At 31.8% G+C, this 72,089-nt stretch overlaps 1 pseudogene; it reads right to left on the bottom strand.

Annotated features, from left to right (window-relative positions):
- Positions 1 to 19,660: 19,660 nt before the first annotated feature.
- Positions 19,661 to 19,779, bottom strand: LOC112476849 (annotated as a pseudogene).
- Positions 19,780 to 72,089: the final 52,310 nt, after the last annotated feature.

Here is a 72,089-nt window from a genome sequence, read left to right as displayed (position 1 = left end):
ATTTTATATAAAATCATCTTTCTATATAAAACCACATATATTGATGTATATATATATACACACGTGTGTATATATATATACACACATATATGTCTTAATGCATATACATGGTGTGCATATTTTAACAAATATAGAGAGTTTTGTTTTGTATTATTTCTTTCTATTTTGAATCCTGCTTGCTGTATAGGAGTGTTTTATTTTGCTAACCTGCCATGCAATAAGGCAACTGCTTGAAGGAAGGCAGAGGGAGCCCTTTCTCGTCCAATTGTACCTCAGGCCAGATGTATTGGTGAACCAGTCTAGGTCAGGGGCATTATCTGAAGATTTACTTAGCACTATATTTAACTTTACATTTTAATTAGTAATAAAAATGACATTTTGATTTCCATCTTTCTGAATCCTGAGGCAGTGTCTTGATAGTTCTCTAACTTGTATGCAAATAAGGGCATGATTTATCCATCCTCTGGGATTCCAAAAATATATACATATATGTAACCCAAATCCAGATATACAGATTTATCTAAATCAGAAATATGAGAGTTATCCTAATATTCTTTCCTTATTTTCAAATTGATGAAATTCATTATTCAGTCACCAAGTTATATTGATTTGACCTCCAAAATAGATTTTTTTTTCCAATTTCATCACATTTTCTTCATCCCCACTGCCATTGTTTAGGCTCTGTTTTCATCATCTGTTATCAAACTACTGAAATTGCTTTCTTTCTTTCCGTCTTGCTCTTATCCAACCAGCCTACAAAACATTAATAAAACCCTAATATAATTATGCCACTTTTCCACTTCGGATCCTTCTCTCGCCCTTGTTCTCTGAGGACCCTCACAGGGCCTTCCACACGCATCTCGCATCACTCTTCATATCACCTTATGTAGACATCCGACATTCCTTGAAACAGTTATGCCTAGAATCACCTCCCTCCTTTGTTCTCCTACTTCATACTTATTTTCAAAACTCAGGTCAGTATGTACACATGCAGTAACACTTTCTCCATGCACCTCTATATATGGCTGAAGTGTAGCACTCATTACAATCTCATTATTAATTCACATGCTATTCTCACCCAGTAGACTAGTAAATAGTTGAGAAAAAGAACTGTGACTTATTTTCTATGCAAGGTCCTATTCTAGTTTATAAAATGTCTAATATTAGGTGCTTCATATTATAAATATTTTACAACTGAATGAGACCAAATTTTGAATCCAAATTTGAGATTCAAATCTAAGAGTATTCATAATTTTCAAATCCAGAGAAAGCACTTAATAAACATCTATTTGTTGAAAACTTCAGAGAAGATTAATGCAAATCAGAAGAGATTACATTTCCAGAATTCCACTGACTCCTTAAAATGAGACACATCCTTAACTATGTCAAACGAGCACTATGGTGGTATAGTAGAAGAGAGAAAGCCAGAGATAAGTGAAGACCCTCTCTTTATGTTGAACATAATAGTCACAAACTCTTTTGGAGAATGCATACAGATGTCTCTAACACAATATAATTACTTGGGGGCAGATAGGAGGCTGACTCTATGTTTTAAACACATACATACATGCACACAGAAAGGAATAATCAGAGACTCTTAAATAGGTTGGGAAATAATAGTCCCAGTGGTAATGTTCAATCAAAATGCACATAATCCCTTTAAATACCTTGTTAATATATTTGCAGGTATAATAAAGCCATTTTTGCTTGAGCAAATTCTACAAGAATTATACTTACTTAGAAGAAAAGCGGCTTTAAATTTCTGACATTTACCATTCTTCTATTTTTCTGCCAAGTATTCAGTAGATGGCAATTTCTAGTGTGACATGCATTACAATAAATCACAGGGTTTTCATTAAACACTTCTCCAACCCCCATGGACAGATGCATATTGGCACACATATATACACACACATACGAAATCCCAATTTTCCCCTCAAATTTTCTCTCATCTCTTCAATTAGCATGCACTATTTTAACTTTTCTCACAGCTTTTTCCTTTCCCCTTTGGGACACCAAAACCACTTAGAATACTTTTGGAGCAGAGTATCTGTTTTAAAGTATATACCAAATGTTAACTGGTGCCTTTTAAAGAGCTCCATGCGTTGTGTTCTCATTAGAAGACACTTTCAGTTTTCCCAAGAGCATAATAATCTCAAGGAGGTCTCTCACTTTGTCCTCTGGCATGAAAAAAAAAATTATCTTAATGATACCAATTAAGAGGTGTGAAAGTCATTTCTACATCTCTGTTCTATTTTAGGTTAGCAAGTCCAGGGCGCAAAACAAAGTCATAATAACCTTGTTGAAGTTTACAGACTTCTATAACATTTCATCAGGAACTTGGATATTTCAAAATAACTGTAAATGTCTTATAGTATTCTCAATAAGAGATTACATTATTTATATTTACTTTTATTCATCTTTACTTTCTATAAAACGAAAGTAGAAAAATGCATGAAATGTGTCCCTCTAATCTTGACTTTCTCTTATCTAGTTACTATCACTTGTGAGTTTAATTATAAAGTTTCAACTTTTCTTAAATCCTTTTAAAAATGCAATTTTTCTATAGCATTACTTTGACACTCTTTTCAAGAACAGCAAGGACAACCGTTTTTTCTTACCCATTTTTGACCTTCCATCCAAAAATGTTGACTCTCTCCTCCTTAATGTTTACATGTGCCCATTCAGCAACAATCTGTCACCATTATCTGGATCAGCTTGTGTCTAAGTGCCATTCAAAACCAATCCTGCTCAGAGGCAGTAAAGTATGCTGGTTGAGAACTCCAAAGTAAAGGATGAAGGAAGAAGGATAGGGTCATTTTGCAGGAGGCGTTTTAATCCTGCAGAAGCCAAAAGAAATGTGTCCTCTGCAGTAAAAAGCCATGGTGCACATAAAATTAATGTTTCTTAATGATAAATGACCAAAAATATTGGTAGTGGAAATGTTTATAACTAATTTAATTAGGTTTACATAAGCTAATTTTATAGTGCATAATTCGATTTAGTTTTGAAAGGTAGTATATCCTTGTATAACATTTAAATTGTTTGAAGGGATTTTTTTTTAATATGTATTTATTTTTAAGGAAACTAAAGCTAAAACGAAAATACTTTTGGAATCATACAAAATTCCATACTAGGTATACTAGACTTTTGCCTATTTATTCTATTAATTACTAGAGAAGGATGTTAAAATCTCAAGGGATTTGCCTACTATGTCTTTAATTGTGTTAGTTTTTGCTTCATGAATGTTTAAGTTCTATTGTTAAGTGCATACAAATTTAGGACTTGTCTTCCTAATGAATCTCTTCTTTATCAATAAGAAATATCGCTCTTCTTTTATTGTCTATGTTTTTGTGAAGTCCGTTCTGTCTAATAATAATTAGCCATAGGGCTTTCTTATGTTTACTCTCTGTGCAATGTGTCCTTTCAGTTTCACCTAATTGTGTCTTTAATTTTAATGTGTATCTTTTGAGCATTGTCCCTGTTTCAGAATAGAAGTCCTTCCATTGTCTCTGGCTTCAGACCCTGAGAATTAAGGAGTGACTAAAGAGCTCTCTCTCCCCTCAGGCTGGGCTGAATCTTTAAGCTCCTTTGCATTATCTGATCTCTTATCCCTGCTCCTTGATTCTCAATCTGGTAATAACTGCTCCATTGCAATGCAAGCTTCATACTATCTTGCCACTCTCATTCTCAGCCAAGTGCTCATCAGGAATTTGCAGGAAGCCCTCATGTAGATTTTTGTTTCCACATCCCCAACCCTTTGTAACTACTTACCAAAACCCTGTCCTGCATATTTCAGATTGCTGCTCTGAACTCTGATTTCTGTCTCTTGGAGTTCAGTGGTACCACATTGCTCTGCTAAGTCTCCAGCTTGCTGAGCTGGTGAAATTTTTACCAGGCAAGGAGCCAGGGCCGTCTTGAGGTTCACCTCCTGAGTTTCCCTTCCCTCCCTCAATAATCAGCCTTCTGTTGCTTATTTTCTTTAGACTGAAGAAAGTTGTCTCATATGTTCTGTCCAGTTTTGAAGTCGTTTACTTTGGTATACCAAGTCCAGTACCAATGATTCTATCATAGTCAGAAAAAGAAGTCCCTGCTTTTTGTTCTTTTATTTTATCTTTCTAAATTTATATTGCTTGTGAGAAATTAGCTTTGACTCGATAGCTTCATAAGTTCTGTGACATCTTAGTATCCTCCAGGGGGAGCCAAAACATTAGCCTGCAGGTATACTGTACCTGACTCTCTGAAGTTCTGCAGACCAGGAAGAGATTTCAGAGGAAAATCTTACTAAGAAATGCCTTGACTTTTAAAATCACAATGGATATCTCCATCTAAATCAGGACACACACTATTTACAGAGCTATTTCCTTGAAAAAAGGGCCATCACATCTAAGTCACATCTGTGAAGATGATCTATAGCTTTAATTTGAAATTGTAAATCTTTGAAAATAAATAATGGTGAATCCATTATGTAATAGGTTCTTGTAATCTGACCGCAGCAATGATTTTAATTGTTTCATTTGAATGTTTTTTTTTTTTGGGGGGGGGGTTATAAATATGGTGAGTGTGTATGGTTTGTGTAGCACTATTTCTTTAAGTTAAAAATAATTGATCACAATTTGGGGGGGGTCTAATTCATTGACTAAATTTCATTCTGATTTTTTAAAACTCAAGCCACTTGCCATATTTCCTTTTGGCACTACCTTACCCACTGATGTATATATTTGTTTGTTTGTTCATTTGTTTGTTTCACTGTTACTTGTGACTCCCTTTTACAGCTAAATTCTGGCTCTAAGTTCTATTCATTCAAGTTTAATTTGATTTTGAACAGAAGTCAAGTCACAAATGGCTAAAATCTGAGAAGACAGCAAGAAATTTGTGATGAAATTGGAAGTTTGACTCGTTTGGTCTTCTGCTGTCATTTCCTAACCATTCTCCACGATGTTAATTTCATCTCTTCTTAATCCATTCTTCATATCTCCCCCGTGTGTTCTTTCAAAATATAATTGTATTTAAGTCTCTCCCTTGTGTAAAATCTTTCAGTCGCTGACTATGACATAAAATTCAAAGTTGATGAAATAGAAAAAAATTGAGGATTGCATGATGAAACACTTCCGTATCCATTTATGCAGTAGCCTTATTTCTAACCCTCTCTTCTCTGCACACTCTATGCTCCAGGCATTCTACAAGGTTTTAAATTCCCTAATGGACTATTTTCTCATAACTCCGTGTTTTTATTCATACTGCTTCTTGAACAAAAATTTCACCTCCAACCACATCTATCCATAAAGTGCCTGCTACGATCTGAAAGTTTGTGATCTTTCAAAATCCATATGCTGATATCCTAATTCCCAAAGCAATGATGTTAAAAGGTGGTTTTCTGACAATACCCTCTACTGAGAAAACGATTTATATTGCGAGAAAACTATTTATATTCCATTGCATGCCATTCTGGCACAAATGACTGACAGCGACTTTGAATAAAGACAAAGCTCAAGTCCCCACCATACAGCTAATCATATGGAGAATAGCACAAATAAACATTAAAATGTGTGTTACCTATGCAATCAATAACTATTGAGAAAAAAAGCGTCAAAATCTAGTTGACCTTTTTGAATACGGAAAACAATATATCCCACATCTGAAAATTTTATCTTAGATTCTGTACTAAAACATCAGAGAAGCAGTGAAATTTGAATGGAATTTTCCATAGCTGGAAGGCTTGAAAGCAATCATAAACAACAACTCAAGCTCTGCCCTAGAGCCCTATATCTCCTTCAAATCTAATGAAATTACAAAGGTCTGAACTGACCTCATAGTAGATAGAAAGTGTTATCAAAAAATACTCCATAATTCCTTCTGCTGCCAGATCTCTAGAACTAGACTGTTCCTGGTCTCTAATAAAAAAAGTTTAAAAATGGAAAGTTAATGTCATAAATCTGATATTCTCATCCTATAATTGAATATTCAATTAAAGACCCATATGGCCTTTAAAGACTTAGCCATTATTTCTAACAGGTGGCTGATCAACCATTGAACACAGAGACAACCTTGCCTACTGAACCTAACAAAACACCAGATCAACAGAGGCCTCACCCTCAAGTCTTCATGCTTAAAAATACAGTATGATTTGCTGATAAAAGACCCTGCCTCCAAGGCAGGCATACCCAATGGAACACAGCAGTTATCATAATCAAGATGTAGGTTGTATCAATATCTATGGCCTCAAATACTCTTTTAATAGTTTGAACTTCTAATAGTGTTGCTAGCAATAAAATATGTCACCCCAAGATTTATTAAAGTTTTATACAAATTCGTGGCCAAAAAATAATGGCCCAATTCTAAGGTTAGGCAACGAGGCTACTAAAGCATATATTAGGAATGACACACCCAAATGCAGTATTTTCTCATAAATTTAAACTATCAAATATGTACAACTACCACCTGCACTATAGCATTTTGTCACATATGGACGTTATTATTACTGCATAGTTTTTATTATTTTGCGACTCTACCAGTTTCTCTAACAAAGGTTTCTTCAGCCAGGCTTCTCAGCTAGAATCTTGACCATGGAGTACATGGAATATCTATGTCTAACGTAGGCTGTAAAATGATGAGAGTTTGGAAGACAGAATTCACTCCACTGCTTCTCTGCTAGTCCACTTTCCCAATAAACCTTAGATCATATCTGCATTATGTGGACTTAGTTACCTCTGTACATAAACCCCCTTTCACAAAAGTATACAACCAATATATATAAGTTTAGAGGACATTACTTTCGATTTAATATATACAAAATATGCATGGAATAAATTACTCACATGTATTTATACAATGTTTTCAAATCTTTAGGTCAAATAGAAACCATATTTAAGTTTGGATTATGATGACATGGCAAATGATTGATTTAAACATATCACCTTCCATTAAGTTAGCTTGCCAGAGTAATATGTGTATGTTCATGTTTTAATTTGACTAATATGAGAAAATTACAGAGCAAATTATTCAGGCACATGAACTGACAGTGTGTAATTAGTTAACGAGTGTTATTTACCAATGATGAGCATTAGTATTCATGCTCTGGGAAATGTCCAAAAGTTGGATCAGTTGTTAGTTCTGTATGATGCTATGCAGTATGGTAATGACAAAGTCAAATATTTGAATGTGGTTTTGTGGCTACTTAGTGACAAAAATTGACTCTGACAACAAATCTCTATAGTGTACATGCAATCTCCACTGATGAAATACCTCATGACCCTGGCAACCCTTAGTTATTCCAGGTTTTTTGAAGCCATATATTTCAATTGCTAAAAACAATAAACTAGAACTATCTCTACCTGAGGAGATTATGTTATGCTGGAGATGAGATAAAGGTACTTCCTCAGAGGTATCTTAGGAAAAAAATTGCACCTAGAACTATCTTTGATGGAGAATAACCATGTAATAATTTTGTACATGTTGAGATGATGCTCTTTTTAATAATATCCAAGGGAGTTCCTAGTAAATAAATTTTGGGCAGTTCCCAGTTAAAGGATTTAGTTTTAAATTCATTCTTTAGTATTAAAATTCATTGCTTTTATTGTATAGCTAAATTGCTTCAAAAATGCCTTAAGTATGAATAGTTTTATTAGTAAATAATCATTATTAGTAGTATTTTTAACATTAAGTCATTATACCCAATATGATAGATGAATTCAATATAATTCTTTAGATAAATATAAATAAACATTTATGGAATCCAAAATTCTGTCCATTTTAAGGAACAGACATAATAAATACATTCAGGAGAGAAAGATTCTGTTATTTTGTTTTTTGGAAATAGCTTTGATCTAATTGTAAATCTAAAATGTCTATGACTTTGTTTTATACATTCAGGCTGAAATAAACATTTGCCTCTAAGCAACTCTTGTCCATAAAGCTTTTGTAAGCCAAAGCAACATTATTATTGTCACTATTGCTTCTTAAGTTCTTTCATTCTTTCTTTTGAAAATTCAGTAAACATTTAAAGAGTTTCCATCTGGATTCATTAAAAGCAATTTTAGCATATTTATTAAATATTCTACACAACATTGTGAAATTATAAAACGGTAAGGGTTAGTTGCATCAAAAGCAAATACGTTTGTTAGAAATAACTTTTCTCTGTTTGATAGAATCATATTTTTCTTTGCCTTTTAGCTTCTCTTATAGTTTTAAAATCTTCATTATGTCCAATTGGAACAAGAATAATTATGCCAGGAAGTATAAGGTACTCTCACTGTGCTTACTAGAAAGAAAGGCGCCCACGCTGCATGACAGTTATCACTGAATTTACTGTCTGTCAGCAGATGCTCACCGAAATAAAAATGTTTCCTGAATTTCTGTCCTGCCGATCTTCTTTACTCCCCAGGGACTTTTCTCTTTGGGGAATTGTAAGGATAAGAATCTTTCTCTTTTATAACTAATGTTTTAGAGCTCACAGAGCAATATGTCTTTTGCCCCTCTTTGGAGAGTCATTTATCTCCTCTAAAGCACTTTTGATTATTTTGCTTTAAAGAACGACGTTTGGGTGCATGTGACCCATTCAGTTATCAGGGTCCGATGCAATTGTTTCTGTCTTCCAGGGTGCCTGCCTTCCCCACATGATGAGTGGTTTATAAATGCTGCACCCTGATTTCTGGCTTTGCTACCTATCCACTTAGAGAACATCATTATTCATTCAAGTGCACACAATACCCATTACAAAAGCCAGCAAAAATTATTTTTACTGACAATATTCCAATGAGATGAGCTGGAAAGAAAGCTTGTTGAGGAAACAGGATGGCGCAGGCAAATTTTGGAACCTCTCCAGTCTCCTGCTCTTGCAGTTTGTTCAGAAACGATGTTTCGTCTTTTTTATCTGTTTGAAATTTCTTATCTCTCTCTCTCTCTCTCTCTCTCTCTCACCATTTTGCCCATTCCATTTTCATTAATGTATCTGTGGATTAAGGTGGATTAAGAAGTGAATTAAAGTGCTAAAATGCTTGTAGATGTTTAAAATGCACGTTACCCACAGTAAGATTAGTAACACTTTTGCTATTCCTACTACTCGTGTCACCGCTACTACTGTGCACTACCACTACTATTAATAATGACAATGACAATAAGTATTTGATATATACAACAAGCCTGTGAGATAAACAGAAAGTACAGGTATTCTTATCTTCATTTTACAGAGGAGAAAATCAAGGTTAAAATACTACCCAAGGTCACATAATGGGAAAGAAGCAGAGATCAGATTCGACTCATTCCTTTTTGACTCAGGAAAATTTAAACTGATTTTCTCCTTAAAAACACTTGATAGTGATATGTATTCAAGAGTGGTGGGAATGTATTTTTTGCCTTGCATACTGAAGTTTATTATGGGTCTTTTTTTTTTTTGTACTCCCAACTCTATTATTAGACTGAGATCCAAAGGAAAGAATCACAGGCCTATAACTCATTAAACAGAGTACAAAATTCATGGGGGAGGGGGTTCTAAATGGGCTCTTTAAAAGAGTACATCAAAGGCATCAACTGTGCCAAATTCCTTTTGAAAGTATTCACAGCACATGTAAGGACACAGAGACTTTCACACAACAGATTGTTGATTGAAATTGGTTGGCTAATTGAATGTTGGCAATCTTCAAAATACATACAGGTTGTTTTTAAAAAGAAAATACATTGAAAGAAAAGAAAACACTGTGCAAGCAGTTTTTTTTTTGTTGTTTTTTGGTTTTTGTTTTTTTGTATTTAATATATTTTCCCATAAGATGTGTTTTAAATTATAATTAATTTACCAGGCTAGAAAAAAAGATGACTTTAAACAATAAGCCCATATGATGATACACACACTACTCTCCTAACTTATCTATGTGTCTAGATTAATTTACACTTATTGTAAGAGCTGTGTATGTTTGTGTTTATCGGATAATTTTATGTTTTCTTAAAATAGGTCCGTATTCCAAAAAGACTTATTACATCTTTCATTGTTTGGTCTCTAAATCAATTATATATAGGGGATGGCAGGTGATCGTTACTATATTTGGATTTATTGTGCTATCCATTAGGGTTTAGAATACTTATGGTTCTGCATTAATTTGGGACAACAAGCACTGTTTCAGCACAAACATCCTCAGAAAACTCTGTTTCTTGGAGAATGAACAATATATTGTTCTCTTTTGTTTATATATCAGAGCATTTGGCTTTTTTTATTTTTTTAAGAGAATCTCTGTACTTTTATTTAGTAATACTAACTTGATTATAATTAACTACCTCTTCAACCAAATGCACACCTAATATATAATATATGGAGCGCAATGATTAAAAGCATTTTGCCAAAGGCTTTATTTCAGTTCTCAATGCAGAAAACATACCTCACTACAACCACACTAAGAAGTGTATCCAGTGCTTGAGAAGGCATGAACCCCTGTAGTATGCTTGCAGTGTGACAAAGTTTTGACCAAATGAGGCTGCTCTCCATGTCTTGTGTTATTTAGAATGAGAGACCTTTCTCAGTAAAGCCACCAAATTCTACTGATGTCCCTGTCACATTAACATACGTCTGTCAAATCAGTAATAATATACTTTTAAATAGTCTTTCTTCTAAAAGTAATTTAAGTTGTCAAAGAATCACAGAGAGCTTAGGTAAAATTTGAGAAGAGCCACAAATAAGAATATGAAGGGCCATAAATCATTTGGCTTTCAGTTGACTAAAACTATTAAGGGGAAAAAAGTATATTGGAATATTCTGCCATGTCTTTCTTTGTTCTAAAAACAATTCTTCTATAATGACTGCCCCCCCAATCCTTAGAAAAATTATTCTAACATTGTGATGGACAAGGATTAAAAGATTGTCAACAAATTGTTAAAAATATGTAACAATAAACTATCGTAATTTCTATATCTTCCTCTGTCAACAATGCTTGGGGCAGAGGAATAATAGACAGCTAGATACACCAACAGCACATATTATCTGAGAAGACAATTAAAAATCACAAATGTGACCTCTTCGTTCTTTGTTGTTCTTGCAGTGTCTCAGAAGTCATTGCCAAAACGATAGAATTTATGAAACATAAAGCAGATCTTTAAGATTACTTAATTGAAGTATATATCTATATGTATATCTAAGTCACCAGCAGTTACCATTTTTTTTTGCAAAGGCTCATATTTTCAAACTCTTTAATACTCTAGCAATTCACCCTCCCTCTAAAATCTTTATATGTTTCTAGAACCAGAATCAATCTTATTCTTTACCTTAGCTTCACCCTATTTTATCTGCATTTTGTCCCAAATACCAATGTATTTGTTTTGTTTTGTTTCTACATTTATTTTTTTAATCTATCTAAAATCTTTCTAGCTCAGTTCTGCTATAAATTCTGATCTGATGTGATAAATAAAGTAATGGCCTCAAAAAAATGTCTTTTTTTTTTCACTTCACAGCATTTAGATAAATAAATCTATGTGTATGTGATAAATAATATATTAGTCTTAAACTTTGTTTGCAGATACAATCTAAGGCTTCAATTTGCTCAGTCAGCCTAAGTAAATTACTGATTTACAATGTCATTGGGAAATAAAGAAGGAGGGACCCTTCTGTGGAGGAAAGAAAGAAAAGAGAGAGAAATTAGGCAAATTAACTGAGATCCTCAGAAAAGCTACATAATACCTTCTTGAATTAAAATATTTTAAAAATTTTTCCACTACTTTAGGTTTTTTGCTTTTGACTTTAAAAGGAGAGGAATGACAAGAAAAAATTAAAGCATGCTACACACTGAAGACAATTTAAAATACTTTTACTCTTTCACAAAGTAAGAATAATTAAAGATATTAGTAAATTAAAAGCATCTTATAAAATGTATTTCATTTTAAACTATATAATCAATGACTTAATTTGTCTTTGAAATACCCTCTTTTACTATAAAAAAATATTTTAAAATTTGATTAAACTTACTCAAGTTCAATTCTGTGACAAACTTTTGTTTCGTTTTGTCTTTTGTTTTGATTCCTTTAATGACTTCAAGTGATCAGGGTTAGATTTTTGCAATATCTTTGTAGAGAACCTCATGGTCTTTACTACTCTATTCTTCAGTTGCTTAGTATTAAATCTTTATTGGGAGGTAAAACAGCTTGTTTATTGCCTGGAAATTATTAAAGAGTTTACCTCTTTCCAGCCTTCAGAGAAAGCTATTTTCTTTCTATCTACAATCTCAACTTAATCCCTTTTTTTATTCTACCTTGGAAAATTATAATAATTTTTAAATTTATTTTTTTCTTTTTTCGTCTTCCTTTCACTAAAAATTTATACTGCCTACTCCTCTAAAAGTGTGAAAGTTTAGTGCATCTTTTTCATAAAGAATTATAATTGTTTTGTGGAATATCATTCCCTTATTATTTGGAATACTTAGACTAAGTTTACATGTCTATTGGTTAAATTGGTTTATTTGGAAATACTTAGGTTAAATTTTAGAATAGTCATGTTGAGGTTTATGTTTTTTATAGCCCGCTCTATCTGGAAGCATATAGAAAGAGAATTCTTGGGAATGTCATTTAGTCTAGCCACGCTGATACAGTACAAGGCCATCATAGCACAATACCAGACTTCTTTATTCTGAAGCACTGTAGCTTTTTCATTGTGCCATTCTCACATCTCCTCGACCTCTATCCCACAGCTAATAGAGTAAGCTTGTTTCCTTGTCTCCAAATCACTTTCTTTCTCCCTGGGAAATTAGGTTGAAGACAAAAATGAAACACATTTTTAAGCCATTTATACAGCAATCAAGATGTCCTTCAGTAAGTGAATGAATAAACTGTGCTATTTGCAAACAATGGAATATTGAATAGTGGTAAAAAGAAATGAGCTATTATGTCATAAAAAGACATGGAAGAACTTTAAAAACATATCACTAACTGAAAGAAAACAATCTGAAAAGGCTACATTCTGTATGATTCCAACTATATAACATTCTGGAAAAGAGAAAAGTATGGATACAATAAAAAGATTAGTTGTTGTCAGGGGCTGGAGGATAGGTACAGATAAATAGTTGGAGCATGAAGGATTTCTATGGCAGTGAAACTACTCTGTATGATACCTAAGTGATGGATACATGCCTTTATGTACTTGTCCAAACCCAGAATGTACAACACCAATAGAGAACCCTAATGTAAACTATGGACATTGGGTGCTAATGATGTGTCAATGTAGGTTCATCAATTATAACAAATGTACCATTCTGTGGAGGTTGCTGATAATTGAGGAAGCTATGCATGTGTGGGGCAGGGGGTGGGGCTATATGGGAAAAATCTGTATAGCTTCCTCTCAATTTTTCTGTGAATCTAAAACTGCTCTAAAAAATAATGTCTTTTAAACAATAACAACACCAACCAGAGGTTCTCAAAGCATAGTCTCAGATTAGCAGCTTTTGTATTGCCAGAGAACTTTTTAGAGAAGCAAATTCTTGGACACCACTCCAACCTTACTGAATCAGAAATTCTGGGAGTGAGAAACAGTAATCGCTGTTTTAAAAGCCTTCCTGGCCTTTTAAAAGGCATCATTCTGATACATGCTAAAAGCTGAGAAGCACTGCTTTAGATGATGGAATTCTACTCCTGGCCTGCTAGCAAGTCTAATTTCCAAATAGTTTGCTCCTTGCTCTCTATATTCTATCCAGGGCTTCAGCTCACACTTTTTCAGGAAAAGAAACATCACTGTGTGTGTGTGTGTGTGTGTGTGTGTGTGTGTGTGTGTGTGTGTTTAAAATAATAATCTTATATATAGTCTTAGAATTACATTTTCCTCATTTGCCAAGATCTTAGTATTAGCTCCTGGTATCTTCTCTCAGCTTCATCTAAATTTCATTGTATCAGGTTGATAGTTCAGACTGTGTGGGATGATGATGGGAACTTGTCTAGAATCACTGTAGATGAAGTTTTCATCTCTATTTTATTGTGATTTATATTGCTTTTAATGTCTGTCAAACAATTTTGGAAATATGTACCAACTCTCCATCTTTTTTAGAAGTCAGTGCACTGCATATTTATTAGATACTAACACCTAATGAAATGTAACTTTTCTTTGCTTTGAAATATAAACTTTCTTGCAATGTCAACCTTTCAGGTACACCTGAGAGCTGTTTCAGTGCATCATTATCTCCACTGAAATGGAAACGGGATCTAGGGGTTATTTCTCTGTAACAGCAGAGAGGTATATACCAATCATGCTTGAAAGTAAAGTAGGTTGTCCCCAAGTATTGACCAAAAAGTAACTAGTGTTTCAAAAAAAACATAGTTCCGCTGCATATTAGAAGGCTCCAAAGAACCCCATCTTACTAAGAATTCAAGTCATATATTAGCTTCTCACTGGTGTTCTTAATAGAGAAAAGTATGCTAAAGAGAAACTGGAGAAAGAAATTCCTTAGTTTAGATAAAAAGAAATTCACATAAAAGAACTGTCTGTAGAAAATTACCTGCTCTAGCAGGCAAAACCTAGAGGAATAGTAGCCTTAAATGCTGGACTTCAAAGAAAAGCACATGAGCTACTGTAGTCAGTAGCTACTCGCCTCCATTCTTTTCTCACTTTTCTGTTCTCTCCTAAGAAACTTTGCTTTCCTCTTCCTAGGTATGGCTCTGGATTCACTTTCATGTTTCTTACTCATCTCTGTGTTAAGACCCTTACAGGTTTTGTCAAGAAGTCCAGCTAAAGTCTCACTTTTCTCATAATGACATAATGATGCTTTCATTAGGATATCAAATACGAACATTTTTGAGCAATATTTGGTCTTTCTGAATGCACTTAGGTCATTAACTTTATAACCCAGCAGTGATCATGAGTAATATTTTTGATCCTCAGCTCCAAATATGCCTATACACTAGCCGCTGCCTTTATCCTATATAAAAGTTAATAAACAGAAATCACATTTAAAATGAAGTCAGGAGGCCAGAAAGGAGAACTTGTACCCTGCGTGGATCAAGGACACAATAGGAAGATCTCTGTTTGTAAGAGCAATTCCAACCTCCTTTTCTCTATAAAAGAGTTTCCTTTCCTTTGTTTCTCAGGACTTGCATGGGGTTTTCCGCCCTGAATTGCACTTCGTTTAGTTCTTGACTAAATCAATTTTGCTGGAGAAATATCTGGCTGTCTATTTGTTTAAGGTCATCACCCGGAAGCACTGACCCTGTACTTGAAAATAAGATGTGTCCATTCAGGAAGCACCATGTTCCCTGTGGAGAGAATTCATGTAGGAGGCAAAATTCACTTTAAAAATTGTTAGAGCAGTAGTGGCTGAGGTAAAGCACCAGGATGAGAGATGTAGACAAAAAAATGAGTTTTATATTAAATGTGTTTGAGGAAATGGTCTTATGTGTTATAAATAACAATAATAATATTGAACATATCAACCTATTTTATATATTATTTTATTATTTATGTAAATAATATTACATAAATTAATTAATATGTCATATTTAATTCTTCTGCCATATGTTTATATACACAAACCACTTCTCATATTAATGACAATTCCTTACAAATTTAAAAATAATTATTATTTATAGAAAATGCCACAATCTCATAGTTTATCAAGAACCCATTTTTGAAAATTTTCAGGAACACATTTTCCAATTATTTTATATATGATGTAAGTTTTAGGAAACAGTTTTAAAAACAAGATATTTTGGTAATAAATTAAAACATTCTTTGTATAAATTAACTCTTAACACACAACAATCCAACTTCTTACAGTGAGGCAAATTGTTAACCAACATAATGTAAATAAAAGTTACATTAATAGAAGTTAATTAAATATGAAAGACAAAGTGAGACATTTAAACATGTAAACTTTAGTTTAGCATTATTTAAATCTTATAGTAATTCCTGAAAATCAAAATGTATTTAGAAAAAATTTCATAAGGAAATAATTTTAAAACATTGAATATATTTTATTTTAATAGTTCCTTGCATTGTAATGTGATATATCATAATCTAATGTAAAATTTCTATTGTAATGATATAACTTGATATGGTAAGATGAATATATTCTTGTAATCTAGAAGAAATGTTCATAAAAATCAGCAGTGGATTTTAGTTATGAGACTTTACGCAAACATCTTTCTTAGCCTCAGTATTCTCACATAGATATTAGATTCCAAGAGTATATGTATGTGGGTGTGTGTGTGTGAAGATTAAATTATATAACATTTCTGAAAGCACATATGACCAAATTTTTCAGTTGGCTATATATCTTTGTTTATAAATTGAAAGATTAAAATGTCATATGAAAATAAAATTCAGTTTCCTTACCTTTTATTTATCCTTATTTTAGGTGAAATAGCACTTTTACCTTGAATTATCCACACGAATCTTTCCAATTTCTATTGTGATTTACATACGTAGACAATGGCTTATATAGAAATGCACTGTGGCCCTTGTTTGTCATTTTTAGATTGAAAACAAAGCAGCAAATTCATGAAATAATTGGTGTCATAAATAACAGATGCACTTGCCATCCCTTTTCACTTGAATAGGTACATTTATTTTTCATCTGGTGTTAGATAGTGCTCTGCTTATATACCCGTGGGAAGCACAGAGTTATCTCTGTACCTGGGGAACAACTAGACTTTGATAAATGAAATGAGGTAGAGCATAGATTTCAAATATCGCCATTTGTGAGAGGTTCCCCTCCCCCTATATTTAACACATGAGAACGACAAAAATTGTTTTGTTTTGTTTCAATTTCCATTACTTAATATGTTATTAGATGGCATTAGTTACTTAATATAAGTTTTGGAACAGGTTGAGAATCTTTCAGTAGACTGTTACATATTACAACAATATGATGAACAAAAAGACCTAAACTAAAAAGAAAACACAAAACTTAACTTCATAATCCATGTATGGCTACTGCAACCTTGTTTTCCAAAAATGAGTTACAAATGTGCACAAATGGACTAAAAGTCTGCACCCAGTTAGCTGAACAAGATTTGAAATATTAAGCCAGCTGCCTGCAGTATAAAGTCACTTACTTGTTTTTTTCAACATGTTATATAATTATAACAGTCTCTGTGTCTATCACGACAAAAAAAAAAAAATTCAAGGTAACTGAAATAATAAAATTGTCAGATAAAATGTTTTTAAAGAATATTGAAAGCTAATTACTGATCTGGATTATTTTTAAATATAAGGTATCTTCTCAGGCCAATAATAAAGTAAAAGCAGGAACCCTGGAGGGGAAGGAAACACCATAGGGAATATTCTCCCTGTGACTTTTTGGCACTGGTGAAATTTAACTAAGACACAAGAAGACAACTATGACATTAGGAATAAGTTCCAATAGGTCAGTGATCACAATAACTTAACAGACTATAAAAGTCAAAGATCAGAAATCACAGTAAATAAACTCACTAGCATAAAATTTTTTTTTTTCAGAATATAAGCCAAAAGAAAATTTAGCTAAGCTTGTGGGAAAAAATATTCTAGAATCAAAGAATTTTAAGCTACATTTTTGAGAAAGACATACTTCCAGACACTGGGGAACATCAGATTTCATATCCTTGACATATAAAAATGTTAGGTTTTCTTTTATAAATAAGAAAAATCTAATTTCTGCTCCAAAATTGTCCTTTAGGCAACAGATGAGAAAGGATCTTGTGATAGGCAGGAAAGGGGAGAACTCTGGGAGCTCACAGCATTGTCAGATATGATCCTTATTTAAAATTCAAAATTTTGATATTTGTTCGTTGTGTATTTATACTAATTTTAATATTTAAAAAGAGATGGCATTAAAATATTATTTATCAGTTAAATCATTTATCTAAATTTTGGGGATCCTCTTGCCTCATACTGCTCTTAAACCTGCTTATGGATGGTGCAGGTTAATCCACTCTTTTTTCTAGGCTAAAGCTACCACAAAGTAGTGACAACATATATGTGCCTTTCAAAGCTTCCACAGTCTTAGGTAGTATAATTGACGTGCTGAAGAGACAAGCACTTTTTTTTTTTGGTGGTGATGGATTTATTATGTTTATAGCTAATGGTTCTTCTGACTCAAGGACAGATTTAAAAGAAAAGATCACTATCCAGGGTATTTCATTGCAGTATATAGTTATGGATGTGTAAGAGAGAACTTCAAAGGGCCTAACTTACTTGTTGGCTAGGTACTTATTTTGCTGGAATTCCTTTACATAGATTCAGTTCTCCAGCTATAATACCTATGTTAATGTGCAGTCCAGTGTTGCCTTATCGAACAGGAAATACGCTAAAAAGATTATGATATTTTGTGACTCCTTGAAAATAAGATATAAAATTAAATTGCAAGTGAGTAACAAACCTTCACCTTCTGTTTCACTCTATACATCACTTGCACAGATTTCTCCATGTTACAAGTAGCACAAGCAAGGCAATATACACCTAAAAATGTTTAAAGAGTGTATTATTTCTCTATTGCAATAAAATATTTGAATGACAAACAAAACCCTTACACATAAAAGGTAAGAGGCATTAAAAAATATACGTATACTTAGCTCATGAGTTGTTTTGGCTTAATTAGCCAAGCATTGTTCAAGCTCATGTCATATTTGTTTAAACTCCACTGACCAGAGAAGCAAAACCCAAGAGTCAAATGGTAGGGCACCATAAAGCACTGTAAGACACACAATAAAGGGTTTGGATTCAGAGAGAGGTGAAGAATCAAAGTTGCTCATGAAACTAATATACCATAATTATATGGCATCTACCTATTATAATTAAAAGCAACTACAAGGCAAAATCAATGTCCTCCATTATGTGCAGATATTTTAACACATTTCTCTCAGTAATTGATAGATCGAGCAGAAGACTTTTTTAAAAAGTTAAATATTTTTAATGCACTTCAACCAACTTGTACTAAAATATTTACAAGAATAATTACTACTCTTAAACAGCAAATGTGAGTGAATGTATATGTACCTTTTTGTTTAACTTTCGTTTAATTGAAATATATTTGACATATAACTGTGTAAGTTGAAGGGGTAAACATGTTGATTTGATATTGCAATATGATTTCCATTGTTGTGTTAGCTAACACCTCTACTATGCCACATAATTATAATTTCTTTGTGGTAGGAATAATTAAGATATAGTTTGCTGTTTATGATATTGTATTGTTGTCTATAATCACTATGCTGTGCATTACATCTCCAGGACTTTTTTATCTACTAATTGAAAGCTTGTATCCTTAAACAAGATCTCTCTTATTCTCCCACTCCATCATCCCCTTGGTAACCACCATTATACTACCCATATGAGCTCAACATTTTTAGATTCCACATATAAATGACATTATACAGTATTTGTCTTTTTCTGTCTGATCTCACTTAGCATAATGTCCTCAATAATCCATGTCATCACAAGTGGTAGGATTTCCTCCTTTCTCACAGTTGAATAATATTCCATTATATATATTATATATATTACATCTTTATCGATTTGTCAATGGACGCTTAAGTTGTTCCATACCTTGATTATTGTGAATAATGCTACAATAAAGAGAGGTGTGCATATATCTCTTTGGCATCTTATTGTATTAATTAATTAATTTATTTATTTATTTATTTATTTTAGATGAGGCAACCCTTGGTTGATCTCACAGATTGCAAGGACCTTGTCAGTTTACAATCTCTTATTTTTAATTTTTTATGCCTACAGCACCTGGTCTTCCTAGGTGGTCTCCCATCCAAGTACTAACCAGGCTCCACCCTGCTTAGCTTCTGAGATCAGACAGTATCGGGCTTGTTCAGAGTAGCATGGCCGTAGACGGTATCCTATTTTAAGAAATAAAATAATTCAAAAACACAGTTAATATATTTGGACATTTGCAGAATGTATAAATACCCACATTTTTATCTAGCAAACATGAAGCATTTGCCAAGAAGTCACATATGCAAGGCTATGCATCAAACCTAAACAAAGGTCAAATAATTGATATCATTATCTATTTACAAGAAATTGAGTAAAAATTTATAAAAGTATAATTAACTATACCAAATAAATCGAAATTTAAAAAATGAACTTCAATACATTTGTGTTTAAAAAAAATTCACAATAGAAATTGGACATTATTAGAACTAGCATTAAAAATACATCATGTCAGAACATAGGAAATGGAGCCAATGTGTACTTTAAAGGAAATTTTACTTAAAGAACTGATTTAGAGAAGAAGAATGGATCAAAATCAATGAACTGAATATCCAACTTAAAAATATTAGAAAAGGATCAAAAATCCAAAAGAAGAAAGAAGAGAACAACAAAATAAATCCTAAAAAAAAGGAGGGAATAACAAGTGGAAAAAGAGAAAAAACACAAATGAATTAAAAGAAAACTAGTTTAAGAAAAGAATAAAAGATTAGTATTTGATTATTTAAAACTTAGCAAAACAGACTAATATCTGGCGAGTTTACCAAGTAAAACAGAGATATTACATATGGATAATTTAAATAATATATACAGCAGAGCTTTAAAATATAGTGGATATGATATAAAGCTTTATACAAATACATTTGAAAACAGAGATGAAATATATAAATTTTTATAATGTTACAACTTACCAAAAACAGAGTCAGTATGAATAGGTAACCTAAACATTTCTAGTAATTTAAAGGTACTGAACCCGTAATTTCAAACATTCCCTTGGAAAAAATACACATTCAGAAGTATTTAAAATTGAGTTTTACTTAGTACTCATAGAATTGATCATTCTGATCTTATACAAACTCTTCCAGACATTAAAACATGAGAGAATATTCCTAAATAAATGTCACAAGTCTGCATAACCTCAAGACTAAAGGAAATATGTATATTTTTTTTTTCAAAAAACTAAAGACTAAGTTTCTAGGCTAATTACTGTCTGCATTGTGTGATCTCACCTGCCTAGATCCTTATGTTCTAGTTCTTTAAGCAAGGACAGCCTATAAGGAGTTTAGGTTTGCTTTACCAAGTTGTCACCCTTTGTCGATTCTCTTCTTACAGCAAATGGGGGGACAACATTGATAATAGACTGCATTACTAAAACTTATTGGCCTTACTCAAATAAATCTTATACTCTATTATTAAAATGTATTATTAAGAAGCTGACATGTTATCTATGCTAGAATATATATTATATACTTCTTACATATTTTAATTTTAAAATATGACCAATTTGCTATTTTAAAATACTGTATTTGACTTACATATTTTAAACTTTATCTTATTTATATTTGAAGGCACATTTGTGTTTTAAGGATCTTTGCAGAAATAGTTTGATTTTATTCATTTCTATAGAAATGTACCAATCTGAGTAGACCATGATACAGTGAATAATGAGATTTTGGACATTTTATTGATTGCATTATTTAGATACTTAGTCATTATGATATAATTCTATTTAAATGATCAAAGAGACAATCTGAATTGCAAAGTGATCATGCCCTGAATATTTGCAATTTATTAAATATATAATTTTTCTATTTTAAATAAGTCAAGGTTGCCACTGAGATTATGTTTACTCAATAGGTAGAAAAGTGGAGCTTGTAATTATTTGGTTAGCTAACAATCAATAGATTACAAGCACTAATGTGAATTCCGAGTGAAGGTGGTGTTAAATTGCATGTTCAGTTATGGATATTGATCAAGTTAATAACATAACTGCAGAATCCTTACTTCCTTCTCTAATATGCATTCAATTTCAAATGTTTTAGTCCATTTGCTTTCTCAAGAAATATACAATGTTTATAGGGATCATTTTCTCTTCAAAAATGTCTATATTTTTATGTATTTCTCTTTGTTAAGAGAGACATCATAAAAGTTTATTTTGTCCTCTTCCATTTTATTCTTTCTTCATTATTTACTCATTGCTCCTTTGCTCCATTTGTCTACTTTTCAATGTATTCATTTATTCCCTGTTTTGACTCCTTATCTTGTTTATTTGGATTTTTTGTTGCCTTCTTTTAACCATTTTCCCATTATACTGAGGTCTTCCTCATTCACAGATAATTACAGGTTGGTGGGACATCATCACAAAGAAAGTGAAGGAGTATAGGTATTTTGGTTACCACTAAGATCTGCCACATGGTATGAGTATTAGTTAAAGGCAGAGCTAGTTATTACTTGGAAATTCAGTTTTCTTCATTCTTTTCCATGTTCTGCATTTATAACCTGGAAAGTCAGAAATCCCTCAACACTTGGTTAAAATGGAACTTAGCATCCTAGTTATAACAGAAACTCTATGTAATTCATGATTGAGTAACCCACTTGATGTATAAGTTTTGCTATTTTATACCGTACCTCTGCTCTGAAGCTGCAATTTTCAACTCTTTCTATTACATTTAGTTGGTTTTTTAGTCTCTTTTCCTGCTCCTCTGTTAGAAAAGTCATCAAGAAGACATGAGCCCCATGTTTGACCAGAATTTGGAGGTACCTGATTCCCTCCGCCATCTTTGGAATGTGTGCTACACTTACCTTTCCCACTTCCAGAAGCTGTCCTCAAGGATACAGCCTTGAGCTAAAAATGTGGTGATGAGACTATCAGGATAGGATACATGACTAAACCCAGTTAAGGACCCCTGTGTGTGTGTAATTGAACTCAGTTAATGCCTCTATATAAACTGTTAAGATTTTGGTAGTTGGGCAGGGAAAACTACTCATCTAGTGGATCATCCAAGACAAACCTCATGATAAAGTTTCCTTGCTTATTAAACGTGCCACCTACCAATCTGGAGTGCTCTGCCATTTTCTTGGGTCTCTCCCTGCACTCTGAGGAAGCAGGCCAGTTTCAGATTACACCCAAAGAAGCTCCCAAAAATGTTCTCACAAATCAACATCCTTAAATACCCAAGAATAGAGAAGCTACAGATTTCTACTGCTTTCTTCAAATTTTATTAGAAGATTGATGAGTATAAACTTGGGGAAATAAAAGTACCTTACATAGAAGTCAGTTGGCATGCTTTTGACTTCACAAGTATTGAAATCTAAATTGATCTTTCCTTTGTTTCTATCCCACTGAGTTGAATCCCTGATGTCTCATCTCCGCCTACCTAGAATTAGAGCCCATGGTGTTTCAAGAGCCTTGTATTCTGTTATGTCAAAACAAATGAAGAGTGTGCTTTCACTTGGTTCATAAGCAGGTTGCATCCTTTAAAACAAATTTTAAACATATCTATTACCATAAAAATGGCACGACCATCACAAAATTAAAAGAATGTGATGAAAAAGTTGATTTTAAAAAAATAACAATCAGTCATCTGCTCTAACAGTGGTATCTAGATCTATAACTCTTGGAGGTAGCATATTCTATTCAAAATGATATATGAAAATAAGCGTTGAGTCTTTCTATTTCTTTACTTAAGGACTTAAAAAGATCTTTACACTATGGTAGATATTAAGATAGAAAGCATCAGTGTGTAAACTGGATCTTCTTGAGTTCATTTTTTTCTCTTTATATCTTGAAGATGTTATCATTCTTGTGGATTCCATTATAATTCATACATAAATGCATGAGTTGCCCTAAATCCTTATCCATAACTGTGTTATGTGCAATACATGTTTTCATGGCATGAAAAACAGAATATTTTAAAAAGTATCTCTTTGTCTATTTAAAACATTGATGATAGTAGGCTATTAACACTTTGGCTAAAATTGGTTTTCCCAGTGCCATTTATTCATAAAGTGAATGATTTTGTCACCTCTTCCAGAAATTTTCAGTCTCTGGCTGGTGACCAACGCAATTACTCCACCCCTTCAACTGAATCCACTAACAATTGCTATAACCTCTTTCTATATACCTTTATAGACCTTTCCTTTTATATCACCATTAGGCAAAGCACAAATTGAAATCAACTATCTATGAGTTCAAATCTCAGTTCTTACATTCTCTGTTTTACAAGTTCAAGTATTCTATAGGAAAAGAAGAGATCAATACAATAAAAAAGATTGTGACACTCTAAGTTTATTCTCCCATTTTAGCAAACGTGTTGTTACACATGGCCCAAGATTTACCAATCTAAATTAATGATCTTGTTCATAAAGAACATATTATACCTATATATGTGTGTGTATATATATATATATACGTGTGTGTGTGTGTGTGTGTGTGTAACAAATGAGACTTCAATGATCTCACATTTGGATTTCAATATTTTTCCTAGAAGTTTTGTCATATATCCCAATTCTTTGACCCAAATACATTTTTTACTGCATTATAGACTCTGTCCCTGGATTCCTTTGTTGATTAAAAATATAACTTTATAAACAATAATAACTACTACTAAGTACAATATTTTGTACTTCGTGCCTTTCAACAAGTAGAATCTGACCTGCTAAGATTGTGTGACATTAGGCAAATGATTTCTTCTAAGCCTCAGATTTCACCTAAGTGAAATGGAGGTAAAAATACTACCTATTGCAATAAGATCTTATGAGGTTTAAATGTGATAACACAAAAAGTACTTAGCTGGTAGTTAGCAAAAGTAAGGGTTTCAGAAAAGCTATTTTTACATGAGTTCTATATTTATTATCAAAAAACACGTTGAATAATTAAATTTACAAAACCCCAGTGTTCTTCTTCTTGAAGAACTTTTGCTTGTGCTTGACTGCCATAATTTAAAATTATACACTAGAGGAAAAAAAATAAGCTTCTTCCAAAAATACTCCGTGAATAACCAGCATCTTTGCTTATAAGAACTTCTTTCCAAGATATCTTTAGTCTTATCTAAATTTATTCAATAATGTGCAGTTTAGATGATCTTAATATGAATATTATTTAGATCACATAACATATCTGATTTCATCATTTTACTGCCATATTTTAAATTCCTCAGGGAAAGGGAATAAAAAGATCTCCAAAAAATATAAATCTCTTACCACCTACTATAAAGATGTACATCCTTTGGGCAAGTTGATTTTCAGCTGATTACTTGCAAAGAAATTTGCATTGCTTATTCTATTAGTGAGAGAAACTGAGTCATCTTTTCCCACCTCTCATTGTAACATGGGAGAATGAGTCAGGTTCCCCCTTTTCCAAATCATCAGTGTTGACAATATCAGCAGCCCAATCACTTTCTGCTGGAAAATTCAGCACTTGGAAATTTAGCAATCTTTTTTTTTTTTTTTCAGTTTTGCTTCTTTTTATTTTATTTTTTAATTAAATTTTTGGAGTGACACTTGTTTATAAAATTATATAGGTTTTGTGTCCAAATCAATAATATATCATCTGTATATTGCATTATGTGTTCACCACTCAAAGTTGAATCTCTTTTGTCACCATATATTTGACACCTTGACCCTTATCTACCTACCTCCTATCTGCTTTCCCTCTGTTAACCACTTAACTTCTGTCTGTGTCTATGAATTTTTGTTTGTTTGTCTTAGCAATCTTTTTGAAATTTGGAAAAAAAAATTCTTCTCAACATTTTTTTGAAAACATCAGTTGAACATTTTTAATCAGAGAATATATAATTTTGCACTTTGCATTATTTTGCTTAAAATTATATTGTAAAAACACTTTACTTATGTTAAAATACAATTATAATTTTTAAAGTTGCATGACATTCTATCAACTTATGAATATTCACTTAACTAAAGCTATTATTTCTAGTATTTCACTATTTTTGATACTGTAGTAATTGGCATCTTTGTGCATGTAAGTTTTACTTTCTTAAAATTTCCTTAGAATTTTCATTCTGGTTAATCTGAAAAAAAAATCCTTAGAATAAAATCTCACAACTCTAATAATTAAGAGTATAATTTTTACTACTCTTGTTAAACATATTTTCCAAAATTAATGGAATTTTACATCACATATTTTATTTTTTAACAACTTACTTTGAAAACATTGCCTGCCTCTATAGTAAACATACTTTCTAGCATTTTATTTTATTTGGCCTCCAAAAGATAATTATGCTGTTCAATGATATTTTATTTTAAATTGTTATGTTTAATACATAAAATGTAGTTGTGACAAAATATTTAAGAAAATCACAGACAAGCTAGAAGGAAGATTTCATACATAAGGCACAGGATAATGAATTTATTAGTTGATTTCCATTTTATAACAAATACTATGCTAAGACTAAAGTAATGTTTTCAACACATATGCCACTGTGACTAAAGAAGACCCTCAACTTATTTTAAATTAAATATTGTTTCAATTACCCAATTCATTTGTTTGATTATAAAGGCAGATCCACCAGAAAGTTGCATGTATATTATTTCCTCTGTGTGATGTTGATTAACAGTAGGGGGGAAGCTTTAGTCGTCTGGTAGCTTACAATCTAGCTCTAAAATCCACATTTCTAATTAAAGTAGTAATTTATTTATTTACTCAATCCATATTTATTGAGTACCTATTATATGCTCAATAATTATCCACATACTAGATTTATGAGCAAAAATGAAAAAAAAAAAAAGCCAGTAATGGTACTGTTGAGTACTAGTTTAGTTTAGTATAGTACAGTATAGTATAGTATAGTATGGTATAGTATAGTATACTGTAGTGTACTATAGTATAGTATAGTGTAGTGTAGTGCAATGTAGTATAGTGTAGTATTGTATGGTATAGTATAGTACAGTGTAGTGTACTGTAGTATAGTGTAGTGTAATGTAGTATAGTATAGTATAGTAATGAGAGATATGTATATTTGTAAGTGGATTTGACTAATAAGTAACTTTGATCTGAATCTTAAGCATGTCATGATACAACATTAACAGTTTTGAAAGGGAAAAAAGAAAGAAGTGACAACAAGAACAAGGCCTTAGAAATTGTGTTAGAAAGGTTCATGTGTGAATGGTTAAAAACGAGAATGCATGGGATTAGTTAAATTTTCATACATCCAGATATAGACATAGTCTGGTAAACGACAGAAAGTTAACAGTAATAATATACAATATTTATGTATTAAGTACATATTCTGCAGCAAATGCTACTCCAAATATTTTTTAAAAATTATTTATTCCCACAACAGCTCTATGAGTGTGACATTCTCAAACTCATTTTACAAATGAGGAAACTGGAGCTCAGAAAGAGGAACTAATTGTGCCTAAGATTTTATTGTTGGCAAATGGCAGGGCTGTGTTTGAACACACTCCTAATACTAGAACCTGTGGTCTGAGTCTGTGACTTAGACTTGAGCAGTCTTCTCAAATGTGCATGCAGGTGCTGGCAAGATTGATTTATCTGTGAATGTTGGAAGGAAGTCTATTCCACTCTAGAGGAGAAACACGTTGAAGGCTAAGAAAATGGAGCCTGCCTTTGTACTTTAGATAAATTTTCGTGAAAATGTGTTAGTAATATAATTTAATTGATCATCTCTTTAAATATATGCCTATCTTTCTAAATTGTTAAATTGCTAATTTCTCCAAAGTAATTTATCATTTTGTGTACTGAGAAGATTTGAAATCATCATTGCATTTGTTTATTTGCCATAATCTTGTGTAAATTACAGTTCAAATAAAAAATATAAGCAGGCCATGGTAGTCCACGCATAACCAAATTATAATTAAACACATTTATTTTGCTTTATGTTTTATCTGAGGAGATAAGTCCTTTAGGAATATTGCCTAATTATTTAAGTTATAAATTTTTCTTTCTACTTACAAGTAAGAAAATTAAGCCAATGCCAAGTTCAATGGCAGAACTATTACTTTTAGAAAGATTAAACAGTTGTCAAACAAAATAAATACAACTACCAAAGTTGACCCTCTGTTATTGCTACAATGATAGATTAAATCATGTTGTTTAATTCTCCATTGAGGTTACTGTAAGAAAGTCACAGTAATGCTTCTGTCATGTTCAAGGAGGAAGGTCAATGTGGGTTAAATAAGTCAACAGAAATTAATAGGCACACTTGAACTTGTTTGGAAATTGGTTTACACTTTCTGCTTTGGTTTCCAAAATTAATATTTGAAAAGTTTTCTTAGATTGTAATATGTAAGGCATTTTATTACATGGCAAATACTGTGTGATTAGTTTTGTAAAATATAATTTTTAAAAATTTTCCCATAATATAAAGTTGAAATATAAGTTAATAAATTCCCTTTGTAGGAAGTTCATGATGAATAACTTGAGACCACAGATAAAACAATTTTCAGAGATTTGATCTTAGTTGCAGAATTAAGAGACAGACCTTACCTTAAGTTTGGAAATTGTGGTTTGGAATTGATACAATATATTGCATCTATAATAACCTATTTAAAAGCCTAGTTATTTCATCAATTGTATTTGCTATTGAGATTTAAAATTTTACATTAAAAAATTAGTAACTTGGAGAGTATTTTACTCAATGAGGTTATAAAAACCTAAAATTGTGAAAGCTTACATATCACAGGGAAAACTAGAGTGCTCCATATTATATAAAGCTGTATAAAAATTTTAGTAGAGTAATAAAACTATAGTTTTACAAACCTACACTAATGGTTGTGGTATAAAAGATGTCTACATGACTCAGTAACATTGTAACTTTTACTCTATATTAAGTTAATGAATATCAAAGAGGAAATGTAATCTCTTATCCCTTACTAAAATATATTTATAATTTGAATTAAATAGTACAATTATATTTTATTTGCATTAAATAAGATGTTTAGCCAAAAAAATAAAATTGAAGGAAAAATGTAATGTCATAGCATCAATACTTTTCCACTGTATATTTTTGGTTTACAAAATATTAGAAGTTATGCAAATTGCTTAATTCTGTATTTTCACAGCCATCGACATCTAATAATTTTGACCTGTTCTTTTTGACAGTAGAAATATAAAGGTCACAATTTTGCCGTAGCTGTTTTAAACTATTTTAAAAATGGATGGTTACTTCATTAGCTAGTACTCATGATTTTTCACTTCATTTTTTTCAACTTCTATTTGTATTAACTAAAAATTCTAAAAAATGGACTCTAAATAAATATAATAAAATAATGAATTAAATTATTTATTTAAACTTGCAACCAAAGTATTGATTTGAGTTAATATGCTATTAACTCCACTCATTTTTTATATGCATAAGACAACTCTCTTTTCTTTACCTAGATAACATTGTTATTTGGGAATTTATTCATTGTTTTGTTATTCATTTCTTTGTTTTTCACTTGATGAGGGGCAACCCTGTGCAGAGAAAAAATGCATGGATTTGGAGGATAAAAAGCTTGAATTAATAATTAACCTCAAGGTTTATCGCTAAGTAGCTGTGTGACTTTATGAAAATCTTTTAAACAAAACACAGAACTCTAGGATTTTTGTGACTATCAAATGAGAAGACATGGATGAATGTAGTTTATAAAATTCAAAGGCTTTACAAAATTATTGATTATGTTCAAAAAGATATGTGATTTCTTTCTGTAGAGTTACAAAAAATAAGCTAATTGAAATAGTTTAATATTAACAATTAAATTCCCCACAAACCTACTGCACTGGATTTCAGAGTACCTGGTGCTATTTAACTCTGTCAGTGTTTGAATATGTTAGCCAATGAGACAGATATTTTTGCACTACGCAGCTTAGAACTCTGCCATATTTATGTAGAGTGATTTTTGATGTGTCTTAAATTTATGAAATTATTGCAATTCAGTGTCAGTGTTGAGGTCAACAGACAAAATCTCTATAATAATTTGTAATTTAGTGAAAGGATGGGCAAACTCTCTGTAAAGAGTAAAATAGTAAATACATACCTTAGACTGCAAAGAATGCACCTAATATGTGCAAAGATAGTAAATATATTTGCTAGCATATAGTCTCTCATATTCTTCTTCTTAATACATATGTGCTTGTTTACATATTTATTTTTTACAACCCTTCAAAAATGTAACAACAGCAACAACAAAACTTTAACATGAGAGTAGTAGAAAAATATGTTGTGAATTGGATTTGGCATAGGGGTCAAAGTTTGTCAATCCCTGGTCTATTAGAGCTAATGCCACCTGAAGCTCAATACCTTAAATTCACAGGTGAGAAACTGCATTAAAAGTAAGGCAGACTGACCTACTTACTTAAGCATGGAATGTCATTTAAAAGACCAGGTCTTATCTGCTTCTCTGGATATACATTTATTTTGCAAAATGATTCCTTACTTTTTTTGTTTGAAAATTATATATGACATAAAACTTTCAGGGGCCAGTGAAGATGAAATCAACTTACTATTAATTGTTGAAAGCATGTAACTTAATATGTTTCATGAGAAAAAAATTTAGAATTTGTATAACGATCAAACACCAACTTATGGTTACGGTTATATACATATATGTTTTCTCACTTCAATTTCAAATACATTTAACAATATCACCTTGATGGAAAAAGACTATGTGTTTTGTTTTGTTTTGTTTTTTCATGCACATGGAAAGAGCTACAATGATTCCATGCAGTGTCACTAAAGAGAACAAAAGCAAAAGTTGGAGAACACACTGTGACATTCAGATTATATCTGGATTTAACTGCCCTTAGATGCCAATTTTCAACTATATCTCTGATCGTACTTACATTAGTAACATCATTCATGTGTATTTTAGAACATCAGGGAAGGCATTTAGCTATTGACAGTCACCTTAACTTTTAGCGTCTTGTGCATTCTACAGTTCAGTGTAGCTTTTGATGCTAGGGAATGTTTTATCATCCATATTTAATTATTAAATGCCTAAAAGCACTGATATTTTGAAACCAGATATGATAAGACTGATTAAGATTGTGTCAATAATACCAAACAGTGTGCTGGAAACTTCTTTGCCATTCAAGCCAAAGACTATTGACCTGTAATAATCAGGTGTCTTAGGTGGATGTATTATGTAATTCGTATTATACCTGTGAGTGTGACAATTCCCCAATTCACTGTGTGCATATAGACTGAGTTATAATATATTCTTAAGTTGCCTTCATAAAAATTCATGAGCAATAATTGTTGTGTGGAAAGTATAACAGATACACTCAGGACTGAGAACTGAGAAAATTTCCTGACTTGAATACAAGTTTGTTATTTGAGGGTAAATTATAGATCCTAAAGAATTCATCTGGTGCTATTACTATGCTCAAAAGTTTAAAGATGCTTCATGATTTGGATACTAATTAAAATGTAGAGTCTGCTCTTTATTGTATTTTATGACTTCTATTTTTATTCTAGAAGTGAGGAAAATATTTGGAAAGATCATCTTCCCCTAACACGTGCACATTAACAATGTAAGGAGTATAACTCTTTAATTGGTGTCTAGAAAGGAATACAGCACTTTGGAATGTTATGGTCCCATTCTGAATTTCTATTTTGTTTATATTAAAATATAATTCTTCTCATGGACTTTTTAAAAAACTATATGAATTTATTGATTTATTACACAAAGCAAACCTGTAAAGAGATACTTGTTTGGAGAGGACAGTTCAAGATGGTGGTGTAGGAAGATCCCGAACTCACCTGCTCCCATGGACATGCCAGTTCTCAACTACATATGAAAAAAGTCCCTCTGGAAAAGATATGAAAACTAGCAAAACATCTCCTCTGCAACAAAGAATAAAAGAGCCACATCAACACAGGTAGGAGAGACAAATATGGTCTCACTGAAAACCCACTCTCCACGTGGGAATCCTCAATTGGGAGAGATCTCACAAATATGAAGCTTCTCCTTGAGTAGCGAGGGGTTCGTGCCCCATATGATGACCCCCAACCTTAGGACCTGCACTTAAAAAATAAACCCCTAAAATATATGGCTTTGAAAACCAGTGGGCTTATGGCCAGGAGACCCAAAAGACTAGAAACTTGAGGTTTCACTTGTAAAGAGCTCCTGCGCAGACTCACTTGTGCAAGGACCCAGCACGAAAGGAGCAGTTTGAAAATGGCCTAGACCTTTTGTGAAGGAGATTTAGTATCTGTCAGTGGACCTGTTGGGAGTCTGCAGGAATAGTGGTGCTGGCAGGCACCATTTCTGTGCTCTCTTTCTTTCATTCTAGTGCCAGTGGGGTGCAAAGTCACAGTACTTTTCTGTCATCCTGCAAAGGCAGCAGGTGCACCCCATCCCTGTACCTTCCCACTGACTTGCTAATGCTAAGCAAGGGGTGAGGGCAATATGCATGGGAAACACCCCCATCTTCACTGGCTGTAGTTGTAATTGTCCACAATGGCTTTCTGTAGATTGCATAGCAGTAAAGGTGAGTGCTGGAGTTGGCTGGAGTAGAAGCAATAGTGAAAAATCATCAATACCATTAAGCAGCATAAATTTAAATTAATTTTCAACTTCTATTCTTCTTCTTCAGGAAATTAGTAGTTTCTTAAGGGCTGGAATGGTATCTTATTTGTCCCTGTTTCCCCTACAGTTAACACCATACTGAAGAACTGTTCTATATTCCCAGCAGTATTTAGTAAGCTTGACTGGCCTAAGAGGATATAAACACATGTGGCATAGAGTTTGCCCTTAGGAGTTGTGTGCTATCAGAGAATCAACTCATTAACAAGAGAAAGCAGATGACATAGAAGAAATCTTTTATGGCAGCATAAGGGGATCAAGACTCAGAGAGATGGTGTTGCAATTGAGGGCAGCAGCAGAATTGTTGACATCAGTGAGCCCAAGATGTGGGAGCAGTAGGGGTCATGGAACCAGTGTAATAAGATCCAGTGGGACTGGTGGCATTTGCAGCAGCCCCAGTAAAAAGGAAAAGAACTTGGTCATGACTACCAACAATGGGCATATAACCAGAGGAGAACTAAACTGGAGTAGATTATAAAGGGATGGACCCTAAGAATCCATTCATCGAGATAAGTTCAGAAGCATCTTTAGAAGTTATGAATAGGAGGAAGTGGAGTAGAGTTGAGATAAAACTGAATCAAAACAAAAACTGGTTAGAAAAGTGTGCGAAGACCAAAGATTATCTAACTTTCTCCCATTAAATCAGTATACAAAGCAAAGGAAGAATATTACGGAACATTTTCCCTTTCAAGAGAAGGATGAAGCCTTAAAAAAAAAAATAGAGATCATTAATTATCACGGCCAAAGAAAATTTTCTGACTCAAATCTATCTATGTTTATTGTTTTGAAGCTGAAATATAAATGCCAGCATAAGACAAAAATCCTGAAATGTAGTCAGAGATTAAACCAGAATACCTAAAATTATTTTCTAGAAGTATATTTCTCCCCAGAATGTGAGAACAAATGAAGAAATGTTGTTCTATTTCTTCTTTTATATTACAGATATATATCCAGCTTGCTCCCATTATGAAAAAAAAAGGGCATGTAATACTTCTAAAAGAACGTTTATGAGATAGCTGTGATTTATTCAAAAGTGATGGAAAGTCATCTAAAAATTATTTCTCTTTATTTATGAGTGTCCACATTAAAGTTTTAATGAATAAGGCTTAGTTTGTGTGTTGTGTGTTTGTGTACACGTATACCATTTAAAAATCTAGCTGTAGAAGAGCATAATGCAAGTATGAGGAAGAAATGTGATGAGGGCATCATGTCAGTTAATAGTGATTCAGCATATATGCAAGCAGATTTCCCTGTTTTTAAAAATCGCATCTGTTGGCTTCATCATTGAGAGTGTCAGTCCCCTCTTCTGACCACAATTACTGATACAATAGCTGCATCTCATTTATTTCAGTTACACCAAATGCTTCCTCATACATCGGAGGACCTTTGCTAAAAGTAGTTTAAGATTTTCTGACCTAAGATTCTTTATTATCAGTGGATCTCCTCAATACAACCTTTTTGTTGAGGGAGGGTACTATTAAAAATGTTAGTTCATATATATACAAACTTGTGAATATTATGAAAGCTGAAAGTAGCACTTTCATATTGTGGTATGGCTGCGACATCCTAAGAATGAAGCATTTAAGAATATGACAGAGTACACAGCTGGCAGACCATTACATTTTCTTAAGAGATTAGTTAATATTACATGGAGCTTCACAGGGAAAATGTAAATATGTATTGATAATGATACATTTACTGTGAATTGACTTGAAAGTACGGAAAATAATTGGTAAATTTGCATAAAGAGATCAAGTATTTCCATAGGTAAAAGTTAATTTTCCCAGTGACTTCTCACTTTGAGAGTGTCTCAAGTCCCAGGAATACAGTTTTTCCTTCCTTTCAGAGTACTGTTGTCTGCTTATAAAATAAAACTGTAATTTAGAGTATATAAAATACATTTAATAATTAAATTATATATTTTTCACAACTATTTCTTTTATTCTACTCCCCTGAAAGTGTTCTGTGTGGAAGGGGAAATCTGTTTTGTTGTATATTTTCTTTCTTCTCCAGTGGAAATAAGCCCTAACATCCCTAATATATTAAGATATTTTTCTAGGGTCACTAGCTGAAGAATTAGGAGGTAAATTATGACTCTAACATGGTCCAATAAATGTAAACAAAGGAGGAAACTTGTAGAAATGTGATCTTGGAGATCAAATATATGTCAAGTTTCATCGTTAGGAAAAAATTTGCTGAGAGGACTGTAATAAACTGTAATGAATTGTTGGCTTTATTCAGAGTATCTTTCAATATAATTGGAATGTCTATATAATCTACACTTGTCTTTTTTACTAATTTTTTGTAGATTAAAATTAAGAGATCATATTGAAGATATTATTTATCATATTCTCTAAAATCAATAAATATTTTGAAAAGTTAAAATATCCATTAAATATTGACTGAGGAATCAGAAATTCTAACTACAATGCCTTCAGTTAATAAAATCCATACAAAATTTTACTAAATCAACTTTCTGGATCTCCTCCCTCTCTCTCTCTTTTTTTCTCTCTCTCTCCTTCCTCTCCTACAAACACATTCACATATTTATTTATTTTCATTTCTATCTATCTTTTATTAAACCTTGAACATTCCCATTTTTTTCTGAAGAGAGGAAAGAGCTATTAAATAGAGTAGTAGAATAATTGCAATATAGGAAGAGGATGAGAGAAAGATAGAATTGGTAGTCTTTATTTTTAATATAGTACTAAACTTAGGATAGTAGAAAATGCTCAGTCTTAAAAATGCCCCCTTACTAGTATGGTATGTGACCCCTTCCTCATTATCATCTTTTTTCCCAAGCCACCCTTCCATTAACGTCACACTGTCATGTGTATAGCAGTTCAGCAATACTTTTAAATATTGATCTCTTTCTAGACCATTCGTTCAATCATATTATCCAAACCTAAAGTAACATCTCAAGCTATTTTCCTAACAAAGGAAATAATCTTTGGTACCAGCTGATGCAATGATTACATCTGTACCCAGCCACACAAGCATAAACTGGGAGATGATTCTGAACCCTTAACAAACATTTGGAGTTTACTTTTGACAGGTAAATGTGTCAAAAGGTCCTGTGCTCATCAGACATGATGTACTGGGTTCAATGGTATGCAGCTTAAATGGCTCTCTGCAAAAACAAATAAACAAGAACAAAAAAAATCAAGAGTTCACATTTGTAATTTTTTTACAAATTTCCATCAGGTCAAAACTCCCACCATGGCCAATTTAAGTTATCAATGGACATCAAAGGGCTCTCAATTCTTGAGACTTGAACAATTAATTCTGGTAACCCACTATAAGCTAGGACCAGCACACTCCTGGCTAGGCTAAATTCAGGGAATACTGGGTCTCTGTTTATGAGGCAATTAGTTATAGGAAGAAAAACAAATAGATCCCAATATATTTTTGTCAAAGAATTTACAGATGATCTGTATTGCTGCATAAGACTAAAGCAAGGACCTGAATTATTACTATTTTACATCTTTGATGGGAAAATGCTAAGTATTCAGGCCATAAATTGTGGCAAAAAGCTGAATATTGAGATCATAAACCTCTTTTGCCATGCCACGAAGCTTGGGCAAGCAGTGAAAAGCAAGTAGCTGCTAATTATTTAAAATGCACCAAATGAAAATCAACATTTCTATAATGTCTCTTCTTGCTCAGTAATTGTGGGTCCCCAGAAACAGGATATAGAAAAAAAAAGTGTCAAAAAATAGTTTATTCCATCCTCATTCTCTCATTTTCATTTCCATGCTTTTTAACAAGAAAATCTAACATCTTATGGAGCTCTGCACTAAAATTTTCTTTTCCTAGTAATGAGTTTACATTTGGGAAGGAACCTAAATTTGCTAATTTTATCTACCATATAAGAATGAATGCGCTTTGGTTTTAAAATTAGAGTGAAAAAATGTATTTCTTTGATGAAGCCCATGTAGTATACTGAGAAATCTAAACTTTAGAATGATTGGGTTGCTTTAAGTTTTTATCAGATAAAACTTAAACCATCTTTTATACATATCAACATGATCAATACTATACATCACGAAGTTAGGTTGAAACTATAATAATCTCAGAAGTAATTTATTTTGTCATTGTATAATTATTTACAATGATCATGTTATCTCTATAAGTAATTTGTGTTAAAACTGTCAACATTAAACAAATGTATTAACAGAAACATCCAGGAGGTTGTTATTTATAAAATGGAAAAGGAATAAACATGATTTTAAGTATATAATTGTTTTCATTTGTTATGCATTTCTCAGGTAAACTGAATTATCACTGTTTGTCGGATGTATTATGTAATTTAGGATGACATAATACATGCCATGAGGGAAATATATTGTATTTATCACATATTAAATTGAACCTTTTCCCATTGTCTTAATAAAGCATTAACTAGAGCGAATTATTATTTTCTTTCTTTTAATTTTTATTTTTCAATTACAAATGACATTAGATGTTATTTTATATTAGTTTCAGGTATACAGCATAGTGTCTAGACATTTATTAGAATTAATTATTGAAAATATTTACAGAAATCTATAACAATGTACACATGATTAAATCTTTTGGCCAAATCAATATATTAAGCTACATTATATTTGTATAGCTAATTTTGTGGTTTTCTTACTGTAATTTTCTAGAGTGGGAAATCTAATATTCCGATTTATAACTATAAGGCAGATTTTCTGTATTATAAGGTACAAATATCACTTGTCGTACTTTTTGGTGGTGCCAAAGCTTCAAAAATGCTTCTTAGGTTGGTGAAATTGACAATATTGAGAATCTGTCCCTCTTCTAAGTAGAACCTCATTGTAACTAGGCTTTCTGTCAGTCAATATTCAGCCATGTGACATGAGCCCTGGCTATCAGAAAGCTTACATGAGCCTTTTATTCATTAAACTAGACATGTCAAGAAATGGCACTCTCGCCCCTTCCATCCCCCCACACACATGCACACCATGCCTCTTTAGTGACAGGAGAAGCAGAGCTTCCAAAAGCAACAAACAGTGTCCAGTGTCTGTGATACAAACTGAGGTGTTAGTGTGCAACAGCATTGATGGGTCCAGTAAACAGCTCTTCCATGTGGTTTGAGTGTAACCTGCAGTTGAATAAACTCTAAAAATAATCCTTCGGTCCTTCCTGAGGTATCAAATATAATTCGATACATTTATGTTTTCTCTAAATTAGTTTTTTGTTTATTTATAACCAAATAGTGAAACAAATTATTTAAAACAGTGTTTTGAAAACTTTTGGGTCATGGAATGTTTATTCACTTAAGGCTAGATTTAGTTTTTAATAAAATAGAACATAAATATAGGTGTATAAAATATGTAATAATATTAATGCTCCATAAAACATTTGTTTTATGTGTGCCAGTATATGTGTGATATAAATACAGTATGTCTGTGTATACATGAGTATATCAGAATATGTGCATGTGTATATGTATATACATATAACATTTATTATATATGTCCATTATTCTATTTTACAATTCCACAGATTTTGGTGTCATCCTTGACTTGCATATGTCTAGTTTTCAGTGAATCAGATTGACTATACCTTTAAAACAGCCCAAACTTGATAACTTCTCATCAACACAATTATCCCAATCCTGTTATAAGTAACATTCTCTCTTACCAGAATTATTGCAAAAGTCTAATAACTAGTCTCCCTATTTCTGCCCTTGCTCTGTTCAGAGTAGTCTCAACACACAATCATATTAAAGTATAAACAGAATAATTTCCATCTTTTTCTCAAAACCCCCCAGTGTCCTTTTATCTCATTCAGGATAAAAAATTCAAGAGTTTTTAGACCCTACAAGACCAACTAGTGGCATAGGCTACTTCTCTCCTCTCATCCCTTTACTTCTCTCCACCTCTTTAACCCATTTTATTGATTCTGGCTTCTGTAACATTTCCTCAGACATCAAAGGTTCTTGCCTCAAGGCACTTTGAATGTGCTGACCATTGTATCTGGAAAGATCTCCCATGTCACCAAGCTTCATTCTCTCTTCACATTAAGTTTCTACTCAGAAGTCCTGTTCTCAGAAGGCCTGTCCTATGTACCGTATCTAAAATTTCAACGTCACCCACCGACGCACATATACTTCATATCATCTTTCCTGCTTATTTTCCCTTCTTAACAGTATCGCCATGTAGCACACTATATATTTAACTTTTATTCAAACAGTTTCTAGCTAAGGAATGGGAATTGACCTGAAGTATGACTCACAGCAGGTACTCAGTTCTATTTCTGGGATAGCTGGTAATAAGAGTGAGAGTGTAGATTCTCTGCCAAAAGGAGAGGTACACAAGTATATACTATAGTTTAGAAAAATAAAAACAGATCAGTATTAGCTAGAGTGTGAGAGAAGTTTAATGAAGAAAAAAAAAAAGAATTTGTCACTGATGATCTGGATAGGGAGAGAGAGATTTGGGTTTCAGGGAAGAGGAGTGAGGGTTGAGAGGACAGGACCGGCTACCTTAAAAAGTACAGGCACAGAAGGAAGAGAAATGTGTTTGTGGTGAACTGAGAACATTGATGAATTTGCTCTGACTTTCTAGTGACTATGTTTAACTGCCTCATAAATTGAAAACCCAAAGGTTTGTGCTTGTCATATTTGAAATTAAAAGGAAAAAAATAAGTAAATCAATGTTAAATTCACAACTCCAACAATGTTAATGGTTCTGGTAAAAATGTCTATGCTGATTCATGAGTCGCTCTTTGTGTTGAAGCTATTTAACCGTTAACATCTGTTATATGCGTCTTATATTGATCAGGCTGTTGATGTGTAAAAAGTATGATTTAATCTTAATTTCATCACCAATAGCACTAAGTTGTTGTGTTGTTTTTTTTTTTTTTATGACAGTTTATTTTAAATGGTTTGCTTATAAAACCAGCCTCTGAATTGGAGTAATAAAAAGAATATTAGAATATCATTGGCTAATATAACCTAAAATTAGGAACCAAGTTAATGGCCATTTATGATTATGTACAAAATAACTGAGTGATCAAAAATGTTTCTGCTTTATGCTCTTATGTGGCAATATATGTTAGTATGTTACTAATTTCTCTAAATTTATTCAGGAAACATGTACCAGGTTATAAGGAACAAGACCAATCTCTGTTTTAGAATATGAAAAAAATAAGCATACTAATTAAAAATAAATTAAATCTTCTAGTTTTATATTTTCATTTTTAAAAATCTTACTATACTATCCCATGGAAAAATGCTAATAACCGGAAAACCTATCTTGTAGAATAAAAGAAATAAGAGATGGTTCCCTAACTGTATCAAGATTGTCTTAAATAAGTTATTAATGTACCTTGAAATAAGTTGAACACTTTTATTTGTTTATGATAAAATGCCCTTTTGCATTTTTAGTTATCACTATAGTTGTTAAGTGCACAGTATGCATAAATAATCTTGATAAAAATTTCAAGAGAAACATATCGTGTGCTAGTGATTCAACAAAAAGTTGGTTACCATGTCTCATAGAAATAATTTTATCTTTGTCAGGGAAGAAGCCTGAAAGCATAACTTATTGTAGCTGCAGAAAACTGCTCTCACATCTGTATGATAATAATAAAAAGTAGAAATGTACAATTTGAATGTGCAAATATAACTCCCAAAATTATAATAGAATTAAACATGAAGACATTATGTTTCATGCATATTTAACATGAAGCACTAGGTATGTGCTGTATCCTCAATTCTGCTGGCATATTTGCATCTTAAGTTCTTCTTAGTACTGGTTCATAAAGACATCACACTTAAGGTGTGATACAGCAGTTGTATAACAACAAATATATCACCACAGAACATCTCAACAAAGTATATTACTGACATTCTAAATTTCTGCTTTGCATCTTTGGTAATGACCCTGGTGGTCTTATTCTTCAGCAGGTAAACTGGTTTGATCACCAGTACAAACCACAGCATGTGATGAAAGGCAAACATTCAAAGCCTCTCCATAGTTGTATCTCTGAGGAATGCACATTCATTTTCTGGTTTACTTCCAGGGCAGTGGGTTATTTTCTGTTCCCAGCTCATGTTGCATCTCGTGACAGAAGGCAGATGATGAAGCTCAGTTGTTGGGACTGACTCCCAAGCAAAAATTGTTTTGGTCATCTCTGAGTCTGAGAAGTAATTTCTTTTTTTTCTTTCTTTCTCTTCTTTCTTTTTCTTTCTTTCTTTCTTTCTTTCTTTCTTTTTCTTTCCTTCTTTCTTTCCTTCTTTCCTTCTTTCTTTCTTTCTTTCTTTTTCTTTCCTTCTTTCTTTCCTTCTTTCCTTCTTTCTTTCTTTCTTTCTTTTTCTTTCCTTCTTTCTTTCCTTCTTTCCTTCTTTCTTTCTTTCTTTCTTTTTCTTTCCTTCTTTCTTTCCTTCTTTCCTTCTTTCTTTCTTTCTTTCTTTTTCTTTCTTTTTTTTCAACATAATGGATTTCCTTCTACAATTGGGTCATGGAGCCAGCAGACACAACAACATAGTTGCAACCCTCTAAAGTCTCCATAAATTAACCATCATTAAAATTGATTCATTCATGCTTGTAAAATGGGATTCTATATTCTTTGGGAATTGTGTTATTGATCTCATATTTAACAATCTAAATGCTGTCTTAAAATTTTGAATCCTTTTGCCTGTTATAAAGATAAGGGAAATTTAATTTTTTTTTTGAATTTTTGAAGAGAATATGTGGAATTGATTAAGATAGTTAAAGGTAAGTTTAACAAATTGTTAGAAACTGCTGATGCTGATACTAATTATGTCCATGAGTTTAACGGTATAAGACACATCTTTGGAACTGAAGAGAGCTAACTTTTGCAAAATGAATTTCAAATTAAGATTTTGAAGTTTTTAAGATAATCTTTATAATGATATTAAGACATACGATTTTTATTTACTGGAGAAGATACAAGTGTGCCTAGATTTGAAATACTATAAAATTCATTACATATCTGTCATTGTTTCTCAAGTGACTAATGCTAACTAAAAACGATTTTTTTAAAATTTAAATATCTTGGTCGTTGCCTTTAAATATGCTGATATAGTCTAGTGTAGTGTCCAGGAATCTAAATTTTTAATCTTAGAGAAATGATCCTGAGGTTTAAAAACACCAGTGGGGATTACACTTCAGATTATTGCATATCTCTCTTATGTTAATGGCAAATGGAAAATATGTTTATTTTACACTAAAAAATTAGAAAAACACAAACAAAAAATTCACAATAATACTAGGCATGCCTACAATAGAAATCAATGAGTATTTATTTGCTTATATGTCTTTTATCAGCATGCTTTTGGATGCAAGCAACAGAAAACCCTACTTGTCTGGCTTAAAAAAAAAAAAAAAAAAGGAAATAAAGTATCCTGCTATAAAACAAGGGAGATAGAAACCTCCAAGATTACAAATTTTGCCAGAAAATTATTTCACTAAGGACCAATGGACCTTTAAAAATCTGTCTGCCACACTTAGCATGTTGGTTTGTTCACAGGCTAGCATGTCTAGCACACTTAGCATGTTGGTTTGTTTACAAGGTCATAGGAAATCTGCCACAGTTCCAGCCAACACACCCAGAAACGTAAAGGGTCAGGGTCTGCAAAGGGAAGATTTTTTTAAAGATGATAGTAATCTAGTCTAGATGTTCCTAGCAAACACTACTTTTATCTAATTGGCTGGAATTGTTTCACAAGCCAATGTCTAAATGCATCATTGAAAATGAGAATGGTGTCACAATGATTGGTTCAAACTGATCAAGGATGAAACCCTGGAGCAGGAATTGATGAAGGATGAACACGAAAATTTGATTTTGCCAGAAAAGAAGTAAATATATATTGGTCAGGAAATCAAAATTTTCTGCAAGTGGATATTAAGCATTTCTTCAAATATTTTATAAAAGTTTTTCACCTGGACCGTAGAAAGCATTAATAACTAGCTGTTTTTGGACACTTGGGTTTTTGAACGGATAAGACAAATATGTTTGCAGAGAGTCGAGTTTCTTGAATTCTTCCAGTCAATTTGAATATTTTTTATAGTATAATTATTTACAAAATCTGACTTGGAGGATTTTAGATGTTCCTTAAGAGTATAACTTGCATTTATTCTAAGAGAATGTCATGTAAGTCCAACAAGCACTTTTTTTTTTTTTTTTTTTGGCATTACTGATTATTGTTTCCGGAGAAGGGGAGATAACTGATGAAGGCAAGAATGATGGATTATATAAGATAAGGTAATCGAGCTTTCTATTTTTAATATAATGTTTCTCAGCCCCATTGGATCCTTCATTTGTCAGTATTTTCTATATGCTGTTGATCTGAAAGGATATAAATCACTAGTTAATCATGTTGCATTTTATCAGCTCCTAAATAGATCAGCATGCATTTCACACTGTACTAGGCCAACATGACAGGAATATGGAATCAAGGGACTTTAGGATGTTGTGCTTTCTCAGCTGGTACCCATGATTGATGTTGCATTTGCTAACATGGAATTCATGCTTGTTCCTATCAACAAAAGACAATTGGCACAGAAAGCTGAACTAATCTTAAAGTGATAAATAAGCTTGTCATCTAAAAACCACACCTGTCTTTAAAACCTACCCCTAGTTTAACACACATTGTTAAGCCACATCGATTATGTGGCTCTGTGTAGAATACTATTATTTTTTCTCTTAAAATGTACACTTTGCCTATGATGATATTAAGTCTGCTATTTAGAGTGCCTCAGATCGGATCAAGAACACACTGAATTAATTTTATCAGTTAAGAATTGCATTTTAGCAAGAGAAGCAATGAGATCCAAACCAAAAGATTAAACATATTTTTTTTTTAATGTATTTGCATTTCCAGGGACTTTTTTAAATAAGAAAATCATGTCTGTTTTGACTCCAACATTTTTTCAAAGCAAACCAGTCTCTTCCAATGTCATTGTTTAACATCCTCTAACATCTAACATCCATCTTTTAGTTATGATTCTCATTTTTATACCTGCAAGATCACTGCCAGAGATTCAGCTGTTAATCGGGTATTTCATGCAGTAAGAAAGCAAAACAAAAATGAAAATCATGTTGAGTTGACGAGAGCCTTTTAAAGGGCTCCCGGTAAGTTCTGCCTTTATTGCACTGGTGAAAACTCTGTGTATGATATCAAGAGCTGAAATGGAAGTTAGAGGAACTTCTTTAGGGGGAAGAGAGAGGAACTTATTAAAGCCACAAATAAAGAAAGTTCTAAACTTCGAAGAGAGGAAAGAATGGATATTGGGGAGCATCTAGATGTTTAGTCACATTTTTCAGGGTGAGAGATGCCAGCTTTTAGCAACTTGCTTACTTGTGCAAAAAAGAAAGAATGACATAGATAAGTGAAATAAAGTTCACAATCTAGCAGATTTTTAACTGGTGCTGATAATGTCAAGGCCAGAAAAGGGCAAAGAAGAGTAAAATATATTCTAATGTACCTTCTTCAGACCCACTGCAATCTCATCCATTTCCACAGTTTTAGCTTTTTTTTTTTTTCTGTATTAATAACTCTCAAATACACAAATGAAATATTTTTCTCCCTTCATCATCTTATGGACATAGACACCTATATACTCCAATTTTTACTAATTTATACCCATATTTCCAAAACCGAATTTGATTTTTTGTTCTGATTTTTTAAGTTCTGTTAATGGCCTGGCTATTCTCTCTTAAGCAGGATTAAACTCTATAATTAGCCTTTATTATATATTCTTCTGCATTTACCTGACTCAACGAGTTCCCAGTTCTACAGATGATACTCCAAAATTTCTTCTTAATAACTCTTTCATCTAACCTTACTGCCATTATCCTCATTATATCTTAAATTTTTCAGGCGCAAACCATTTTCCCAGACTTTTCTCTCTCCTTTGTACTCTTACGACAAATAGATAGCTCTTCCAAAAATTTGTGAAAAATAACTAGTAGGATATCATATCTACCTTATGATGATACAAGTATTATTAGATTATGACTAAAAAAGTGTTTTAGAAACAGTTACTCCTTCAATCAGTATATTAATGTGAATATATATATATATAAATTTCTCTTTAGAAAACTGAAATTACATGTCAAAATCGTAAACATGGAAGTTGTTGATAAATAAATCATATATCTCTTTACATGTAACCACTTAACAACGATACTTATTGTTACTTATAAAACCTCCTAAAGAGCTTTTCGCTTGGACATTTTGATCCAATTTTTGCATCTGAAGTTCCTACAAAGATATGATTGAATAAATTTAAGACTGAGGACCCTAGACATTAACTTCCTAAAATTCTTCTAAATTACTCTGTAAATTTCTTTCTTGTTTAAGCTTTAAAGAAAACTTGGAAAACTTACATTCAGTACAGAGTAAGATATCTATAGCTAAAACAAGAATTTATATATACACCAAAACATTGTCTGTGTCAAAGAAGCCAAGCCATTTAGCAATTAGCACCCATAGTCACAAAATGCCAACTAAGTCCAGAAGCCTGTTCTTCTCATCAAACAGTCCAATTGTTTGTACTGATGCATGGCTTAGTCATAGACCAGGTGCTCTGAGCTTAAAATATGAATTCATTTTCTGAAATTAAGTCTGAAAACCTAATGAAAAAAGCTGACTATAATTGCAAATGACACATTACATCATGACAATCACCAGTTGTAAATGATTCAAACAGCAATTGAACATGCCTCTAACTTGTTTGATATAGGTAGTGGGAAGAAATTTCTTTAGCTCAATTCACTTTTAGTATTTTACAGCTGCATTCCCCAGGAATGTAGAACTCATTTCCACCACAAAAAGGCCAAAACATTTCCCCTGTACAACATTCCATTGCACTACCTAACCCCAGTGGAAATACACATTTATCCTATTAAAAAAAAATGTTATTTCAAAAACCCTCTCCAACATTACAATGAAAATTGCAGTAATTGTTGGTGAAGATGATTTCTGTTTTGCTTTTTCACTAAATCAAAATTTCCTTTGTAAGTCAATGTAAAACGAGCTTTTCACTGTTTACCGGAGTGCTTCTTTTTGAAAGTGTTCTTTACTAAATATATTCAATAGATTGAATTGTACTATACAGTGAATTAATCCAAATAAGAAATTTATTTGTCCTGTTTTGCATCCCAAGGGAAGTTTATCTTTGAAAAACTCTTCCTGTAAAATATTTTGGTTTGTTTTAAACAAATGAAGTCAAATACAACATTAGTTTTGTAAATTGTGAAATCACACATTTATTAATAACTTGATAAATGAGAAAAAATAAGAAAAAAATATCACCTAGACCTAAGTTGAAATTGGTATGTTAATGCTGGAGACAAGTTCAAGTGGAAAGGATTTTGTAAAATTATTATATAGCGTTCTTTTTCTATTTTTTTGTGCTCATAAGACTATTTCACTTGTTTAGTCCTTCTCTTCTGAATTTACCAGACATTTCATGAAAAATTGCCAATTTGCTTCTCCATGTAAATTCCAAAATTTATTGGGAAAACAGTGATTAATTAAATAGATTATTTAATACTGAAAATTAACAGTAAAGAATATACTTTAAAGAAATCATATCAATTATGATTTAGAACTCTAGAGATCTGAAAATGTGATCTGCAGATATAATTCTAAAATATTTGACACTCCATCTACACGACCGTCATTTAATCCCAAATTCTATTACTACATATATCAGAAGATTGTTTGGCACCTAGGATAAATTAGCTTTGTTATCTAATTTTTATTAATATTTCATAAATTATGGTGCAAAAATTATTTTCTGTATTTTTTTATGATTATGAGATTCTAAGATCAAAAATTACATATACTGTGTGTATTTTTTTTTTGTTTTTCAAATTAGTAACAGAGGACTTAATTCTTGAACAGGAATGCTATTAGTCTCATGTAACAGTAGCTGTTATTTTAGTAAAGCAATAAAATTAGAGAGTATGCTTTAACTCTCTCGAGAAACATTATTTTTAAAAATTTTATTAGATAAATGTTTTGGAGATTCAGTGATGATCATGAACATTATGTTATAAACATAGGTATAAAAAAAGAGGAGGATTAGAAATCATATAAAATCTTATTATAAAAGTAATATTTGTCATTTTATTTACTATTATTCTAGTACCTAAAAAAACAGTTTAATAAAAGTATATAATTTCTTTTAAACTCAAAAAAGTAATGCTGAACACTTGTACACTTTAAGATCAATTTATTCCAGTAACAACTGAAATTGTCCAGGGGCACCTGCAGGAAAACGTGAATGATACTAATGCAACAATGAAACATGAGGTTAGTAATTATATCAGCTTGCCTCGAGGAGAGCACACAATTCCCACACTACCAATCTGAAAGTTACCTGACATTGAAAATCACACTTTAATAAAAGAATGAGTTGTCTTAAAAATTATAATTCCTGACTGAGTGGAAATAGACAGGAAAATCAATTCAATTATAGATGAGATATTTTGCAAACGAATAAAGATAATTGCAAGTTGCCAGATGAATTATATAAACAAATAATATTTACTACTAAACAGTTTTTTATGTTATAGAAACAAGGAAAAATGAGATGTTATTGTCCGAAAAGCTAAAGCAAGTGATGTAATGAAAAGTAATAATGGAATAGTTTTGAAAGAGAGAGCAGATAGAATCTAATAGATCAAAAGTTTTAATAGATTACTGTCTTAATTATCTTGGGCTACTCTAACCACATACCATGACTGATTGTCTTAAATTTCAGACAGTTATTTCTCAGTTTTGAAGGCTTGGAAGTCCAAAATCAAAGTACCAGCTGATCTGCTTCTTGATAAGAATTCTATTTCTGTCTTTTAGATGGTCACCTTCTTACTATGTACTTACAGAGAGATGTAGTCTGTTTCTAATCTTATAGGGACACCAATCCCTTCTTGAAGGCCTATCTGTATGACCTCATCGAATCTTTATAATCTCTCAAAGGTCCCATCTCCCAATAATATTACCTTTGGGCTTCAACATATTCATTGAGGCGGGCGCACAATATTCAGTCCATAACAGTTACCTTCTTTGTAAAGAGAAGCAAGTTAGCCTTGATTTCCCAGGTTTTCAAAGGTATTGAACTTGGTTTCTTTGTTAATCTATATCACTTTGAGGGTAGCATGAACCTATTCTGTATTCCTGGACCAGAGAGGTTCAAACAGACTAAATCTAAGGATATGGTAAAGAGTACGTGTTTTCAAGTCAGAAAAATCCTGTTTTTTTTCTAAATTTGATTCTAAATCAAGTTTAGAATCCTGGTTCTACTTCCTATATTTGGTAAGTTGTTCACTGCTTTGAGATTTGCTTTACTCATGAGTAAAATATATGTCATAATATTGACTAAGGAAAGAATTTTGGAAGATTAAATGAGTTAACACACATTGAATGGTTCCCTGCCCAAAGTAAGGCTCAGAAAATAGTGGCCAACAAACAAAGGGAAATTGACAACTTTTTTTAAACTTAATAGTAAGACTGAAAAGGGCAGGTGTTATTTTGAAATAAAATACTGATACTACTAGGTTCAAACAACATTCATGTATAGTGAAATAAAGTGAGTAATCTACTCTAGAATATTTTTAACCAAAAAGCTTTTATATCTCTAAAGCTTTAGAATCTCTTTCAGCATCATGATAAAATTTAAAAGTGAGGATTTAGGATTTACTAATTTTAACAGGATTCTTCTCTCCAGATATGTTCTCTACCATGATGACATTCACTACAAAGCAACTGTTAGTATCAATAATTCTCGATCAAGACCTTCCTTATAATCTTAATTAGAATTTGGATCTAGTGCTTATATTGGCAACATGAAAATTAAAGTAATATGATTATATTAAGTATTTATAAATAGAAATTTTATAAGTATAATCAGTACCAGAAATATGAAAACGGTACAATAAATATTATTCTTTCTTATTTTTATAAACTGAAAATTGTGTCAAATTATTAAAACTACAGATTACCATACATTTACAAATAGAATCCAATAAATATAAAAAAGGACATTTTACCATAACCATTATTCTGAAAATAGAAAATTAGTTTCACATTCAAAGTCATTTAATACAATTAACCATATTGAGAAACTAAAAATAAATAAATAAATAAGATTGCCTAGAATGCAAAATTTTTTTGATATACCCCAATATTTATCTGTGATAAATTCATAAATCTCAAAATAAGAAGGATTGACTTAATCTGATATAAAGCATTATGGTAAACAGATTAAGTCCCTCTCCAGTAAATTGTCCATGTTCTAAATCTACTAAAACTAAGGAACTAGTAAGTCCACTTAGAACATTTACAGAATACAAGACCAACATATAGAAATCAATTGTATTTCTTCTATATATTAGCAACCAAAAATCAGAACTAATTAAAAAAAATACATTTGAAAGGCTTTAAAATGTGAAATGTCTTAAGATAAGTCTGACAAAAATGTGTGCATGATGTGTCCACTGAAAACTACAAAGTATTTCAGAAAAAAATTAAAGGACATATAAAGAAATGGAGATATACTTCCTTCCTTGGTAAGAAACCTCAATAATGTTATCATTTAATCCCCCCTCCCCTAATTAATTGGTTGATAGATTCAATACAATCTCTAAATCCCATCAGACTTTTTTTTTTTAGTAGAAATGTTCAAACTAGGTCTAAAATTCACCTGTATGTCAGAAAAATTTGGAATGGCCAAAATAACTTTGTATAAAAACCCGTGCAATAAAACAAGCCTTAGAAATTAAAGGGTGATTAAATAGCTAGAGACCTTCAGATAAATGTATGTTATCTTCCTGGGGTGGGGTATATGTTTATAATTTAAAAGAGGAAAAGACATGAGTAGTTTTTTTAATATTTCAAAGGATTGTAAAGTAGGAATCTTCACCTTCTCTTAAATTAAACTGTATATACTAAGTAAGATAATCTCTCTCTCTCTCTCTGTCTCTCTCTCTCTCTCTCTCTCTCTCTCTTTCACTCTTTCTCTCTTTCTCTCTTTCTCTCTCCCCCGACCAATGCTTCAATACAATCTGAACTTTATCATCTAAGAAAATGAATTATAATCCAGATCATCATATATTAATTTTAGTAAATGCATAACGTATAATTGTTATTAGCGATAAAATAAATTTAATCTTAATGGAAAGACAGTTTATAATCAAGAAAAAATTCAAATGTCAGGAGTCCATAAATATAGTGTTAGGGAACCTAAAGCTTAGATTAAAACTACTACTTACCTAAAAGCAGAAGACAAGGAAAGAATATCTTGGCCAAACCTGGAGGAATAAAATGAATAGAATGGCCATAGGTCATGCTTAGACGAATTAGTCAAAAAAGAAACTGAAACATAACAAGGTGAAGTCCTCAAATGGTACTTTGAGCTCATTTTCTTTGTAATTTGAGAATGAGATTAAAACCAAGTTGGTAGGAAAATCAGTGATTAACAAAAAAAATCAAAAATATTGAAGAAAAAATTATAAAAGAGCCTTTAGCTATTTTAATGAGTCTAAGATTCCTGGCTTAGACAAATTTCACCTTCAGGCACTGAACAAACTTGATGAGTTTATTAAATTAATATAAAATATCTGTGAGAATGACAGAAAGATAAGGAGTTAGTGAAGATATAAAAATGCAATGTTTCAGAAGGGAAGAAAGTTTAATCTAGACTCCAGACTAAATAGAGCTTGATATTGATTATGTCCGAGATAACAGAACTCAGGATCAATTGGTTAATTTGGGGCAATTAGAAAAAGAAGTTATAGAAATCTGAAATGCTATAAACTGTTTGGGAAAATTATAGATTAAGTTCAATAAATGACAATGTATAGAGCAAGGGAGACAAAAGTATACTGTTTTCTGTGTTGGTTATGATCATTTGGAATATTGTGTTAAATTCTTTATGAAACACTTTTAAGAAAAACACTGACACATTAGAGTAGTTCATCTCTATAAGTATAAGAATGATGTGGACAATTAAAACCATGAAATTTATAAAGTTGTGGGAGGCAATAAAGATGTTTAATAAGCTTGATGATTTTAGGCACATATTTGAAGAAATGGCATTTGGACAAGGATTTGGAAGTATTCATTTCATGTCCCTTCATGGATCATTGTTGTATAATTTGATTTGACAATGTAGATGCTGAAGTTGAATTACCGCCTACTGGAGATGTTTTATGAAGGATGCTGGAAATATAGAAGCAATAGAATTCTTGATCTTAAGACTTTCTTCTAAATCTGAAGTTATGAGTGATTGATTGTATGCTGATAGCCACAACTATTGTGCTAATTTGTGCAACTTTGATAGAAGAAAGTAAAATCTGCATATTTCTATAACATTACTTGACTTATCATTGTCAATACTAAAAAAAATTGTTTTTTCTCTGGGTATGGAGCCACTTATGAAGAATTATAGTTTATGTCATCTAAAACTGAAAAAAAGTCCTAAAAATAGGATATAGAGAATACAGTTCATGTCAAGGTGATGATCCACATGACTCAATAGGTTTTGCATACCTGTGGTTTCTTTGACACGGTAGAAAAATACCTGGAAAAAATAAAATATGTACTGTTCAACATATTTATTATAATCTTTACATTGCCAAATGCAATACGTTCTCTCCCATTTAATCTGTAAATCTCCATAATTAATATTTTATCTATTACAGAAGCTATGTCTCATATATCATCCAATTCACAGGATTAAGTAGCAAAGTTCCCAAGGGTAATTGCTTCATCTATCTATAAAAGAAAACAGAGCATCGTACAGTTTTACTTATAAAACGTTTTCTCTCAATAAGTAAACTAAGATTGAATTTCATTATATCTCAGTATATATAAAGTTTACATAGAAAATATTAGCCAGTCAACAATAAATCAAAAGTTAGAATTTGACTTCTACAGCCTTCTGCCCTATTCCAAGCACATAAAAATATTAGAAAAATTATAAAAAAAGAATATTTAAAGGAAAGATATATGTTTAAAACAAACATCTTCTGGGACCAAACAGGACAGCTAGTTTCAGAGCAAGAAAACAGAGTGAAAAGGACATTAGGACTCTTTTGAGACAAAAGAAAGTAAAAAGATTCTCTGCAATGTAGACCCTGGATAACTTTTTAAAATAAGATATAAGACAGGTTCCCTACTCTGAAATTAGATAGAAAAAAGGTGTGATGAATCTTCTCTCCAAGGTTATGGTTTAGATAAAGTTGACACTAACGAAGTGGAATAAATGAAACAGATACAGCCACGCAGTCAATAATATTGTATAAATTATATATGGATATCATCATGGGGCAGAAACTCTAAACAAACTATATAAATTCTGATTAGGAGAAATATAATTTTGACAAAAAAATCACATTATAAGAAAGAGTAAGTACACACACCAAAAAGAGAAAAACAAGTAAACAAATGCAACCCTCACTCTGATTAAATTTATAACTCAAAATTTGGAAATTCAAATTAATGTTAAGAAATATAGGAAATAAAATTAATTGGAAGGTGAATTTACACTAGATAAAAATAATAGAGGAAACTGAAAATGACTTTAATAAAAAATGGTTTAGATATTTAGAGATAAAAAATAGAAAAGCATTAATAAAAATAAATTATAAAAGAGGTAGAAATTAAATAAATAAATATGTGTGGTTATCAAATTAACTTATTAGAAATCTTAAAAATATGGTTATTGAATTTTAAAAAATTAATGAAGAATAAACTGTAGGCCACATATAATTAAAGAGTTATTGTATTAAAAATCAGTTTTGCTGAATTTGCCCAGAGAGCAACACAAAAATAAATAAATTAGAAACGTAAGATTTAGAAACAATAACACAAGGTTATAAAAAAAAAAGTCTGAGAGACTGTTCACCATCGAGAAAAACCTAAGGAGACAAGATGAATAAATGTAAGATGGCATCTTAAATGGAATGCCAGAACAAAAAGAACATGAGATTAAAAACAATATATTAATAAATTATTCACTGTAGTTAATAAATAAAACAACAATATTTCATTATTTGTGACAAATATATCCCATTAATATAAGGTTTTAACAGCCTGGGGAACTAGATGCTGGATAGAGGGGAACTGTACTATCCTTGACTTTTTCCAAAATTTTGGTAAAATTTAATTTATTTAAATAATCTTAGGAGGTATCTTGTCTATTCACTTTCAACAAGTTCTACTTATAAATAATAATATCCAAATATTTCTTCTAGACATATTTAAACTTAAAGTGCAGATGTTCCTCAATTTACAATGGGATTACATTCTAATAAACCCATCATAAGTTGAAAATATTGTAATTTGAAAAGGCATTTAGTACACCTAACCTATAGAACATCATAGCTTAGCCATGCCTGCCTTAAATATGCTGAAAACTCATTAACTTACAGTTGAGCAAATCACCTAACACAATGTACATTGAAACTTTTACTCTGACTTTATGAGAAATACACTAACATATTTTCAATAGAGTAATAATAGTAAGGCTTATCTAATATTTTTATCTGTGCAAATTACTTTCACATATTACTTTATTTACCTTGAATATTTCCTTTCTGATCATTTCATATCTCAAATAATTTTATATCTCAAATTCCTTATAATTTTGTATCACAAATTCTAATATAGTATTCACATATAGTATCTTAATTATTTTGATTGTATGTCCTGATAACATCTTTTGTTAATTTAATTTTATGAAGAGATTAATAAGTATCTTTCCTTTAATATCTACGTAAGTGATAATATTTAATCTGTTTATAAACATCTGGTTAACATAGAATAAGAATTCACTTCAAAAGTAATACATATCCTAATAATTAAAATGGTTCTAGTATCAAAAACTTTAGCCTACAAAATTCTGAAATTCTGAAATTATCTTTTCTTAAAACACAGTCCGGCTCATTCTACAATTTGGTCCGAGACCAAGTTTGCATTATTATGCTGATGAAACCATTCCAGAGATGCTGACAAATAAAACAAGAATATGTTTTATTTTTTCAGAACAAAGACAATTCTGCTGATTAAAACTTGAGAGTATATTCAGTCTGATCTAAGACTTTCCAGCCTAATGTTCTATAGAATGTTTTTTGTGTAATTTTATTTGACATAAGTTCTGCTTGGGATAGGTCTCAAGTATGATAAACTGAGTTAAAAACCTTATAGGTTTTTTTTGATTCAAAAGTCTCATGTACTTAGAAACAAAAATGTACAAACTAGTTTCTATTAACTCTGATTTTGAAATTTGATGAGATAAAGACTTGCTTTATAATTTGTGTGTGTGGGGGGCGGGGGGGTGGAGGGGGTGATTTTATGTTAGTTGCTTCCAGTGTCAGTGTTTGCTTTTCCCTTTAAAGTTTTTAGACTTCAACCTGTGGCATCACTCTTATCCCCTAATCAAGTTTGTCTTTTTTCTCAACACAGTAATTACATTAAATAGCTTTTATTAAGAATAAAAATTGTACACTGAGATATAGCTAGATCGATGCAAGTGTATGAATGTATAAAACAATTTGTATTTTTATTTATGAAGTTATACTGGTTAAGAGAGGAATTTTATTTATTTTTTCATCTATTCTATACTTCATTAAATTTGTCTAATTTTTATATTGATCACAGTAAGAGTTGTGAATAACCAATAAAATGGTGGATCTGGTAATATATCTCTTTATATTTTTATTTTTGCTGTATATATTTTGAAATAATAATATTGGACACATATAAATTTGGAATGTTTAAAATCTAGTATATTGAATCTTCACTTTAATATGTTTTAATACTCTTTATGATTAATTTTTTTGTATGTTATTATTGCTACGACTATTTCTTTTTGCTAGTATATTTTTTATGTTTTATTTTTAAATTTGTGTGGTGATGTGTTTTTGTTGTGTATTTTCCTTTATTGGGTATAACATATAACCCTCTCCTCCTCCCTACACACACATAATGTAGCTAATGTAACAGATTCTGTATTAGAAGTCTGTGAACTACCAATATCACATCTCAAAGAAAACTGAAAGTCTCTTTCCTGGATATGAAGAATGAAATACTCCCTCTTCAAAACCAGCTTCAAAGACAGCTCTCGGCCACTGATTTTCCAGAGTGTGTGTATATATACCCTAAGTCCCTCAGCCCTCCAGTGGGTAATTCTGACATGTATGTTTTACACAGTTTCCCAGAGTTTTCTATTAGGATTATGTTTTACTTGCCTTCCACATTAGGGACTTTTGCATACTCTTCGCTGACTGCTTCTCCAGTCCCCCCTTCCCTGCTTGTGTTCATGCAAACACCAAATAAATTACATATACTTAAATCCTGTCTCCAGGTTTGCCTCTGAGAGGAACAACAGATTTACAATTTCCCAAATTTAATTTGTTAAATAGAGAATTTATTCATATTTATATTTATTGAGATTTTTGATGTAATAGAATTCATTTTCATCATATTTTTCCCTTTTGGTGTGCTCTATATTCATGTTTTTATCACTTAGACTGAACACATAGATGAGATACTTAATTTTGGAACTTACTTTTGTCTTTATTTAATTTCACCTGAGGGAAAGGAAAATTCAGAAAAAGCTTGAAGTTAATTTTAGTAAAAACATGTATTTTTAAGACAAAAAAGAAAAAAAATCTATATATGTTAAGTTAGAACAAGCATTAAAAAAATAATTCTAAAGTATGGTTTCAAATTACCTGACCAAAAGATATAGAAGTAATCGTAAATTTTTGAGAAATAGTTCGTGCGTAGGCATGAGCTTTAATCATTAAAAAAAGTTAATATATCAAAATATTTATTTTGTGACTTTGAAGGCAGGAATAAATTATAAAAAATGATTAGGTATTACTATAACAACAGCAAATACCATTTATTAGGTACTTACTAGTACAAAGATATAGTGCTCAGAACATAACATAGATGTCCTCCATCATGATTCTGGCAATATACATTTTTATCTCTATTTTACAGATGAGAAATCTGAAGTCTTCATACATTTAGTACATTGACTGCATTACAGATAGAAAGTTCCCAAGTTATTATGAAGCATATGATCTAAAAGCAGGAGAATTGAAGCATATTGGAAGAAGATGAGTTCGAAACTATTTTTCTGAAGCAAAAAGATAAAATGTTTCAAGTACTTAATACTATTCTGAAGCATAATCCTTTACATCATGTAGTACTATAGTGAAGAAATCATAATTTTAAAAAGCATCTGCTATCTAAAGTTTTAAAAATTATATTATAAAATTTCAAAAGAAATTATTTTTATTGCTTTATAAATAACCCTCTCAATCTAGATCCTAGATGTATTTTTATATCTATTTATCATCTATCTAACTATCTATCTATCTATCTATCTATCTATCTATCTATCATCTATTATCTATCTCTTATCTGCCTAAATTTATTCTGTTTAATCATAGAATCTTCATGAGTGAATAAACTGAATCCTGTAATCGTCTTGGAATGCCATAAATGTTTCTAACACACCAGGATGGTTTATTTGAAAATCATTTTCTCTACTTGGCTTGAGGTCAAGGTATTATAAAATATAAACAAATATTGACAAAAAAATGAAATAGGCATGATTTTTTGGAGCAAAGAACAATGCATTTATTTACTCAGAAAACTTTATGCTTTCCATTTATATAGTGTTCATTAACTTTTGATATAGACTTTTAACATCTCAAGGCCCCCTTCTTTTCCTTCTATGTGCATAACACTGTCTCCACATTCTTCACAGAGCTGTAGTAAGGGTCAAATAAAAACAGGGTAAAATTCTATAAGAATTGTCAAATGCTCTATAGAGAAAAAAAAACGAATTAAGATATTGTTAACAAAGTAGCCATTTACAGAAATTTCCCATTTATATTCTCCTCCAACATCTCTGGTGGAAGTTTTCTCCTAGCCACTTAAACTATGTCCATCACAGATAGCCTCTACCATCTTGGCTTTCTCAGATGCCAAAATGATAAATCTTCATGTTCACCACCTGTTAAAATTACAGGAAAATAACTCAACCTGCCAATCTTCACTTTATTTCCCAGATGGTTTCTGTATGAAGATATAGCACCTGTCACACACATTATTTATCCAATAGAATTCTTGCTAAACATTTTGGTGATTTCAGTATGAACATTTAAGTTCCTCAGTTCCCTAACTTCAGAAGTTCTTTACTTTCTTCACCTCCAGTTATTACGCCCTTCAGTCATCACTCTGTAGTCATTCTCTAGCCTTGTTATTTCCAGCAATCACACCCTTTTCTTTATTTCAGCTCCAACGTTCCATTCTCAACCACTGCTTCCTATTTTTCAATCTCACTCTTTATTACTACAGAGTTCCAACAACTTTTTTTTTTCCCACCTGAAACTCCTTCAATCCATTGATCTACCCTATTTTTTATGTCCATCATGTCTTTTTACCTGTTGTGGTTTCTATGATCTATCATCATAGTCACTCTCTTGCATAAACTAGCAAGTTCCTTCTTCTCCTTTTTCTTTCTGCATTTTACTACTTTGGAAAAATCTCAGCCTTAATTAAGTCTAACTATCTGCTTGTTCTATGCCTGCATCTAAGCAACACAAAGTGACTGGAGGCAAACGTGCACCCATGCCTACTAATCTCACTTTCAACTTATGGCCAGTAACCTCAACTTACTTTCTGTTCAGAGGTTTTACTCGATGATACTTGTTTATTTACTCTTCGATTCTATTCTCAAGGACTATATCACAACTTTATCTTTTTTTCTCAAACATCATTTTTTTTTAACTCTGAAAGTATAACAAATCAGAAATAAAATATGACAAATTTCTGTAAATTATCTACTTTTCAACCTGCATTTGTTCTCATGTTCTGATTTTCTTCCTGGTTTAAAGTGTTCTCATCTATATTACTAACCAAGGCCAAAAGTCACATTTTACAATGGAATTATACCCTCTCAAACTACTTTGTTGCATACTTTCTTTGCAATTTTATTATGTAAAGTTATTATTAGTTAAAAGGAAACATTTAATGCAGAATACATTTAAAAATATTTTTGATTATACATTTTCTCTGCTATTACCAACCACGTTGCTCTCCTCTCTTTACAGTAAAACTCTCTCAAGAGTTACCTACAGTTTGTGTACCTAATTTCTCTCCTGTTTTCTCTAAAACTTAGTCATGTCAAGGAATTCCATAATTACAGCTAAGTCCTCAATGAAATTTGGTTAACTGGAACATTATTTGTCCTCATCTTACTTGACTTACCAAAAGCAACCGGCACAGTTTATCACTCTCTTTAAAGAAACAGACTCTTTACTTAGCACGTAAAACCCATGCCCTCCTAATTCTCCTCTCACTTCACCTTTCAGTCACTTTTGCTGGTTCCTTTTCTACATTTTGTAATGCACAGAATTCTGTCTTCTTTTCCCCAACTATATCCCATTCTCAGTGATTGCGTCTAGTTTTCAATAGCTATTTAAAATTATATAAATGTTGAAAATTTTATTTTTCTGCTTAGTTTGGATTATTCATCTGAAATAAACCTACTAAAAAACATTCACTTTCATGTCTTTGGGTCATCACAAACTTAGTATACATGAATTCTCATTTTTGTTTTCTCTCTTCCCTGAATTTAACTTATTTGTCAGTTGTCCACATTTCAGTAAGTAGCAACTCCATTCCTCCTGTTGCTCATACACAAATCTTGGATTAATCATGGACTCATTCTTCTCTCTTTCATTCTATATTAATAGCAGAAACTAACAATGATTACTACGTGATTACACTACTCTAGCTGGTATACACACAAATGCACACACACACATATAAACAATGAACTTTTACAATTACTAAGTTAGGGAATACAATCATCTACTTTTTACAGATCAGGTATCATAGTAAGTTTAAATAGCACCTAGCTATATAACATGAAACAGGCACTTCTGGAATTTAGACCAAAGTAATCTGGCTTCAGTGCGCACGTTCTTAATTAGTCTGTTATTCTTTCAAAATATAGCCAAAAGTCAATCCAGTTCTCAAGGCCGTCAGAGATACTTACTTGTTCTAAGCCAACATTATCTCTTCACTCTACTATTGCAATATACTGCTGACTACTGTGCAAGCATCTACTGTTACTCTCTATAGTTTAAATTTAGAATGTAGAATGATTTTTTAGCATCCCCATAATATTATATCTCTCTTTTCAAACCTCTTCAGTTCCTTCCCATTTCGCTCTTTCTCAAAAACAAACAAACAAACAAACAAACAAACAAATAAAATCCCATAATCCTTGCCCTACAGCAATTGCTAGATCTGTCCCCTGCCACACTTTCTTACCTTTCTGACCTCAAGCCCTACCATCCTCCTCTCCAGCTTCCTGGCCTCCTTGCCAAGTTCACTGTTGCCTAGTATATTTACATTTTTTATTCTTTCAGATGGGAATGCCTTTTCTTTAGATACCTGCTTGTCTTGCTCCCCCTGACCTCGTCCATTAGATCTCTTTAAACATTGCCTTATTTGAGACGCTGGTCCCAGATCACCCTGTAGAAAATAACACCAGTCTCTATTACCTTATTATTTGACCTTATTTAATTCATAATTGAGTGCTCTATTAGATCAGAGTGGGTTTTCATCTTAGTTTTTCTCTAGAAAAAATAGTTTTATTTGTTATTCCCTGAAATGTACCAGATATTAGCAGATACTCAACAAATATTTATCGAATAAATTGATAGTCCATGCATACACTGAAAATAGTCTAAGTTGTCCAGATATCTTTGTAGGGAAGCTAAAGTTTAAAGAAAATCATGTTGCACGTGTTCTTCTTTTAGATGGAATTTGAAAATGTTAGCTGCTTATCTAAATGATAAAATATTATCATCTATTATTGAGTGATTAGATGTGAAGTTTCCTGGAACTGATTTGCCATATTCTATCCGAAGACAGTGGCGCAACAGAATAACTAGTTTACATTTATAATAATTCTGGAATTAGATGATTTCATAATTACCAAAATTTGATTTACTGGATGTACTACTAAGACAGTTTAGAATCTCCAGATACCATTCTAAAGGCTTAGCCTATATCCCTGTCTGGCTGTGATAAATTTGTTCACTGTATTCCCTAAATTTCTCGTCTCAAAGTGAGGTATGTGTATTGTCCCAGGAGGTAAGCAAGATAATCCATAAGAGTATAGGAAGAAAGCATCATAATATTTAACATTGAGAAAGAAATTAATCCTACTAATATTTAATACATGGTTGAACACTGATCTTTTCACTCTATCCTAAGGACAGATGGAGTGTTGTCCTACATGGTATAAGATGTTACTTGAAAGAATGGTGGGAGTTCAACAAGAAGAAGGAATTTACAGTGACAAAGTATTTTTTTTTTTCTCTAATGGGTTGTCATATGTGCGGCATACCTTTTTCAGGTTTAGTAAATTTCTGAATAGCACTAGCTAATTTTAACAAAATTAAATCATAAAATGAACAACCAGAAAAAGTATTTTTGCAAAAAACATGGATTAATGATATTCCTAATAATGATATTCCTAAAAATGACCACGTTGCAATAAAAATTATGGCATATTACAGAAAAAAAAACCCACACAAGCAAACAAGAAATCATAAAGTATATACTTCTCTTTCTTAGAATATTAAGCACTTTATCAACAACTAAAGAATAAAAACAGTGCTAGAATAATGAAATCTAAAAGGAAGATGACAAAAATGGACAGGATCAAAAAACAATTGGAAAACTACACTGGCTTCTCATTTAAGTGGGTGTTATGCCTTGAGATAATGGTTAATAATAGTGGGAAGCCATTGTAGATAGCAAAACTGTTAAGAACTAAGTGTTGAGAAAAGTATCAATTTTTATTGAGCAATAAATATCAATATTTTATTGGGAGTTTTTGTGTCAATATGAATAATATTAAGTAAGATATCAACTTCTGTAGAATTGTTGCTTATTATTCTATCTTTGAAACTTTTTTCTATTTTTACTTTCTATTTTGTGGATTTTTATAACACGTGTGCATATAAATCAATATGGTAGTATAAATAGGTAAACTATAAACAAATAATATGTATAGGGAATGTATAACCTTAAAAATTTTAATTATAAAAGTGCATGATAAAATGGTTTGACAATAACTGCCTTAGGATATGAATGGCTCATAGCCTATACATTGTATTCATACAAATCTAAAACCACTAATGGAATTAGTTTATTCAAGCTATTGGTTAATTTAATAAATATTTAAAATCCATTAAACAGACTGGCACCATGCAGGAAAATGAAAATAATTGCAATAATGCTGAAAGAATTCTTATTCTTTAAAGATAAGAATTTTGATGGTGTTATCGCTAGTTTTTCTTACAACATACAGTTAAATGAGGCTAATTCACCACTTTACATGAACATGAGACTAGACCTCCAAATACAATGTGAAAAAAGGCTTCCAAAAATAACAAACATAAAAATAAGTAATAGTTTGTAGTATCAGTTAAAAAATTTAAAAGAAAATAAGAGTTGTGCTTGCACAATTGAACTTATATTGACCTGCAACTCAAAAAGCTTGTTTTCTGTATAATTAATTGATATATGTAACATAAGCCTACTATATAATTAATATTATATATCATTAAATTTTAAATATTTGAATATAAATATTTACATCAGTGTGAGTTATAACTGTCTCTGATTAAAGTACATTTTTACAGAAATGAAATTGTATCTCTAAGATATTATTCTTTGTATAATATACATTAAACCTGTAATAAAATATAGTGCATATTTTTACATTTCTGCACATACTAATCATTTCTATTTAAATCTTTTAACATAAAAATATTTTATAAATGCAAGAAAATCAGGTACATTTAGTATTCCTCTTTAAGTTAAATATTCAAAGTTAATTTAAAATGTGCATTTTGAGAAATTGTTTTTATATGCTTATTAAAGTCAGAGATGTATTGAAAAGAACCCAAGGGGGAAAAAAAAAAACACAAGACTAGTAAAACATGGTGCCACACATTTTAAGTTGTATTACCTAAATAAACTCCTTAAGAATAATATAGAACTATCAAACTTTAGAAATATCAATCTTTTCTAAAAGTCTTGGAAAAAGTATTATACCATGCTAACACATATAATAATTAAATTATTATTTTAATTCTTCAGTTGGAAAACAGTGACTTACGTTTTATCTGCAAACTGTGATTTTTATTTTGATGTTTGGAGCATGTTGGGAAAGAAAAATTTAAGGGAAAAAAGAGTCCTCAGAGCATTTGAAGTTTTGTTAAATCTATTTTATTTTTTCTCTAATACAAAAACTAGAAAGTAAAAGAAAAAAGCAAAACAAAGGGAAAAACTACCAGTCTCAAAAAAAAAAAAAAAATGTTTCAAAGGGAAATACACAATAGTTTTATTTTCAGCTCCTAGGCTCAATCGGTATTTCAATTAAATATGAGGTAGTCAAGGAGGGTAGTCAAAAAAATGTAAGATAATGAGAAGATGAAGTGCTCTTAACATAATCATCTGCAATTTAGTGGGCAGATAATAAAGTGAGATAACTAATGGCAAACCTAAAGCAAAGCAGTCCAGGCATTAATATTTATTATGTTCGAGGGAAGTTTAACAATTGAAGTAACATATAAGTAGAGTGAAATTTTTTTAATACCTTGGAAACACATATTGCATTTCTGTAAAAATGTTTGCATTATCTATTAATCAGGAGCAAATATAATTTACATGATTGTAAGCATTTGATCCTTAGGAAACGTCTTAGCAAAAAGGCGATACTGTGTTTTGGGTATTAAAACATGGCACCTTTCATATCTAATATGTTGACTAACTGAGTCAGTTTTACTTCCAAAGCATGTCTCCACAATCTCACTTTTTTTTTTTTCCCATCTTCAGTACACTCTTGTTCCATTTATGTGAGATGATAAAATTTCTCAACTTCTCTATTGAAATATTCCTCTTATACTTTACCTTGGGTTTACAGTAGCCACTACTGACAAAAACTAAGTTTTATTCCTTAAAACAAAGATGCTACTGGCATTCTATGCCAATTTCCCCCTGGACTAATTGTTTAAGACTCATTACATTCACCCTCCTATCCAGAGCATTTTATGATCTTGCTACCCTAAACATTTGATTTTCATTTCTGGACACATCTGACTTGCTCAATGCACCAGACCTTTAAACATTTAAAAGTTAAAGAAATCTCTAAGACATGATAGTTGGTTTGTTATCAGAGTTCTAGTGGAAAGGTAAAGAACAATGCCTGCGTAATGCTTATCCACAGTTTTTAAAGATCTATCTAAGAAGAAGGAGCATTTTTTGGTAGGTTTTAAAGATCTATCTAAGAAGAGGGAGCATTTTTAAAGATCTATCTAAGAAGTGGGAGCATTTTTTGGTAGGTTTCTAGGAGAATGTGATATGCTGAGGATGAGGATTTGGAAAGCAAGTAGGTGAGAGCTGTTGCCAGCTGCAAATGGCATTTTCATATAGTTGAGTATGGAGTGATTGTGAAGACACAGGGAAGGGACAAAATATTTATTATCCTATTTCAGTTGCTTTCTCAGAAGGTAAGAGAAAAAAATATGTACAGTGAATAGTAAGTTCACAATCTGAAAATGCCTTACTGTGCTAGTTGTAAAGTTACCTGGGCTTTAAGTCACAATTTTCTAACATTTGGTCATTTGCTAATTTAATGATTTTTTTATAGTAAATCAGTAATTATTAAAATAAGTCTTCGATTATTGAAAAAATAAATGACAAATTTGTAACACAGATTTCAATAATTTAAATAAAAACTTTTTAGTTATTTTTTAAAGTGTCCAAGAAACAGGTTTTTTTGCACAGTCTAAAAGTATCTTTATCAAAATATATATTTTTGTTACTGTGGTGGATTTAACCATGTCCTCATATTTGTTGATACTCCTCCTTCTTGGTGAGTGGAGATTAATTCTCTTCCCATTGACCTTAGACGGTGTGTCTAGTTTGTGCACAGATAACTTTAGAAGCTTATGAAAAGTATAAAAAGTTTAGATATATTTGTAAAGAGATGTAAAATTAATTAGATCTTGAACTTCCTAGAATGTCCACATTAATTTTAGAAAATTCAGATTTAAATCTAATTTAGGCAAAATCAAAAAGTGAGTAAAAATTACTAAAAAATTTGCTGAAAATTCTCTTGATTAATGATGTATTTTCAAGAATTGGACTTTGAATTTTTATTTTTAGTAAGATAAAAAAGTAAACTAATTTATAGACTTATTTTTCTTTTCTCTCAAATTAAAATTTTATGGAAAAATTATTGACTTTAAAAGAGCATAGTGAAGAAAAGTTACATTACTTTAAATTAATTTTCAGAAAAATCTATGAAATCAAATAAAGAAACTGCTGTAAATCTGTTTAAATCACAGACTCATAAGCACACCTAGTTCTCCTTCCTAATCTTGTAAGTAACCAGTCAGCACAGACAGATGCAAATGGACTTCAAATACAGTCCTGTGGGAACCTCTGCAAACATGGTAAATTATACAGTAGCATATTTGTAGTAGATTTTGAAGAGTTTTTTTATCTTTTCATTTACATCTGAAAATAAAATTACCTCTGTATTACAGTTCATTTCCTATTGTTTAGTCATCCGGGAACACGGAAAACTGCATCTCCCTCCTAATTACTCTGTGTATGACTCATTTCTATAATCAGATCAACCTTGTCCTTCCTTTCTCTAAGCTAAACAAAACTAATTCGTTTAATTTCTATTAGCTAAAAGGCTAATTATCTTTGCTTCTCTTTTGATTCTCTTATTTTTCCACTTTTTTTTTTTAACTTGTTAAAGTTTAGTGTCTAAAACTAGACACAATTATAGAAAACTGATTGATGAAAAATAGCGGGAAGATTACTTTCTGTTCCTTCTATAATTAATTTATTTAATATTTCTCAGTATCTTATTGGATTATGTTTTATCATGGCATTTCATATTTCATTGTACCTTTTGCTATGGCCATAGATTCTATCTCCAGTAGTCCTTTTGCTTTTTTTCTTTTAAATCTTATTTTATTCCCCCAATACACAAGTTCTCTTCTCATTTCATTCATACATCAACAATTTTGAGGCTCTAACAGTATCATTTACTCTGTCTCCATCCTATCCAAATTGTCTTTCTTCCACCATCAGATTCATCATCCTAAAGTAACATTGCTTCACCACAACCTATGGGAAACCACTTCCTATTAACTGTCACATTAAGCCATAGTCCTTCTTACTACTTGCAAGAGGTTTTTTTTATATCTGTACATGAAGGTGAGCTGGCTATACTAGGTTATATATGGTTGACAATTTCTCCTATAATACTCTCTTCCTCCTTTACTATAGCATTTATAAAACTCTTTTGTAATTCTCTTTAATCATTTGTCTTCCCTGCTCTACTCTAAACTCATTGAGAATATAAACTCTATAAATCACTATTTATCTTGACAGCCTAGCATTTCAAACTAGCACTAAGACTCAGTCCATTCTTGTCATCAGAATAAATACATAAGTTAATTAAAATGCAAATAATATAGTGAAAATATTAAATCAATGTATTTTAAATACTTTCAAAATTAAAATTTCTCTGCAACCCGTTAGACATGTTTGAATCCTAACTTTTTGTCTAGCCCACAAAAGAGACAGGTGAATGTTATCTTGGAAAGATATAACAAAGCAGTAGCTCCTGTGTAAAGAAACTCTTGGTTTAGAGAAGAGCAAAGACAGAGAACAAATAGTCAGACTTGAGGTCCTGAACAATCACCTGGATTATAACTTCACAGAGAAGGGGCCATAAATCTACGAAATGCCTCCAAATAGAGGAGAAAATGGAGTCCGGCAGGGCTTTTGTTTATCTTCTTATTAACGAATCTGGACCACTTTGAAGAGAGCCTTGTACCTACACAATTTTAGGGGAAAACACATGGTTCTTCCTTTATTTAGACACAGAGAGGTGTTTTAGAGTATTTCTACTGCACCTAAATCAATTCTTGGACACTATAGAAAGAGTTGAGAGCTAGTAAGTCTACTGTAGTGAGAGAAGGTGGTGACCCTATGGTAAAGACTACATTACATCTTAAAGAACTTAGGACAAATATTGAAGAAAAGACATATTTGAGGCCCTGGGGTTCAATGGTACCAGCAAGACCTATGGTGGAGTTGGGTCCACAAAGAGAGCCCAGCTGACTCTGACTGTGGCCAGGACACAGATGAGGTTTCCCAGCCAGAACTTGCACTATAAATAACTGGAAGATACACAAAGCCACAGAGTATCAGTGCATGAGCCAGCGAGGACTCAGAGGATGGCCAAAGGTTTCAGAGCTTAGGCTAACAGCCTTGTCATGATGAGGACACATAAGTCTACTTCTACATGTCAGCATATCGAGAAACAAGACTCTCTGGGATACTGGACATTTCCTCAGAGGAGACTACTTTAACATGAAAACAGGCATCATACTTTTAATGGTAACTTTTCAAAGCTTCCCTGTCGTCAGCAGAAATTGGAACTCCTTAGCCCAATGAAAACGTTCTTTAGTGTTAACTAATATATTTTCTAAAATGCCTAAAGAGTGCTATAAAAAAAATTCTACCCAGCAACAGATAAATAAAAGGACCATTTGCCCCGCTGGCACTGGGGTGTATGCATGAGAATTTCTTGCCCCTTTATCAACTCTGTGTATTTGTTCTAAAGCTTCATGCAGTGTCAGTGTGTAAAATCTTTCCACAAAGGCCAGCACTGATGTCCTGGTACAAGCCTATCATCCACTTAGCCTTGATATTTACATCCCCCTGTTATGGACTGCCTTGTATGCTCCCAAATTCATATACTGAGATCATACTCCAAATGTGACTAAATTTGAAGAAAGGGCCTTTAAGTGGGTAATTAGTTAAATAAGATCATAGAGGGAAGCTCCTAATTTGATAGGATTGGTTTCCTTATTAAAAGAGGAAGAAAAATCAAAGTTCTCTCTTGGGCACTGTACAGAGAAAAGGTCATATGAGGACACAGGGAGAAAGTGACAGTGTATAAGCCAGAAAGAGAGATTTCACCAGAAACCAATGTTCTATCACTTTGATCTTGAATTTCTTGCCTCCAGGACTGTAAAAAAATTAATTTCCATTGTTTAAGCCACCTAACCTGTGGTATTTTGTCATGGCAGCCCAAGAAGACTATATCCTTCTAAATATATTTTCTATCACATATCAATCTCCTCACTGTGTCGCATAATTACCCATTTTTGTGCCTTTACATATAAATCACTTCACCTCTCTCATTTTTCTCCAATTCTGCTATTACTGTTCTCTAAGAACTAAGTCTGCCTCTAAGCTCAGATGCTGGATCACATTCTTCTTTCTCTATGCTAGGATCTCAGAGCTGCACAGTGCAGCTCTTAATCGAACCTATATTGTTCATGTTGATTTATTAGACTTTGTTCGGCAATTATACTTTGGGTTTTTTAGTAACATATGGAACTTTTATACTTCTTGAACAAATCCTACTACATCCAGTAGGAAGTTTGATTAGTAAGTACATTCTTTCATACTTATGGTCAACATTGATCTTCCGGGTCTATTTCATTTGTGGTTTTATAAGGTTATTTTATTATCAAACATTTTAACCCTCTACAATGATTAATTTTTTAAATATTTTTTTTTCTGATTTTATACTTTGTATAGTTGTTTAGACACATTTATGTTATTTAATTTTTTTTTTCTTTGCTTTTAAATTTTACTCTGTGGTCACTTCTTCAAAATATCCATGTCTCTTATATCTGAATATCATCATAAAATGAAATTATTTGAAATTATATAAGTTCCAACTGATTGAAAATATAACTAATTTAAAACAAAATGCTTATATTTTGTACACTGTTGCAAAGGTCATTAGTTTATCAAATTCATTTATCATTTAGATATTTGATTAAAATATAATTGAACTTTTAAAAACCTAAATTATCATAGCAACCATGTTGATAGCTTTGTTACAATTACTCTCAGACAAATTTTCTATATAGGCTACAACTGACTTACGGGGCTTATGTAAATCAAAGTATTAATCACGGTCAACTCTTTGCTACCATTAAATCTGTAAATTTAATTTTACTGCTTCTTTATGTCTTTCTTTGAAATAAAAGAACTGAACGTAGTTTAAAAAAAAGAATAAGATGTTAGAAGTTGTTTTATGATGGCATTGAGAGCAAAGTCAAGTTTAAATAGACACGTGGCTTGTGTTTCAAGGGAAGACATTTTTGAATTGGTGCAAAAAGAGTTAGTGAGGAATCAAGAATGTCATCATTGCCTCTGGCTGAAGCATGAAAGAATGTGTGTACACAGATACACACTACCATGCACATGTGTGCACACACAGAGACACATGCACATGAACACACACATATTTAAGTTTCTTTTTTTGTCTATATATGTTCAGAATGAAGATGCTAGGAGATCATTTACTTTGCCATATGTTACCTATCACCACCTTATCCCACCTTACAATTCTTACCAACAACAACAAAAATCTTTTTCTAAAAGTACCTGACATCAAGTTTGATTTACATGTTTCTATTTTATAAATACCTTCACATAGTCATATCAAGTCAGGAGAAAGTTTTATTGTGTCAGATTCATTATATAATGTTGCTTTTCTCTTTTTTTAATCATCTCAAGAATGTATGCTTTTCATGATATAGCATATTTTTAATTAAAAATAGTATATCGCTATTTTGTTCATAGAAGAAAGAAGCCTCATTATTAAAAGCAATTACAAAGTGTAAGCATTATTTCTATCTGGCTATTAAGTCTCTGATCAATATGAAAGTAGCCAGGAAGCATAGGAGGTAATCTGTTCACTAATAAACTGTAAATGAAACTCTGCAATTTATTGTATTTTATAATTTAATGTGCACATAAATATTTCAATTTGCTCATTCCAAATATTTTCAGAAACATACTAATAGATATTTGGATAACACAAAAATCATAAAGTCTGAGGTTTTAAAATGGAATTATTATACTAAATGGAAGAACCCAGTGATGAAGGGGGTTATTTTTCTTATTAAGTATTATACTCCTTACTTTTAATCATCTTTTAATCATACAGAATTTCTTTACTTTCTCCACTGTCCCAAATCCTACAAAACCAGAATAAAGGACCATTTCATACCTTTAATTTCCCATTGTACTTTACTTGTATCTCTTTTGTAGGTACACCACTTTCTCTCTGATTTATACTCATGTACCCATACATCTAGTTTTTCATATTAGATTCTATAAAAGATACTCAAGAACATAATACATTTATTTTCATCTCTTTATTTTCTACAGAACCTGGGACAGTATCTTACACAGAATAAAAATTCAATAAATATCCCCTGGCTGAGCAAACCAGTAACAGGTTGTTAAAGAGAGGTTTCCTAACTCACTTTTGTCTGAGACATAAAATTTATAGAAGTTACATTCCAAAGGAGCTTGTAAGACATAACTCCAAGCTGACATTTTATAGCAGGTGGTTGAGTATCCGTTAGAGGATTCACTCTCTAATACATATAAGATTCAGGTTGTCCGTAAAATTTTGTGAGGAAAGTGTCATTGGAAAGGCCTGTATTGAAATTCATCCTCCAAAAAGTGGAGAATGAAGCCCGCTATTCTCAAGTCCACCGTGTGCAGTATCGCTTGCAAAGCAGACTATTTGTCTCCTGTCGTTGGAGATCCAGGAGGCTGATGCACAACCGATGCCTGACGAAGATGGAGAGGGGGAGTGGGGCCGACTGAAACAGGGCTGTGTCTTGGACTGAACTGCACTCTTTTCCCAAGCTGGTCAAAGATTTGTGAAACCCTACAACCTCTAAAATGTTTCCAGTTCCCAAAGAATTCTGCCAGAGAAGGAAATGTCTTGGGAAGAAAGAGGAGTATCTTCAGATGCCAAAGAGGAAAGAAGTGTCGGCAGTGCGCAGATAGAGTCGCGTAGTCTACATTGATAGTGTTGCAGTTGAGGGGGCCCACCATGGGTCATGTGACCACAGACCACGATGGCACAAAGGCACTTTCATAGCTGTTCAGTAAAATCTTTGGCTTTACTTTCCCTTTCTCTCTTCTTCCAGACCAGCTCTGGACTGGCTAGGAATCTGATGTCGAAAGGAAAATATCAGATAGAAGAGAGTGGAAAGAATGCTAATTTACTTCCAAAACTGCAGGTTCTCACCTGCAGCAGCTTCAGCGGGAGATGAGGGAGATAACGTAATTGTTTTGTTACCTTTTTTTAAGAACGTTCTTGAGGTGTAATTGACATACAATACACTACACAAATTGAAAGTACAAGATTTAATAAGTTTGGCATATTCCTGTATCTGTGAAACCCACAACACAATCAAGATCGTGAACATATGATCGCCCCACCAAAAAAAATTTCCTCATGCCACTTTGTAATCCCCTTCTACCTCTCATCCTCACTCCACTTTTCCATGCCCAAACAACCACTGCACTAACTACTCTCTACCACTGGAGATTAGTTTGCATTTTCTTAAGTTTTAAATAAAAGGAATTATATATATATGGTTTTATATATGGTTTTTTATATATTTATGGTTTTATATATATGGTTTTATATATATTTGGGGGGGAAAGAGAGGTCTGGTTTTTTTTATTTAACATAATCATTTTGAGGTTCATCTGTGGTGTTGGTTGTATCAGTAGTTCTCTCATTTTTTATTGCTAATATTCTATTTTCTTGGCATACCACAATTAATGTGTTCACCTGGTAATGAACATTTACATCTTCAACAACTCTTACAAATATCTCTGCTATGAATAAATGTACAAGTCTTTGTACGAATGGACATATAGTTCCTTTGTTTTTTTCCCTTGGGTAGATACCTCGGAGTAGAATGACTGTGTCATATGGTTGATTTATGTTTAACTTTAAAAAAAGAAACCCTGGGCAACTTTTTCCAAAGTGGTTGTATCATTTTCTATTCACATCAGCAGTATATGAAAGAGTTCAAGTTCCTTCTCACTCTCTTTAATACTTGATATGATCAGCCTTTTCTCAACATTAGCCATTAGGCATGTTATGGTTTCTCATTCTAATTTTAATTTTAATTTTATTAAAAACTAATAATGTTGAGCATATGTTAATGTATATATATATGCCCAAAGTTGAACATTTCAAATACAGAAATTAGTTTTTATAACTTTACTTGACTATAGGTCTGCCTATTTCTTGCTTAAACAACATACCAGGCACAACTAAATGAACTTTTTTTCAGCTTATTATTTCAGTAAACATCTCCTGATTTAGTAACTCAGTAAATCTGTAACATAGTGTTTAATTTGTTAAAAGTTCTAATGTAGTTGTTAATGTGGCAGATTCTTAATTAAAGAAAGCCATTTTTAGGAAACAGTAGAGCAATTTTTTGCCTGTTATAGCACTAATCAAGGTGTTCGTGAGAAATTAAGCACATTGCCAAAATAAATGGCAACACCGAAAGATGATGTGAGTTTTACAGGATATGTTTTAAGTGTTTCAAAACAGGTTTCAGACAACTATTTCCGACTGGAGGTACCACACTGAGCATTGCCTAACTGATAAATGGACATTAAATGTTAGATCAATAAAATATTACTGCAAAGTTGGTTTCAAGTTATTCCATGTGTATTAAATACCAATATTGTATCTAGTAACATACGATACATTAGAGGCTTCGAATCCATCATATTTAAACAATGACTGTTTAAAACGTATTGTTTTGTATCTTATTGTTCAACTTTTAATCTAGGACAGAAAGAAACTTATGTTATATAACTTATATTATTTTTTTATTATATGAACCAATTATTTATACATTTTCCCCAATCTATTTGCTAACTTGGTTTATAAAATCTCCTAAAGTTATTTATTAATTTAATAAAATTTCTTCCGTAATATTTTTAAAGGGGTAGAGGTTACTCTTATAAGCAGCCACAAGATATTTCTAGTTTGATAAATGCAAGTTCTTTGACATTACATTAGACCTTTTACATTATTGATCTAATGAGGAAGAGGAATGTAAGAATGGTGATTTAATATTAACCCTCAAATGTAAGGCTTCTGATGGGTACTAGACTTATCGGGGTGATTACTTTATAAGTTATATAAATGTCTAATCACTATATTGTATACCTGAAACTAACATAATATTGTATGTCAACTGTAATTGAAAAATAAATTTAAATAAAGTAAGGCTTCAGTAGCATCTGTGCTGTCAGTACTAGGAGGATTATGAGAAATTGGAAAGAATAGTCACTTTAATAACTTTCCTCATAATAAAAGACAAAATAATTACTAACTCAAAGAAGTTTCTTTTTCCAATGTCCACATACTCTGAGAAAGCTTAATTAATTTTTGATATAACTTTTTATTCACTTTTTACTTTGCAAAATGGAAATGCTGGAAAAGAAAAAATGAACTCCACTAGTTAGAACATTTTCAGAATCGTTCAGTACTTTTTATCAACAGTGTTTAAAAGAGAGGATAAGATGAATTACTCCTGTTGGGTAGAAATCTAAGAAACATTGTCCTCTAATTAGCTACAACAAGCTGGAACTTCCCATTTCAGTTCCACACCAGAAAATCTATTTTACCCTGGACCCCTTTTCTGACAGTGAAATACCTTGCTACAATTATCCACAATATATATTCTCACTTGTCAGTCTTGGAATACATTGAAAGCAGTTTCAAATTTACTAGTCCAAAGCAGTACAGAAATCTTTCCAACTACATTTCAGAACTTTAAAAAAATCTTTTTATTTTATATTGAAGTCGTTATAGTCAAAATACTATGATAATGT

This window comes from Pteropus alecto, unplaced genomic scaffold (assembly GCF_000325575.1).
Source record: "Pteropus alecto unplaced genomic scaffold, ASM32557v1 scaffold81, whole genome shotgun sequence".
Taxonomy (NCBI): domain Eukaryota; kingdom Metazoa; phylum Chordata; class Mammalia; order Chiroptera; family Pteropodidae; genus Pteropus; species Pteropus alecto.
Note: the sequence above shows the minus strand (reverse complement) of the source record. Positions and strands in the feature narration are given on the sequence as shown.